The sequence below is a fragment of the Ruditapes philippinarum genome, unplaced genomic scaffold, assembly GCF_026571515.1.
Source record: "Ruditapes philippinarum isolate M1 unplaced genomic scaffold, ASM2657151v2 ctg796_1_1_1_1, whole genome shotgun sequence".
Lineage (NCBI taxonomy): Eukaryota > Metazoa > Mollusca > Bivalvia > Venerida > Veneridae > Ruditapes > Ruditapes philippinarum.
In genome coordinates this window covers 1-72,089 of record NW_026856503.1, presented here as the reverse complement: position 1 = coordinate 72,089, position 72,089 = coordinate 1, and the positions used below count along the sequence as shown (strand labels likewise).

At 32.6% G+C, this 72,089-nt stretch overlaps 4 protein-coding genes across 4 annotated transcripts; 2 read left to right on the top strand and 2 right to left on the bottom strand.

Annotated features, from left to right (window-relative positions):
- Positions 1-18,534: 18,534 nt before the first annotated feature.
- LOC132746776 (small nuclear ribonucleoprotein Sm D2) lies at positions 18,535-21,772 on the bottom strand. The gene is made up of 3 exons (XM_060736026.1): positions 21,633-21,772; positions 20,076-20,255; positions 18,535-19,200 (listed from the first exon to the last, which is right to left on the bottom strand). Exons 1-3 carry the CDS (start codon positions 21,635-21,637, stop codon positions 19,026-19,028), a joined length of 360 nt encoding a protein of 119 aa, XP_060592009.1. The 5' UTR covers positions 21,638-21,772; the 3' UTR covers positions 18,535-19,025.
- Positions 21,773-23,927: 2,155 nt separating this feature from the next.
- Positions 23,928-40,013, bottom strand: LOC132746774 (two pore calcium channel protein 1-like). The gene is made up of 19 exons (XM_060736025.1): positions 39,384-40,013; positions 38,054-38,136; positions 37,661-37,781; positions 37,233-37,361; positions 34,803-34,925; positions 34,297-34,415; positions 33,475-33,579; positions 32,328-32,454; positions 31,736-31,937; positions 30,395-30,539; positions 29,289-29,453; positions 28,030-28,094; positions 27,473-27,554; positions 27,148-27,217; positions 26,619-26,838; positions 26,167-26,257; positions 25,524-25,640; positions 24,784-24,971; positions 23,928-24,344 (listed from the first exon to the last, which is right to left on the bottom strand). Exons 1-19 carry the CDS (start codon positions 39,771-39,773, stop codon positions 24,217-24,219), a joined length of 2,670 nt encoding a protein of 889 aa, XP_060592008.1. The 5' UTR covers positions 39,774-40,013; the 3' UTR covers positions 23,928-24,216.
- A 3,134-nt stretch (positions 40,014-43,147) lies between these two features.
- Positions 43,148-71,721, top strand: LOC132746783 (ral GTPase-activating protein subunit alpha-1-like; the record flags this gene model as incomplete). The annotated part of the gene is made up of 13 exons (XM_060736032.1): positions 43,148-43,360; positions 48,748-48,858; positions 51,153-51,202; positions 52,760-52,861; positions 53,413-53,572; positions 54,022-54,054; positions 55,672-55,793; positions 56,096-56,234; positions 58,908-59,049; positions 59,402-59,669; positions 65,980-66,051; positions 70,311-70,439; positions 71,491-71,721. Coding segments are annotated over exons 1-13 (1,686 nt in total), but the record flags the coding sequence as incomplete, so codon positions are not given.
- LOC132746773 (tigger transposable element-derived protein 6-like) lies at positions 61,421-65,355 on the top strand. The gene is made up of 6 exons (XM_060736024.1): positions 61,421-61,444; positions 61,794-61,978; positions 62,184-62,489; positions 63,778-63,973; positions 64,242-64,415; positions 64,752-65,355. Exons 1-6 carry the CDS (start codon positions 61,421-61,423, stop codon positions 65,304-65,306), a joined length of 1,440 nt encoding a protein of 479 aa, XP_060592007.1. The 3' UTR covers positions 65,307-65,355.
- Positions 71,722-72,089: the final 368 nt, after the last annotated feature.

The window sequence follows — 72,089 nt, the reverse complement described above, 5'->3', positions numbered from 1 at the left end:
TTATATACTTTTATTTATAAACGTAATTGAAAACCGAAATCTTAAACTATTGAAATACTTGTAAGCTAGGCCACATTTTATTCAATCGTGAAATTTCGCATTTCTTGAAAACATGCAAAACAGGAAAATGGTTTTAACTTTATTTTTCACTGTGATTTTGTACGTTTCTGTAATAAACGGAGCTCTGAGTACTTTGTCATGTAGACGAAATACAAACGCAATCTTAACATGTAATCATATACCGAAAGATATCCCGACAGGAATTTTAGAATTTCGTTTAGAAATAGAGACACCTGGCGCATGGATATTTAATTCATCAACCTTTGCTGCGGACAGCTGGAGAGGATTAAACAGTTTGAAGGTGACAGATACATGTAATCATCCTAATGATCGTACTCCAGTCGTATTAAGTGACAAGTCCTTTGCCAATCTTCAAAACCTGCTTGCATTACATGTTCATATATGGTATCCGGAATTATTCCCACAAACCTTTTTTGGATTACAAAATGTTAAAACTCTTGATCTAAGTGGTTGCATCAAATTGACCATAGACAGTTTAAAATTGGCTTTAAAAGGGCTAGATATTTTACCAAAATTGGAGAATATTATTCTTTCGAACTGGAATTTGTATGAAGGTGGTTTCGCATTTGATAGCGACTTCGTAGACACTCTTCTTCCGAGGAATATCAGTTCCATAGATGTAAGTAAATCGCAGTTATTCTTTATCGACTATGATGCGGCTTTTAAAAAACTCAAGCATTTGAGAGAACTTAATGCCTCATATGCGATAATAAGTGATTGGGCTGACTACAGTCTAACACGCGATGACACTAAGCTCGTTAAGATTCTTGATGCATCACATACAACTCTACCTTTGAAAGCAGTACCACTTGTTCCAGGAAGATTCGTTAGCAGAAACCAGAAATTATTTTTCTCTAACATTCGAGCTTTAAAAGACGTAAGGAGTTTCTTAGCAATTGAAACTGTAAACCTAAGCGATATCCTACACCATATAGGTTCTTTGTGGCTCTATAATTTTACATTGATAGTAGATGAAGACCCTATGTTCTCTGTAAAAAACATTAGATTTGGGCAAAATAAAATAAAGAGACTTGATTTTCGAATACTTTGTGAAAAATTTTGTTTTTCATCAGTTCAGACGATTGACCTATCTGACAATGGACTTGAGTTTTTACATCCAACATTCTTATCTTGTCTTGGAGACATAACTAGTGTAGACTTGTCAAAAAATCAGCTGTTTAAAATGGTAACTGAAAATGAAACTATGTTCCAAAACCTGTTTTCACAACTAGAATATCTTAGGACAGTTCAGATTTCAGAAAACGGTTTCCATAGTATTCCTCGTGACGTCTTCAAGGACAATCCATTGATTGAAGAAATTGATCTTTCCTATAATATATTAGAACAGATAACGTTTGATTTAAAAGGCCTCGACCAACTTAAAATCCTTAATCTGAAAAATAACAACATTCATGTTTTGAATTTTGATTCGATTAATCTTTTAAATACAATATCATGGAGCAGAAACGTTCGCGGGTCTAAAACAAACGTACTTTTGCAGTCGAATCCAATTTCCTGCTCAGTCTGTAACGCAAAAGCTTCCCTTCAATGGATTTTGACAACAAGTCTGATCAATATAACATTACAACAACTGAAATGTGTAGGTGAAAATGACAAACAATACGACATAAATAAAAATACTTTGGAAATGGTACAAAATATATGTAAAAGGAGAACTATTATTATTTCTTCCTGCACCGCGACTGCCACATTGCTTCTTTTTGGTCTTGTTATCGTATCGGTAATGTACAAACGATACAAAAGAAGCCAAAAGGAAAGAAAAACAGCCAAAGTGATAAATAATTTACGGGAAGGGGAGGGTCGGTTTAAATTCGCTGTGTTTTTATCGTATTCTAGTGACGATGAGGAATTTGTTGAAACAAATATTCTTCAACAACTGGATGAAAACCTGAAGTTAATGACGGGGATAGATAGACAGTTGGTATGTACAGGAGATATCAATTTCCGTGCTGGGTTCCATCTTCATGACGAAATAGACAAACTGATTGAGGAAGCTTCGGTGATGACAGTTGTCGTATCTAACAACTTCATCAATAGCAATTACAGCTGTAATGAGGTCAACCAAGCTTATAGGCATGGGATACCAATTGTTCTTATGTTTATAGAAAATGTAGAAGAAGGGGACATGGAAAAGGTTCCGGTTATGAAAACTTTGTTCAAGAGAAACGCTAGAATTCTTTGGAGCGTAGAAAATGGGGAACCAGTTCTTAAAACGTCATGGGAGCATGTGAGCAGGTCTATTCTCGACCTGATTGAATTCAAAAATAAGTGAGGACTATATACTATGAAGTATTTTACATTGCTTTGATTGAATTTCTCTTACCATGTTAATTTATTTATGTTAAATGGTATAACGCTATATCTTATGACATTTTTGTATAAAAAAATCCTGTACGTTGTGATCAATGTGGTGAACCACACTAAGTGAAATTATATATGTGCACATTATTATGCAAATAAAACAATTTTTAAACATTGAACAATGTGTAAAATATGTAGATCTACTGCAAATATTTGTGCATATTATATGTAATCATTAAAATATATGCATTCATTTCTTATTGTAAAATTTGACTTAAACTTGATAGAAAATAAAGTTTTTATTATCTCCCTTTATTTAATTTTACCCATGAAATATGATGCTATATCAGTCCATATATTTCATATTTGTAAAAAATAAATCTGAAATATAAATATGAAACTGGACGGAGTCAAAACTCATATTTATTCTATGGACTTCTTTCGCCATTTTGTTTGAAAAATCTGATAAATAAAAAACAATTTTTTGTTGAATTTTGTTTTGGAAACTATCAACTTGAAGTATGATAGAAAATGGTTTAACTAAGAAAATGAATCCGAGCACCAATATCTTTACAGGGGAGTACCTCGGCTTATTTTGAGTGTACGCCGAGTGCAGGTCTTTAGCCGAAGGATTACCAGAGACTTATTTATGAAATATAGCTCTGTGCTATAACTAAGGATTTGTGGGATATCTAAGCTGATTATTGTACTACTTTTTACTTTATCTATAGCTATATATAACATCAGGTACTTTTTTTTAAAATGTTAGAGAAATTGCATCAAGTCTAACGTGTACACTGTTTTAAATAGTTCAAAATATTTACTATTAGAAAAACAAATCATGGCCAGGTGTCTCTCTTGTAATAAAGCTTGGATTTAATTCCTTTTGTAACAAGTTTAGTTTTTTCTTTGTTATTTTCTTTTGTTTCACCATAACTTAACATGAGATATAATCAAGGAAAATATGTTTTAAAATGTCTTGTATGACTTAAATACAAACACAAGAGCTTAAATGTTTTAGTGAACTGAGAAGTTATTGTATTTTCAGCTAAAATGTAGTACCGCACGATCATTTTGCTTCCTTAAAGTATTTTTAAATATGTGTTATGTCAATGTTGTAGACAATAAATATTGTCTTTAACATTTTTGTTCTTTCAATTTCCATTCGAAATATTTAAGTTATTTTATTATTAAGTTAAATGCCTCACGCACATTAAGCATGTCCATGATGTTGGTACATGTATAAACATACTCGCCAACTTGAACTCTCTTATAAATGGCTTTTCCAGTGATATACCGAAGCAATATTTTTCGGCCGAAGACCATCTGATTTCACCTTGACTTCCGCTAAAATTAACAGTAAAGAAATGAATATACTCAGTAGGCAGAATTTTCATTGGTCATTTTAACACTAATTCGATTGATACTTCAGAAGAGCTTCCGTTATAGGTAGAGGTCTGTTCGATTGTGCGATGTCAAGAAGTGTTGGGAAAAGATATAAGTCAGAATAAATATAAAAACACAATAATGATATTTTCTAGATGTTTCTAACAGCTTTTCAATAAATATATAAAATTAAATATGACAGATCGCCTTTTTGATACTTTGCGATCGATTGGGTTTCTCTTTCTAAGCTGTTCTAGTCATTATATTCTCTTATCGTACCGGGCATAAGACGATTGAAACGAACTTTCCACTAATTTACAGTTGCAAAATTCTCCGTGGAATTAGTGTACAGTATCTACTAAATCTTTGTTTTATTATAAATTCCTATTCAAAACAAATTCCATTTTGATTTAAATAAAATAATGTAAGTTATATTGTTGAAATCTAAGATGACAATTAATGGGGGAAAACATTGCCGGTAAAAATGAACTGAAATAAAACTATTGAGGACGAATAAAATGTTTTGTTTGCGGTTAGCATGGTAAGTAGTAGCTTATCCCATGCAAGTTAACAAGTTTGACTTCGGCCGAGTATCTTTTTAAAGATACTTCTTGTTTATTTTAATTTGCTCATATATGTGCTTACTCCCTTTTCTCATAATTGAATTTTTGATTGTGTTTAAACGCATACTCGGTAACATCCTAAGCATACATATACATGTAGAATCAACTACGAATGCTGCTACGAATATGTTGATCGATCTACGCCAAAATCATTGATTTCATTTTTTATTTTTTTTACAATTGCAGTTGCGTAGCAAGAAAGGGGATTCGTAACATTTTTTTTTGATAATAAAATTAAATAAAAAGGTTATTTTTTCGTTTTTCGTGAAATATGGTATATATTTTCACTCAACATGATAAAAATGCCACATATTTTTCACTCGCCGTTCCGGCTCGTGAAAATATGTTGGCATTTTATCATGTTTCGTGAAAATATATTCCATATTTCACAAAAAACGAAAAAATATCCTCTTATTATTGGGCATAATGGGCCTCTATCTTAAACCGGTATCATTACTCTGATTCTTTATTCTTCAATACAACAATTAGACGCGTTTGTTAAGATTAGATATTTTCGGTTAGTCTAAACCAAAATTTTTACCCGTAAATTGATCGTTTAAATGGATTAATGTACTTTCACTTCCCGGTTGATATTAGCTAAAATAGATTATACGCTTATGTATAGAAATTATGGACTTATTTTAAATTGTAATTTCCATGTTCTTGCGTGTTAGTATGGAAGAGGGATCAAGGGGGGGGGGTAAATATAAAGTGGAAATAACAACCACTTTCGCTGTGATTGATCATGAAATCATCTATACGGTCATTCGCACTGAACCTATGCGTTTGGAATATAATGACTGTTTGTAAATTACATTGCATAACACATTGTTATAATTATAAAGACTAAAAACAAAATACATGTATACTATTCAACTTTTGCCAAGCACCAACTGTTTTAGTGTGAATATTTTCGGCAATAATTTGATAATCGTCGTACAAAAAGATTTTTGATATCAATTTCATGTTTCGTCAATTTGAATAAAGGATGATTTAACAGTTTTTACAGATTTTGCATTAGGTATGTGTAAGAGAAGAAGACCCCTACGTCTAAGTTTTTTTTGGTCACGCAACTTGTGTTGCTGTCGTAGCAATTTGTCTGCCTCCACCATGCCGTCCACACTGCTGGTATCTTGTCCAGGCTCTCATGATAATGTCGAAGTGTTCACCAAGCACCACACCAGCCTCACGGTGTTTGTTGACACCACCATAACCTCCCTATCTCTGCTTCACTCAACTGCAGTACCTATAGCGTCCGCCATGTCAAAGTAACCAATGTAAAAAGTCTGACCTTTGAATGACCATAAATTTGTTATACCGTGACATAAAGACATTACCATTAAAACCACAGGGGATTCTGTCTTTTTTTTTCCTTTCCCACTATGTATATAATATTATATATATAGATTTAATAAAATAATGACAGATTTCCCTGTGATTAAAACAGGAGTTCGGTACAATTTGCATTCAGGTTGGGATTGGGCTATCTCAAAACATTGCTAAATGCAAAATAAACAAGTGAATCTGTATCACGAATATTGTGACGTGACTGCATTCATTCGATGATTATGCGGGAGGTGATAGAAGGAAAACATGTAGATTTCTTTTACTTTTTTGTATTAGCATATTAATTAGTAATCAGCGTTATAATATTGTTATGTCACTTATGTGATAAGTGCACTTCTATTACTTGCCAGAATGATGATCTATTTGCACGACATCATCAAACATTGTGATGTGTGAACACAAATGAGCCGCGTCACGACAAAACCAACATAATGCGTTTGCGACCAGCATGGATCCAAACCAGCCTGCGCATCCGCGCAGTCTGATCAGGATCCATGCTGTTCGCTCACAAACCCTATAACAAGTAGAGAAACTGATAGCGAACAGCGTGGATCCTGATCAGACTGCGCAGATGCGCAGGCTGGTCTGGATCCATGCTGGTTGCAAACGCACTATGTTAATTTTGTCATGACAAGGCACAAATGCTTTTCGCAGGCCCGTCGTCACGATTTTGTGATTGGTGCGGCCAATTTGGTATGTTTTAGGCAGAATCTAGGGAGGTACGGGGGCATGCTCCCCCGGAAAAATTTTTATTCTAGGATGCTCTCAGGGGCGTTTTCCCGTATATTTGGCACAGTTTACAGCCTGTCGCTAGTACAAGTTATAGTAATATGTCAACGATTTTTTACAGATTTTAGTGCGTCATATGTTTTAAGGGTGTAAGGTTTGCATAACGGAAGGGCAGGTGTACTTAAAAGATGAATACATGTAATTGATATTTGGCAAATTAAAAATAAACAATAACTAATGTTGTTATAATTCTTTAGATGCATTTTTATCTGATAATTATAAATAAACAAATACAAGAAATATAACAGTACGTGGATTATTGTTTAACATAAATCACACAATGGTATCAGCTTAAATAGCAATCGATGCCATGATGGAAGAATAGTACATTACGAGTCAACAATAACCGCTTTTTGTTTAGCAGTAACTTGTATTTTGCTCACAATAATCTTGCAAAAATCAGAGTCTCATTTTATGTAAATTTTCCAAACACACATCGCCGTCGTTCTCTGGTGGTAATGAACTCATCGGCAATTACACGCCAGTTGAGTGAATCTGTCCTGTACTTATGAATATGTAACACCATTAGATTGTTCAAACGTACTTGAGACATTGTCGATCTCATGTATGTCTTTATTCTTCTGAGCTCCTAGAATGTCCTACCACTGGTAACATTAGTAGCAGGCATTACTAACAAAATCTTTAACAACACAACGACCTCAGAGAACAGTGCTCGTTCTAGCACCGACTGTACTGAAACAAATTTCAAAGCGTCAGGTAGAGTAACAGTACTATTTCCTGTTTTTGTCAAAATTTGAACGTAGCAGCTGAAGCTTTTTACATTGGCCATTGCAAGATCAAGTGCTTCAAAGTACTTAGGCCGGAACACGTCATGCACTGTAATTATGTAATAGAGTAAATTGAATGAGTTTACTACTGAATTTATTTCCAAGAGCTGAATGAAAATATATTACACTAGCCTCTGGCGAGTATAATATTTTATTCAAAGAGTTCAATACATTCAGTATGAACTTACACGAATTTAATATTCTGTTTATTACATACCAAAATTAAGGACCTTTTAAAGTGAAAAAAGAACCATTCTTCATTGACCATAGAAAAACGATAACATTCAGTGTGTATAACGCAAATGACGTCAAAATATATGCACGGCCGTGCAATACCATTTTCACGGAGTCGCAAAACGGCACTGATCAATATGACTGTGATAAAAATATGACTTTTGAACGGTTGCCGTGTACAATCAATGAAATGTTAGATCAAGTTCTCGGAGAATTCAGGCATACTAGTCAAAGATATTCATAATGCATATTGCAAATCTCATGCACTGTTTTTTGTTTTGTTTTTTATATCATAATATATATAAAATTGACGAAAAAATGTACTCACCAAATGTTCGTTTTGGTTGATTTGGTTCGATAGAATTGTGTCACACATCATGGTATTTTAACTATCTTAAACTATTCATATTAAGATACTTGTATGTGAACAGATGTTATTAATTTTAAAGAATTGTAAACATATATATGTGTGTATTCAGGATTACTCCTATTATATACGGTGAACTGTCCGAAGCCACGTCTTGACTTCGTAGGACCCTTACATATACCTGGTCATTTAACAGTGTCCAGTTGTTTCTTCGCGTCATGTTTGTATGTTACCGCGCATTGCATAAGGGGCCAGTAAAGTGTCTAATTGCTAATCAGCGATGCGTGTTTTTTGTTTTGTTTTTTTTTTAAACTCATTTTTGGCCAAAATATTGGTCCGGCCAGGGCCGGACCGGCCGGACCATCGACGACGGCCTTGTTTCGGCAGTCCGTGTTTATAACATGTAACGATATCGTATAGTTATTCGGTACAAAATGTAGGCCTACGAATAATTTACCGATTGAACTGTTGTTATTTGACAGAAAGCAAGATTTATGGAAACTGTATCATCTTCTAAACAAAAATGTACATTGATCTGTATGATTTCTTTGATCTGTCTGTATCAGTTATGAAAATTTCGAATAAGTGATTTTTCATATTTCTAAAGTACGGACGGAAAAGACTTTCGTTCTTTTTATAAAAGCACATTTAAGTTTATCAGTAATAGTTGTGAGCAGCTTATATAACACAACCCGACCTTGACAGTACAACAAACACTGATTGAGCTATAATTAAAAACTTGATAAACCTACACAACCAAATTTTATTACATTATTCACACGGCGTGTTCAATATCATTAGAATAACTGTCAATTTTGCTAGTATTTTCAAGTTCCTCCAAGTGTAGTCTCTCAGACGGAATTGGCACTAAACAGGGGCCTTTCAACGTCATGAAAACGTGATTTAGTGGTGTGCACGATAGAACACGTGTTCAAAAAGTTACATCATGTGCAGGGAGTCATGTTATGTATGGGCGACAAACAAACGGAAATTGTGACCGAGTATATGTATATCCTGCATACACAGGTGTGTGTCTCTGTTCTTAAACTTTATGTAACATTTGGCAAAAAAATCGTAACGTGAAGCGCACGTGCTGAGGAACATGTGTTAGCGGTAGAACTCAAATTTTGTTGAACTCGCACGGAAACACGTTTTTAATAGACAAAGCCTAATTTTGATACTGTAATTCCTGTTTAGGACAAAGTATCTTTTTAAGACTTTGAAAAGCCAATTAACGACATTATAATTAAAACTTAATCACAGAAACTGATACAAGTGTTGCAATGTTCGCAGAAGTTCATTCAGAAAAAATATGTAAAATTATTGGAAATGATATATGATCATTGCAGAAATTTATATATCCAACATTAAACAATCTAGCGTGGTTTTGACATAATTTTCGTCCGTTGTAGAAAGGTTTTTTTACCAACTAGTTCTACTTAATGGCCCTTTTTTCCTCTTGACTCAGTACTCATACAGTAACTCTAACCATGAAAATATGTATACCAATAATTTAAAGCAGCAAGGCAAGATCGATAACAGTGTGATTATTTCATACTGATTTCAGTTTATTTACGAATTGTTTTCCCGAAGTAAAACATTTAACATGCTAGTGCGTTAATTTATAGACAGCCTATACCCTTTTGTCTTCAAATCACTTGCCCCTCACGAACAGGTGTCACAGGATGCAAATTGTTCATGCGGTTATGAGATAGAAGATGTTAACCATTTTTTGTTTACTTGTCCGAAATATCGAAATGAGAGAATTGATCTTTTTAACGAATTAAGGCAATTTCACCCTTTAAATGTGCAATTACTTTTAGTTGGTAACAAAGAGTTGCCTTTAGAAAAAAATAATAGAATATTTTTGACTGTTCAGCATTTCATAAAAGTAAGCAAACGCTTTTGATTTTGAAATCAAACCAGCACAATCCCAATAAATATTAATGTATTTTTCTTTCATTTTTGCAAAACAACAGACATGATTCTTTCCTTTCTTCTTCTATTTTTTCCTTCTACATTTCATTATCTCAAAATCTATTTTTGTTTTTGTTATATTCGGCAAATGTACATGTTTTCTAAGTCATTGAAACGCAAATATATAATCAAAGTGCTGCAGCACTGAATGCGACGGACATGCAACCGGTGAGACATTAAGGTTGTTTTTTTAGAAAAAAAACCAACACAAAAGATATAACAGAGAAAATTTGTTCCATACAAGTTCGAGATTTGTAGAGCAATATATTTTATGTGTCCCAATCTGATATAATTTAGATTTTCTACTTTCAAGCAGAACAAGTCCAAATTTTTAAATACAGAATGAAATTTATGCCAAACTTGTAAATCAGTGTTCTTATCGATTTATTCCAAGAAATGATATGTAAATAGAAAACAAACTGTCAACGAAATATTTCTACAATAAAAGCATGCAAATAAACTTCAATCATAATACATAATACATGTGAGAATGTTAATTAGAATTGCTTCGTGTTATATCATAGTGGGCATATAGACAATAAAATATAAGTCATTTGTATTTTTATTTCTCTTGGATATGTCTCATTAAAAACATTTTTGGTTAAAATCATCAGCAATAAATGGTGTATTTTTTAGATTTGTTTTTCATTTACGTCACTTAAGCACTACAGTGTGTAGTTGTCCCTTTCAATTTCACACTAAATTCCATTTTCAACTTGTTTGCTTCTTACAATTGTATGTATTGCATGTAAACAATGTAAGTATCCGCTGGTTTATTACACTCGTCCGAAAGTCAGCACAGATGATGCTCTAATCTATTTTTAGAATAGTGTTATCTTCTGGTCGAAGGCTATTATAATCTCATAGCAGGTTAACTCATATCGTGACATAGAAAACTATGTAAACAAAACACAAGAATCGAAAGTAGAACTGATATTATAACTTCCTTCAATAAAGATTACCACGAAAGACTACATGGTGGTAAAGTGTTGAAAAACTCCCTTGTTACATGCATTTTCCAAAATAGATATTTATAATACTAACCATTGTACTGTAGTCTAATTTATTAATAACTGCTGCATATTCAGCTAAACCCGCGGTATGAGTCACGAAAAGAGTTCTTCTTTTATTAATGCGCGACTTATTCTAAAGTCACGAAAAACTTTTGATCTGTTAATAAAAATGTTTTGTTTAATGGGGAAATATTTATTTCCTGCTTATAATTTCTATGAATTATTGAGCTTACTCCTTAATTATAGCATAATTTGCTGTCCTACTTTTTCGACAACGGTAAATCGTTTCAGCAGTTATTTGCATAAAATTTTGCGCAATAATACTACGGGGCTACAGCGTTTTTATCAATCAAATACGTTTATATTTTAACTTGGATAACTTATTTTGAAATTGAAAAGGCTAAATACGGAAGTTTTGAAGATATCCCGATGAAGTATGGGAGTTTCATAGGATCAAATTCATGTACTATTTCGTGGGTTGTTATTCGGTTGAGGACACACCGACGAAATCCCATGTGTAGATGACATGGCTCTGAACGCGCCTGAGGGCGCGTCTGTCGCAAAAATCAGTTAACATCGTTAAATACCATTCAAGCTAGAGAACATGTACACCCAATCATTTTAATTGTTCTTTCTTACCTAAAATCATTTTTAAAGATGTGTGAGTTTTGTTACTTCTATCTAACTGATAGTCATTCTTGTAAAATAAGTTATTGTAATTTATTGCATCAGGGAAGACCCGTTGCTAATGTTGAGAGAACTTGTGGGTCAACCCTTTTGCCAAATATGTCATGTCATTGTATTGTAACTGTCTACTTGTATGTATATGTTTTATTTTTGGCAATAAAATATGTTTAAATCAAACAGGGACTTTGGTTTCATGTGGGAAAGCTACCAAGCTAGCCTACGGAACGTTGCTGGTCCTACTCAGGTGCCCGTTCGTGCCTGAGAAAATGCATGGAAGGGCAACCGAGGTCTTCCTCCACCAGTAAAGCTTGAAAGTTGCCATAAGACCTATACTGTGTCAGTGAAACGTAAAACTTGACCAAAACAAAAACAAACAAGTCATCGTCGGGCTGGGGCAATGCTCAATTATTTTACTTTTCCTAAAAGTAAACCAATATACGGTTTAAAAAAAATCTTTAAAATGAAAAAACGATTTTTTTTAATACGTCTGTCTAGCCACACTTGACGGCCAAGGTCATATCTACATTATTTCACGTCTGTTTGGTCACAACCAAAATACAATACTTTTGACATTGATTGTCAAGGTCATTTAAAACTCAAGGTCAGTTCAATCTTAAATAAGGTCTTGTCCAAAATGTTGTTTTGTCCCAAGTATGGAAATAACCCTTTGATTAATTACCGAGTTACATCCAATTATAGTGATAATCAGTGAAAATTAAATAATTCGACCTTCAAGGTCAGTTCATACATGAGTCAATGTCAATTTGAGTTTGCTATACATGAAGGTCCTGACCTAAAAAGATGCTGTGTTAATCCATTAATAAATAACAAATTTATAGCCAGTTACAAAAAAAATAAATAATTAATTTGACCTTGACAGTCAATTTAAGGTCAATGTGACATCTAAATTATTCAACGTTTGTTAAGCAGCAAGTCTTGTTTTAGGTAAAAATCAAATTTGTAAATTAATAACAAAATTATTTTACCAAAATTTAATAATTTGACCTTGACGGTCAATGTCACTTGAAGGTCAATGTCATTTTAACCTATTAGGTCTTCTCCAAAATGTTGTTTTGTCAAAGTATGAAGATAATCATTGAAGTATTAATTACCAAGTTACAGTCAATTTTAGCAAAATTCAATAATTTAATCTTCAAAGTCAAGGTCATAAAAGACCCAATGTCGATTTGATTTTGATATACATTAAGCTCTTATCCTAAAGTATGCTGTGTTATAATATAAATCAATTCATTCATTAATAACAAAGTTATAGCCAGTTACAGCAAAAAAAATGATAATGTCAGTAATTTGACCTTCAAGGTCAATTTCATTTATGAATGAATGTCAAGGTTTGTCTACTTACCTTTAATGTCTATCCTAAAAGATTATTAAGTTTTAAGAAAATCCATTAAAAAATGGGTCAAAGACAGAAAAGGCCGGGTTGCATTTGTACACCAAATATCATGAGGCTGTGATGTTACGAAAAAACTTTTCCATTGACCCATTAATGTCGAAAATTTAATTCAGTGGGTAAACAGGAAGTGGATTAGCTACACGCCTAAAATCGAATCCCACGGTATGGGACCATGTGTCAATGCTGTATGCAAAATATCAAGAGGCTGTAATTAGTAGTTTCTGAGAAAAATGTTACGAAAATTTCCTACCATTGACCATTAATGTGAACAGGAAGTGGATGAGCGAAAGACCTGAAATCAAATCCCACGGTATGGGACCATGTGTCAATGCTGTATGCCAAATATCAAGAGGCTTTGATAAGTAGTTGCTGAGAAAACTGTTATGAAAATTTCCTACCATTGACCATAATATTGAAAAATTTTACTAATTTAACTAAGTGGATAAACAGGAATTGGATGAGCGACAGACCTGAAATCAAATCCCACGGTATGGGACCATGTGTCAATGCTGTATGCCAAATATCAAGAGGCTGTGATAAGTAGTTGCTGAGAAAACTGTTACGAAAATTTCCTACCATTGACCATTAATGTCGAAAAATCTAACTAATTTAACAAAGTGGATAAACAGGAAGTGGATGAGTGAAAGACCTGAAATCTTATCCCACGGTATGGGACCATGTGTCTATGCTGTATGCCAAATATCAAGAGGCTGTGATAAGTAGTTGCTGAGAAAACTGTTACGAAAATTTCCTACCATTGACCATTAATGTCGAAAAATCTAACTAATTTAACTAAGTGGATAAACAGGAAGTAGATGAGCTGCAGACCTGAAATCAAATCCCACGGTATGGGACCATGTGTCAATGCTGTATGCCAAATATCAAGAGGCTGTGATAAGTAGTTGCTGAGAAAACTGTTACGAAAATTTCCTACCATTGACCATTAATGTCAAAAAATCTAACTAATTTAACTAAGTGGATAAACAGGAAGTAGATGAGCTGCAGACCTGAAATTAAATCCCACAGTATGGGACCATATGTCTATGCTGTATGCCAAATATCAAGAGGCTGTGATAAGTAGTTGCTGAGAAAACTGTTACGAAAATATTTTCCCCGCCCGCCTGCCCGCCCGCCGCCCGACATTCACCATATTATAACCCAGATTTGCACCAGTGCAACCTGGCCAAAAATAAAGTTATAGCCACAAATAGCAAAAAAACAAGCAAAATTTTGACATTTGACCTTGAAGGTTAAGGTTATTTATAAATGAAAGTTAAGGTTAGTATGACCTTTTTCAAGGTCTCATCCCAAGGTTGTTGTGGTAAAGTATGAACGCAATACATCAAGAACTTAAAAAGTGATAATCAAAGTTATTGTTTGCGGTCGGCAACATAAAAGCAGACATGACTTTAACAATACCTCTACCTTTTTTAATATTATAAAAATTGAACCGGGTGATGCTCCACGAATAGGTTTTGGACACAGGAAAGTATACCTCTTGCAGTGTCACAGACAAAGTTTAAAGAGTAATAAAAATGAACAAAGGGCAATAACTCCAAAATAAAGCAAGGCAGAGATAAGGTTATTTTGCACTACACTTCTATTTAAAAAGATCAATATACCTAAAAATGTTTCATGTTGATATGTCTTATGGTAAGCAAGGCCAAGTTATGGTTCTTTTGCACTGCACTTCTACCCAATTTGATTTATCTACCTACAAAATTTCATGTTGATATCTCTTATAGTTTTAGATGTCCCGGACAAAATTCAAAGTGTAAAAATGAACAAAGGGCAACAACCCCAAAATTAGGCAAGGCAAAGTTATAGTTCTTTTGCACTGCACTTCTACCCAATGGGATCTATCTACCTACAAAGTTTCATGTTGATGATTTCTTACAGTTTAAGTTATATCATGGACAAAGTTCAAAGTGTTAAAATGAACAAAGGACAATAATTAGGCAAGACAGAGTTATAATTCTTTTGCACTGCACTTCTACACAATGAGATCTATCTTCCTACAAAGTTCCATGTTGATATCTCTAATAGTTTTACAGTTATGTCCCAGACAAAGTTCAAAGTGTAAAAATGAACAAAGGGCAATAACTCCAAAATTAGGAAAGACAGAGTTATGGTTCTTTGGCACTGCACTTCTACTCAATGAGATCTATCTACCTACAAAGTTTCATGTTGATACCTCTTATGACTTCAGAGTTATGTCCCGGACAAAGTTAAAAGTGTAAAAATGAACAAAGGGCAATAACCCAAAAACTAACTTATGTCCAGGACAAGAATAGCAGACGGATGGATGGACAAAGCGGCGACTATATGCTCACCCATCGGGAGCATAAAAAAAAAGTAAAAAATGTTACAAAACACCTAGGTTACCCCATTAACTACACTATATGTTTAAAGTTACTCCTGAATAATTCAGGTATACATGTACATCAAACAAGAGGGCCATGATGGCCCTGAGGTCGCTCACCTGTATAAAGGCACCCGGAGCGAGGCCAGTTTAAACCCCAGGGCTTTTATTTGAACAAACTTGGAAGACACCCATTAGAAGATGTTTCACAATGTTTAGTTTTTACTACACACATATAATGAAAACAATGATCTATTCCCCCTCCCCCTCTCCCGTCAGGGCCAATTTTAATCCAGGGGCTTTTATTTGAACAAACTTGGTAGACACCAATAAGAAAATGTTTCATGCTAAACATCTAAGCTCTAGCTCATTGGGTTTTTTAAAAGAAGATTTTTTAAGTTTTTACTATACACATATAGTTTAAAACAATGACTCCCCCTGGGGCGGGGCCAGTTTTGACCCCAGGGCTTTTATTTGAACAAACTTTGTAGACACTTACTAGAAGATGTTTCATGCTAAATATCTAAACTCTAGCTATTTGGGTTTTTTCAAAGATTTTTAAGTTTTTGCTATACTCATATAAGGAAAATCAATGACCCCCGGGGCGGGGCCATTTTGACCCCAGGGCTTTTATTTGAACAAACTTTGTAGACACTCACTAGAAGATGTTTCATGCTTAATATCTAAACTCCAGCTATTTGGGTTTTTTCAAAAAAGATTTTTTAAGTTTTTGCTATACACATATAAGGAAAATCAATGACCCCCGGGGCGGGGCCAATTTTGACCCCAGGGCTTTTATTTGAACAAACTTTGTAGACACTCACTAAAAGATGTTTCATGCTTAATATCTATACTCCAGCTATTTGGGTTTTTTAAAAGCAGATTTTTTAAGTTTTTGCTATACACATATAAGGAAAATCAATGACCCCCTGGGGCGGGGCCAATTTTAACCCGTCCCCAGTGCTTTTATTTGAACAAACTTGGTAGATACCCATTAGAACATGTTTCATGCTAAATATCTTAGCTCTAGCTCTTTGAGTTCTTTAAAAGAAGATTTTTTAAGTTTTTACTATATACATATAGGGAAAATCAAAGACCCCCTTGGGCGGGGCCAATTTTAACCCCAGGGCTTTTATTTGAACAAACTTGGTAGACACTCACTAGAAGATGTTTCATGCTTAATATCTAAACTCCAACTATTTGGGTTTTTACAAAGAAGATTTTTTAAGTTTTTGCTATATGCATATAGGGAAAATCAATGACCCACTGGGGCGGGGCCAATTTTGACCCTAGGGCTTTTATTTGAACAAACTTGGTAGACACTCATTAGAAGATGTTTTATACTAAATATCTTAGCTCTAGCTCTTCGAGTTCTTTAAAAGAAGATTTTTAAGTTTTTACTATATGCATATAGGGAAAATCAAAGACCCCCTGGGGCGGGGCCAATACGACCCCAGGGCTTTTATTTGAACAAACTTGGTAGACACTCACTAGAAGATGTTTCATGCTTAATATCTAAACTCCAGCTATTTGGGTTTTTTCAAAGAAGATTTTTAAGTTTTTGCTATACACATATAAGGAAAATCAATGACCACCGGGGCTGGGCCAATTTTGACCCCAGGGCTTTTATTTGAACAAACTTTGTAGACACCCATTAGAACATGTTTCATGCTAAATATCTTTGCTCTAGCTCTTTGAGTTCTTTAAAAGAAGGTTTTTAAGTTTTTACTATATGCATATAAGGAAAATCAAAGACCCCCTGGGGCGGGGCCAATTTTGACCCAAGAGCTTTTATTTGAACAAACTTGGTAGACACTCACTAGAAGATGTTTCATGCTTAATATCTAAACTCTAGCTATTTGGGTTTTTTTCAAAGAAGATTTTTAAGTTTTTGCTATACACATATAAGGAAAATCAATGACCCCCGGGGCGGGGCCAATTTTGACCCCAGGGCTTTTATTTGAACAAACTTTGTAGACACTCACTAGAAGATGTTCCATGCTTAATATCTAAACTCCAACTATTTGGGTTTTTTCAAAGAAGATTTTTTAAGTTTTTGCTATACACATATAAGGAAAATCAATGACCCCCGGGACGGGGCCAATTTTGACCCCAGGGCTTTTATTTGAACAAACTTGGTAGACACCCATTAGAACATGTTTCATGCTAAATATCTTAGCTCTAGCTCTTTGAGTTCTTTAAAAGAAGATTTTTAAGTTTTTACTATATGCATATAGGGAAAATCAATGACCCCCTGGGGCGGGGCCAATTTTGACCCCAGGGCTTTGATTTGAACAAACTTAGTAGACACTCATTAGAAGATGTTTCATGCCAAATATCTAAGCTCTAGCTCTTAGGGTTTTTTTAAAAGAAGATTTTTTAAGTTTTTCCTATTGGTTGCCAGGGCAACCACTTTTTAATGGAATTTAAATTTTTGAACAACTTTGAAAGGGGTCCACCTAAGGATCATTTCTGTAAAGTTTGGTTGCAATTGGCCATGTGGTGTAGGAGATGTTGTTTGAAAAGTTTGACGCCATTTTTTGAAGGACGCACGACGCACAACGCAGGACGGACGCCGAGTGATGACAAAAGCTCACCCGTGAGCACTTTGTGCTCAGGTGAGCTAAAAAAGTACAAGTAGCATTGGGTTTGATGATTGAGACACTTTTGAAGCTGCTTGCCTCCAGATGAGCCAAAATATTTCACGGAAATTAAACTGGAGAAAAATCTTAAAGTAAAAAGATTCGAGTTATAACATACATTTTCCATTGGATTAAAGACTGCAGTATTTATCACCATATTTCTACTGTTTGACTAATGCAGATATTTATGCATGTTTTTACCTTTTTGGTAATTTGCTAGGATTTAAAGTGCCCATTTATGCATAAATTACTTTCTTTGTTCACTTCACAATATTTTCCTTTCGAAAACATTTTCAAACTTTTCATGAAAATTAGCATAAATCTGGATGTGTACTTCTTTAATAATAATTTATAAATATGTTTACTATCAACACCAAAGTGACAAATGTTTAGTCCTATTTTTCTTTCACTTTTTCTTTTTATTATATTAGTTATACGAGAATATGTCAGGAATAAGCTCTAGTTATACATAAACTCTCATATGAAGAAAGAACAATAACTCTTCTTTAACTTCAAATATTTCTTTTGAAGAGTAACACTGAGTGGATGACAATAGAAATGTATTTACATCTTTAATGATTTGCAATAAAAGAACATGGAATGAATACATGATTTAATTTTGAATGAAATTAACAAGTCAAATATTTTGTAAGTTAAAACTATCATCTACAAAATAATTAACAATTTAAATGACTTATAATGAAACTATTTTCAAAATGTAATTTTCTAACAGATGGTTATCTGCATGAAAGAAACAAACATGTTCTCATTCTTATTAAAAGAGTAAGACCTAGAACATTAAGATTTCATATACAATCTTTAAATCTACTTCATATCTTCATAACACCTCGATCTTAGGTCTAAGTATCCTTACTTGACCTTTGTTCATTTGAAAAACAAAATCAAAATGTTCAAAAACTGTACTTATCCCTTACATGTAAAAATATTTGCACAACAATGTCTAAACAGTCTTTAAGACTATATGAAAGTCCTTCATTTAGCGGTGGCAAGTGGATTTCTAAGTACAAGTATTACAGAGTCACCACGGAGGAACATTTTGGAGATGAATCTGTCTTTGTTCACAGGCTTTGATTTTTTCTTGCCCTTGCCAGTTTTTGGCACCTCTGTCCACATTTCCTTCACATTCTCCAGAACCATATTGCAATGCCTGAAATTCAAAATATAAATACTATATCTTAAACAAGTAAATATCTAAGAACATGAAAGGTTTTTACATGGCTGAAAAGCTCTTTCGTTTAATCAGATTTCATCCTAAATTAGATATAAACAAGACTAGTTATTTAGCTAGATCGTGATAAAAGCTTGAAGCGTATTGACACCACTCTTGAATCAACCTCCTAATCGGTAAATGCCTCCAGGTCAAAACTTCTAAGGTGTATCTCCACAAGACTTTCACTGTTCCAGGAACATTCTAATCTACTTTCTGACCAATCAAATACCTTGAAATATGAGATAGGAGTTTTAGCTAGGATATATTTTTATAACCTCAGACCAACGCCCTAGACCCAGGTGTCACTGAAATGAGCAAAAACGTTTTGAATTAATTTATTTACTCCAAAATGCTTCATTAATAAGGTCACTGATGAACAATCAGGGATCGAAAATTCCACTCATCCGCTTGTATTTACGAGTAGAGATCAATGCAGGATGAGTACAAAATGATAGGGTGCTCGTCCGGTAGGACCGTGGAAATTTGTCGATGTCAAAGGAAGCTAGAAATCTAATAATCAGTTTGTTTTCTTTTAACAATGGAAAACCAGAAACAAAGCTTGTGTATCTATAAATTTCACACTTTACACATAGTTAATAAGATATGGGTGTAACTGGAAAGTGCCCAACAATGCTCCATAAAGTGCACAATTTACACAACGTAAAACACAAGCTTTCTTTCCGGTTTTGGTTCGTTAAATTTTTGTAAACAAACTGAGTATGAAGGGAGATTTATTTTGAAAATTGTGCCCACAGCGAGTTGTTTTTTTTTCTGTCAGGTGGTATATTAACAATGGGCGACAATAACATTACCTGTCAAAAGCTTTTACTCTGCCCAGCAGTTTTTTGTTATTTCTACAATTGATAAGGACCTGTGTGTTGTTCTTGACGGACTGTGTAAGTACAGACAATGGTCCAGTGTTAAACTCCTCCTGTTCCCTCTGTGATAACTCTTCTGGAGTCATCTCACTCTTTGGTTTTGCCATTAAACCTCTAAAATGATAAAAGAAATAACATATTTAAAGATCATTCTTGCACTAAAGTATCACATGATGTATTATTCAGGTCTAGGATTTCATGATATTTATGGACTGTCAGTAAATTTATGGATAGTCTATAAATCTAAAGATTTTTCAGTCCATAAATTTACAGATCCTCAATGTTAAATTTGCTGTTTTTAGTTTTATACTAAAATCCGCAGCTTAAAACAAGTTGTTATATCGATTGTTCCTATTTACAAAGGTAATGAGATAAGTTTCATCTTTGTATGATGACTTTGAAATATTTGTTAAAAGTGAAAATTGAAAGTCATCAAATTGTTCTGAATCTTATCATACTGTTACATTAAATCATAAAATCAGTAAATTTATTCTTACTAACCTGCGGTTTTTAATTTTAATGCAACTTATTCTATTTTCGCATTTAATGTCTATAAATTTACAGTTAGAAAAATCTGTAAAATTATAGATGGTCCATAAATTTACAGATTGTCCGTAAATATCATGAAATCCTAGACCTGTTATTAGAACAGTTTTTCAATTTCCTTATTATAACGTAAATGACAATTCCATAACTCATATTGTCATGAAAAAAAAAACAAATGCTACTAATGAAAAAAATATAATTCTTAACAAATAGCATGGAACTCTGTATTATCGACATACTTAACATTTCCTCTATGTCTGCAATAAGTTCCATACTTCATATACCAGAAATTAAGAAAATGTGTGGAGCACTTAATAATAATAGTAATGACTTAATTTATAGAGTCTGTCCGCAACAAAATCCAAGCTAACCCTTATCCAAAACACGAACCCTATCCCTAGAAGTAATCTGGGCGTTTTGTTGAGAAACATAAATATTGAAAAAAAATATTGAATAAAATCATCAGACTGACTCTTAGTCTAGCAAAATGTGCTACAATATGGTAGTGGTTTCATTATCAAACACAAAATGGTCACTATTATGACAATAACGACATTATTTAACGCAGGGCAATTTGACTTGCTTGCAGTGGCAAGTGTGATACCAAGAAAAAATAGATGTCATAATCTAACTTTGGACTCAAATTAATTCGACCAATGTATATTTCAGGTCTCAGATCGTATCCAGATCATGCTCAAAATTTGCTACTGTTTAGCTTCACATGACAATTTGTCTACAATGTATGCAATATTTAGAAAATATCTATGGTATACTTTATTACTAAGAAAATACATAAATATTCGAATTGGGTACGAGGCTTCCGGTTTGCCGGCGTCATGAAACAAGCATTAATTTTCGGTTATCCTGCAGTTTAGTGGTCGAATATGATATGCATAGGATTAAAGTATGTTATATAAATATTATAAGAAACAATAAATAGCCTACGCCATCGTATATAGTGTGATGTAAACCGATTTGGATCGGCTCCCAAATATTAAGCTGAGCGCTGAAAACGTAAACAAAGCGAATCTAACGGTGTTTATAAACTTTTGTGATTGTAAAAATAGACACAGACATAACACCACTAAATGTTATCCAAAAAGGCTCTGAAGTACTAACATATCACATGATACAGCAAATGTACAAACTTCACACACAAAAAGATGCAAGAGGACGTTTATAACAAAAGAGAACAGATACAAAAATATTAATAATTTCCATTTTAATGTAGAAAGTCTAACCTGGTACATTGACTGCAAACAAAACATTCTTATACTCAGTATGGTACATTGACTGCAAACAAAGTTGCGCAGTACTGAATCTGTTTCTATATTTTTGTAAAGCTGCATGTTCGTTGTTTCTTCCTCGATCTTTCTCATTTTTGAAAGCATTTTGTTCTTAAGCCTTATCAAAGATTCATAATTTTTTTATAAGAAAAAAATTTCTAAAACAGAAAAACCACAAATATATAATTTTATATTTAGCTCCGTGGAAAAACAAAAGCCATGATTTTTGAAAAAGGCCGCCATACTAAATTTGATTTTTTATCTTTATAAGAATCATATAGAACATAGAATTAGTAGATTCTTTTAAATATTTGGGCGTCCATCTATATAAAAATGGCAACTGGAACAGAACACAAAAAGCGAATAGCTAGCCCAGCACGGTTCGTACTCATTAGTTAATTTATTCATTGTTTTTAACCAACTTGATTTATCGGTGTCCAAACAATGTGACTTATTCGATTCATTGGTAGCTTCTACGTAAAATTACGCGGCTGAAATTTAGGACCATCGATCATGTCCGACCTGGTGATGAACTTATATTCACTCCAAATTCTGTAGAAAGGTATTATCTGTCAAACGCTCTACAAATTTAGACGCTCTTTACGGCGAAATAGCTAGGATCCCGATGAGCATTCATAGACAAATAATAATGGTAAAATATTGGATAAAATTATTGTCATGTAAGAAAGGATCGGTTTTTTTTGAAAACCTATCACATACTTAAAGTCGATGTTGAAGGAAACAACACATATAATAAATGTAATTGGGCTTATCAAATTAAAACTATATTTGATAAATGCAGACTTTCGTGTGTTTGGCAAAACCAATTTAGCATGTTAATTGACTACACTATTATTAAACAACGCATATTAGATATTTATTATCAAAGTTGGTATTATTCTATCAATAATTCTAGACGTCTAGATACATACAGTTAGACTATAAAATATTAATTTGAATTTGAAAGTTATCTTGACTATATTAAGAACAAAAGATTTCCAAAATTTCGCGTGTACTCGTCCAAATATAGAATTGTGTTGTTCCGTTATGTATCAAATATGTAATACATACACTGATGGCGGTATAGCATTGAGAATATTAATATTTTACGGTTACTGGCTATAGTTTTTATTCCATTCAGACTTTATCAGTGTTTTGATTTTTAATATTGTCCATCAATTTCATTGAATTTAATAATGGATATGGAACACGCATCCACATATGGATCGCAATATTCATTTTGACTATCATCCTTGTATTCTTTTCATCATTATAGATAAATATTGTGTGATGTTTTTAACTTATTTTCAGTCATTTTCTATATCCTCACGTTGAATGTTTGACATACATAATTCCACAACAACCATTTTTTTTTTTAAAAGCTGCATGAAATAACAATGCATTAGTTGGTAATTATAAACGACCTTTATAAGGTTCGAAGAGCATTTCTATTTTTTATAATAATAGTTCATAGGAGTATTTAACAAAAAATAACTCAATATTGTAAAACTTACCGTCCATTATCGTCATAATATAGGGGAAATAAACCAACATATGCTTTACCGGAAACCAACATATCTTTTAACCGTGAACCATATGAAGCTTATTCCCCGTGTAAATATTTCAAATGGACTTGTACATCTTTCAATCTGGACAATCATTTTAAGAGAGAGTTTTACAGTAAGTACCGACTGAAAATCATGATCAGATGACGCGGATGTACTGGCAGATCTTGGTCTGCACTGGTGCCATTAGCAGAAACAGTTGCGCTCATCCGGGTAAGGATTCAGCAATGAACTAAAATCATAATCTTACCTGTTCTGAAAACCACATATGTATTACGTTTATTCAGGAATATTGTATAACATTTTTATAATCCCTGGTCTAACTCAACACACACGTGCTACTAAATATGGTTAATAAAAATATTGTCAACAAGAAAACTAAACTAAAATAATTCTCATCGTTTTATTATTGCACGTTATTTAAGTATTGCACAAAACTCACTGATAAAGTGTTAATAAATATGGACATGGTTACAATAATTGTATGTTATTTTAGTGTAAAGAATCTATGTAGTCATTACAAATATTAACTCCAACAACTTCAATGTACAATTAATGTATATACATGTATATATATATATGATAGCACCAGAAGCGAGGCACACGTTTGGCCATTATATGCGATATAAATTATAAAACAAAAACATTTTTTATAAAATTATGCAGTTAATTTTGTTCTTATGTAACGGCATCAAGAGTTACTGCCCGTTTCTTCTTGTAGTAAATTTCCATCTCATCGTTGTCGTCATCTGGGTTGATTTCTCCTTCAAACATTTGTTGCAGCAGAACTTCAACCTTCTTTCGACCTAAATAAAGGGAGACAAATATGGTTTATTGGCCTGGTTCAATACTGGTGGCAAAGGATGATTACTTTTTGCTCCAGCAGGGTAAAGGCTAAGTAAAATGAGATTTTTCTAAATACAGTTTTGTATATTGTACATGTAGATACTTCTTATTAAATAATTAATGAATGGTTACATTTGAACATACATGTATTTCATACCAGCAAATATACTGTACCATAATTATTTTATGATGACAACTTACGGTCGGTATGATTGCGCGTATGAAGATAAAATACTTAAAAAAGTAAGGAGCTCGTGAAAATTGTCTGACTTCTTACATTATTTACTCTTTTTTTTTACTTTTTATTCGCATTTTCGCTGATTGTGTAATTGTGTGAAAATATCATTATGATTGCACAATACAAGAAAGTAAATAATTATAAGCGACAAAAGGCCTCACTCTTTTTCTTGAGATGGAATCTTAGTCCTCTCTCATTACTAACATCTGGTATACTGTCAGTATCGCTCTCCGAGTCTTCTGTCGAATCATCTTGAGCACCAGGTACAGGAGGGGTACGGTCCACTTCTTGCTCGTTCGAAACTAGCTCCATCTGATCTATATCTGGTGCACCTTTCCGCTTCTTAGATCTGCAAAAACAGAAATACTTATCACTACTCTATTGATAAGATGCATTGTAAATACATGTAGGATAAAAGCTGTGATAAGTTTAGATTCTTAGCATTTATCGTCACCTTATTGCAGTAACAGGTTAACTCTTTATATAATTCAACAGGAGTTAACCCGTTATTCACCAAGGCGACATTATAAGCGTTTCTGTAGCTTTATGTAGTGTCTAATGTATTAATATGTAAAAAAAAACTTTGTATACTAGTATACTGGAAATGCTTAAACACTCATGTCTTTAGTCCAAGAGGCATACATTTGACATTGACAGTTAAAACTTATGGCAAGTAAATTTTAATTAACATTTCTATAACTCAAAATAAATAAACTTGAATCTCGGTAGTTATTTAGGTAACTATTAAGGTCGTCAAATGCAAGTACTCGACATAATTTAGCTGACAAGCTGTATTTGGCAACAACATGTTGTAAAAGTTCATATGAAAAGTAATATCATCACAATAAGGCATGAATGTTATAAAATCCCCCAAATAAAACTGTTTAAAAATAGCACATACTGGCCAATGCCAAGTCCCAATTCTTTTATTTTCGATTCAACGGCTGATTCGAATCTTCCAGTTTTTTGCAGCGAATACTCAAGGATAAATGCTTCGAGGATGAATGCGACGAAAATGCTGTAAAAAAGAGCAATATTTATTATACACTTATAAATGAAATATTGATGAAATAAAATGTGTATTTTCATTTTCTGTATTGTGACTGTAAAAATTTTTCACTGCAGTGAAACTTTTTTTCATATTTTCACTGGTGTCTTGCAGGACTACTTTCATCTAAATCCAGCCAAAACACAAAATTTCAAGGGAAGTCTTTCAAATTGTAATGTGAGAAAAAAAGAAAAATGTATATAATAAACAGAAAATTCAAGTTTTTTCTATAAATACAGGATTTATTTTCATCTTCTGATATATGTGAATATCCTTTATATATTTATTTTAAAAATCAATATACTTAGTTAAAACTTAAAAAATGTACCCTAGAACACTCAGAACAGTATACATTAGATGAACTATCATAAGTTGGTTAACAATTAAGAACTAGAAAAATAAAAAGATAATTTTATCTAATATTAGCTTTGTTTGCATTTTTTACCAAATGACTAACACATGTCGTGTTGTGATAATACTAAAAACACAATCTTACTTCAAAACAATGATGACACAGGACATGTGAAATATAAAGAAGTATAGCCTAGCAGCTTTGTTGGTGACAAACACAAATCCGGACGAGAGAAGTGGATAGAGGTTAAGAAAAAATATATTGTTCTAATTTATACAACGTTGGTACATTAGCTGATATTACCCGAAAGAATAGGTCTAGAGCAAGCACAGATAAAATGAGATTTTACAGTTCCATAAACTAGATTATAATTTAATAAAATCAGGTTCGAATGAGTCGCATTAAAAGCTACGATTTGCACAATATTTGATACAGTTATTTATGTTTCAAAACTAAATAACTATTTTCAGTCACAATGTTTTAAGTTGCGTTAAATTAAATCGGTGCTATAATTATAAACTTTTATTATACTGTCTACAATTACGTTAATTACACAGCTACGTAATAATTAGTGAAAAATGGTGAAAAAAGGATATCATGCCACTGGTTGACCACGGTCAGTTCAAACAAAATGACAAAAGCCTTTAGTATATCGTTGAAATTATTGTTGCAGTAATGATTACGGTAGAATGCCGTGCCGTTCAACTTCGGATTACCACAGAACATATCACTTGGATTTGTCTCCTCGTAACCATGGTAAGTAATCAAACCGTGGAAAATCTCCATGCCAACTATTGCAAACATGTAATAAAGCACCTGGAATAAAATCCCCATCGAAAAAAGAAGTACAATGTATGTAAATATACTGTAATGATATACCTAACATTAAATAAAGTACGTTTTGTCTTTATACAGTAAGAATATACAATATTCACGAAAATATGTATCAAATTAAAAGGATTCACGTTTATTAGTAAATTATTGTAAATTATTGTAGAATTATTACAAATTGTTTTAAACCATTATTGGTTTAAAATGTGAAAGCTGAAAGCTATTAAATTTTCAACTTTTGTACCAAATATTAAATTATGTTTAATTTTCTAAATGACTTCAAACAATACTTACAAATAGAACGCCGCCATATGTTGCCATAGAAGGACCAATATTCATTATAGTCATCAAAATAACTTTAAATCTAGAATAAAAACATATTTGTTATTATAAATTAGAAAAATCAAAATTTATCTAAATGATTCACATGGAAAGATGTTTATTTTGCTTCTTTTATTTGGTTTACTTTAATTTGATATCTGTTGTTTTGGTGGTTAAGGGGACCGAGGAAATGTATACCAAATCATTGTTTTATGCTCAAAACGAGAGTGTAGAAGATATATTCACTTTCTGATGAAAAACAATGACTAAACGTAAAGATACAGATTTAATGCGTTACCTTTGAATGCTTACAAAAATCTTAATCAAACGCATGACTCTGAGAACCAAAAGAAGGTCCAACGTACTTAATTCTTCACCACCTGCAAAATAATAATATTCCTTCAATATCTTTCTAGCCTACAATGTAGCAGATAGGAGCAGATTACATATCGTTAACAGAGGAAGTAAATCAGTAACGAATTTTATGATAATAATACTATCCTTATTTAATATTTCTATAACGATACATTACTGTTTTTCCATGCGTTTGGTAGATATTTGCATATTAATATAGCAATCGCTCTCTTTTTTCTAGTCTGGGATTCAGGCGTTGATATATTTTGCTTATTCATAACGTACGCGCTATTTCGTACTCGTTCGTGTTTTTGATAGTATCAACTTGCCAAACAGAAGCACATACAAAATCGACAGACTGGAACCCAGGCTTACTTTTTTCTATTAATCATGTTGAAATATAATGGAAAGCATTTAAGTGCTGATTCCGAAAAAAATCTGATACAAAAGTTTGCAAGAAACATGAATTAAACTCAGTTAATGTTAACAACGACAATCGACCTTTTCCAGATCCGGATTCAACAGCAGTTGCTATGACGGCACCAAAAATGACCACAAAGTCGAATCTGCAAACGAAAACATTTGTGATTATATATGTGCATGTAAAACAAGGATGTGAGTCACGCTATTGTTTAGTCCACTCTTTATTTCTAAATTATTTTCTAGTAAGCCTAATAAAAATTCTTGATTGTAAATGAAATAAAAATGCATGCATGCTAAGTATTTTGATCAAAAATGCTAATTTGATGATTAATAGGTTCTTAAATTAAATGAAAATCATTATAATTATGGTAATTAAATTTATATCTAGAATCTTGAACGAAACGATGTTGAGTGTATGTTCCGAAACTAGAAAGAAATAAAATGTTAATTTATTGTATAAGAAAGACATAAAGTATAAATTTAATTCACAAAAAAAATAATGCTAATTAAATGTAACCTAAGTAATCTATAAACGATTAAAATACTAATTTGATGTACATAATCTAGAAATGAACAAAAAATAAAATGTAATGAAATGCTAATTAAATGTTGGTGAATGATCTGGAAAGAAATAAAATGCTAATCTGATGCATGTAAAGAAAATCTAGAAAAAAATAAAATGTTAAAAGTATGTACGTAAGGAATCTAAATATAAGAAAAAGTAACTTAATGGCCATAGAAAATTAAAAAATTCAATGTAGATAAAATACAAATATATTTGTATACAAACAATATAGAAATAAATAAAATATGAAATTAATGAACATAAAGAATTTCAAGTAAAATGATATGCCTATCTTATGTGCATACAGAATGTGGGAAGAGATAAGATGCTAATCTAATGTATACAAAGAACATATAACATAGATAAAATACTAATTTAATGTATATAAAGAAGCTTTAAAAAAAGCTTATTGAGCACACAACCTGACTAATGTTCAGATCTACTTATTTCTTATATCCTAATGGGTAGCGTTATTTAGGAGCTGAATTTAATCAGATTGTTGAGCAAATTACTTTGTACTATGTATTTTACTTGTGAGCAAAATTTCACTTATGCAATATAATACAACATATGATTTTGAAGTAAAGTTCGCTTATAGACCAAAGAAATGACTATGGAAGGTCCAAATGTCACTTACATGTTCCATGCTCTACGAAAGAATTCTTTACTGTATTTGACTTGCGAGCAGCATTCCACTAATGCAATATTACTCGGCAGGAAAGTTCGTTTATAGACTAAGGAAATGTCTACGAAAGGTACAAATGCCACTTACATGTTCCAGACTCGACGAAAGAATTCTTTAGGTCCATAGACGTACATTTTCATGACGATTTCAAACATGAAGATTGATAAGAAGAACCAATCTGATTCGTCTATATCGAATCCAATAAACCAAGCGTTAAGAAATATCATAAAGTCAAAGAATATCCTGAAGAATCTACAAAAGATAAAGAAAAAGATGTCTCTTATGTTTTACAGTATACACAGGCACAAAAAGTTACTTACAATCATTGGCCTAGTTGTTCAAAACTTTTGTTAAATATTAGATAATGAAATAATTGTTAAATTAACAAAAGATTGTTAATTTCTTCGTAAGCAATCCTGTTGTTCAAACATTGTTAACATTACAATTATGTGAAATTAACAAATTGTTATTTTTTGTTTGTTAGATATCTTTGTTAATAGCTTTTTCCTGTCCCTACTTAATACAGGAACGCAACGGGCATGTACAAGGAATGAATCAAAATAACCCCTCGGGGAAAATGTTAACTGTTACCCACAAACCTATGTGTTACTTATTTATTACTATTTTGAAAGAATTTGCTATATTTAATCTTATTTATGTTTATATTATTTTGTATAAGATAGCTTTAACAGTATAATAGTTACATTATTTTGAATCATCCCTCGAATATAGGAATTTGAACAATTTACAGACGAACTTTCTTTTAAAACAGTATGAAACTTTTCAGTACATATCATTTAAACATTAAAATACTTTCAAATACAATCAAAGTTATATTAATACATTTTCGATTTTATTAGTTTTTGTTGTTTTCGTAAACCTACAAAAATGCGACTGGAAATAATGCAAACACGAGTACTATATCAAAAAGAATATTTTCATTGTGTTTTACGCCAGTGACATTTCTCTTCTTTTGTTTCATTCAAACTTCTCCCAAGAATTTAACCTCTTTGTAATAAATTATTTCATTTTTTTCAAGTACGATGTATTTTGTAAATCATTATAGCCAAGTTTTGGGATTTTTTTTTCAATAGACGAAAAATTGTGCTGCTGCTATGCTCAGCACATCTGTACAAGTTTAGTGATACTCTTGAATATAGTTCTAGATTGTAAAGAGTGAAAACATAACTAACTTGTGTCTAACACAGATTTTGATCACGTTACTGACTTTGTGATTATATATATCTGGGATCTTCTTCTCTAGAAAGGTTTGTCTCTCCTGCACCTCTGACACGGGTACTTGCAACAAATTTATAAGGTTTAGAAAGTCTCTCTTATCTGGAAATGAAAGTGAAAGTTCTGAAAACGGAGTATCCTCTAGTGAATAAAGTAAGCAATGAAAGTGATGATCTGAACAAGGTGAAATCATTGAAGAGCAAAGCGATGAAAGAGTGATTTCCTATGATTTTATATATTTATAGGAGAAGTATCTTATGGACAGTAAAGCTAAAGAAGTAATAAACCTAAAGCAAAATAAGATAGCCCTGGTGGACAACATTGGGAGCAATGATCCTTATATGCAAAAAAAATCCTAAAGAGCAAAGCAAGAAAAACAAAGGAAACTATTCAGAAATTAAGCCGACATACATGTAGTGTTAACGAGGTAAAAAGTTAAAGTAATGATCAAAAAGAATTTCCTGAAAGTGGCAAAGAAATCTCAAGTTAAAAGGGTATGATATGATAAATATCAGTCTATACAAGATAGTTATTATACATAGAATCCGATAAGTTAATTATAATATTGATATCTCTCTAAAACTAATTAACAAACTGTTTAAACTCACAAGAAAAGTAAATAATTTTTAAAAACATCATTATTTTTTGCGACGAAACCAAAACAACTGATAACAAATAAACAAAAGCGGCTAATGGTAGATAATCTACAGCCGCTCAGGTCACATTTTTCTGATATATTGAATATGGCACACAGCCTAGCACCGACTGAAACATAACTATCCTAAAAGGAGCATAACAAGCTAAGATTTGAAATTCTTACATGCATCAATTGGAGAACTTTAAACGGAAAAATATGGTAAAGATAATGAAGAAATATGCTCAGAATTAAATTGAAAATTGATATTTAGTGCGATTCATAACACGATTTAAGTTTTAAGCATTACATTATTAGCTAATTTTGCACAACATAAATTGTTATTCTTTAATGACGAAGTGGTATTTTTCACACAATTTACTGGTATAGATCCACATCTAATGATATGAATTTTTTTAATACATGTATTTCCAACCTCGTCATGTCAAAAAACCCAGAATGATCTCGGAACCAAAGACACAGAATCGATGATCAGTAGAAGCATACAAATGAATACAATACTCAAATATGATAACGCCGATAGTTTCAGTCACCACAAAACCATCCGATTTTGTTTATTTTTACGATAGGCTAACAATCAGGGCTGGGCTAATAATAAGGAAATAAATTATGAAAAAAATGCACATATACTATCTACACATACTTATATGGCCTTTCCCATCTTTATCCAGAATGACCATCAGTAGTTCTATCCTTTCTAAACTTTTATTTGGAAGGACACGCCTCATTATTGTTGTCCACAATGTTTTGGTCATTATTTCTTCACCATTTCTCGTCACGTTAAGGATCTTGAACGCTTGGCGTAGTTTCCTTCTTTTACCAAATACTGCATCGCGAATTTCATTCTAAGTAAATTGATGAAAAATTATTATTAAATACACATAATTTGTTTTACAGGACTTTGATTCTAAAATAAAAATAAACGAAATGTATGTTTAGAAACCTTAGATATAGATTGATTTAATCTTCGATCATTTTTACATTGGTTGTACAGATTAATAGAAATTGATTTTAGAAAGAGAAAAAAACATAGTAAAGGTCGAGACATTTAAAAAGGAAATGTATATGAGATTGTCATCAGATAAAATATATCACAGACCGTTTTAACTTTTAAGGTATCAAATAAAAACAGCTAGGAAAATAACATATTTTTTAAAAAAGTAAATAATGTTTAGTTGTAATTTTAACATAAGCTTTAGAATTTCGTAGTGCTTCCACGAGTTTATGTAGCTAACCTTTAAGTTGTTCCTGTAGTTATTATAGATAGCAGCTAGAACAATGCTCATGAACACGTACAGACAGATGATCAAGTACACGCCAAAGTACAAAGCAAACCAATTGTTCTCATCATAGGCTGGCATCCTGCCAATAGAAATATATCCTTAAACATGTTGATTTTTTATAATCGCTGATTTTTTTTTTCATGCAGAACTTGCATATTTGGAACTGACCATGATCTCATCCATTTCTTTTGAGAGATTAAAAGTTAGTCAGTCAACAGTATAGAGCCTGGTGAGATATGATCGTGTAATATAATACAGCGCTATTTGTAATAGTATTATCTGTCAATTGAACATTGCGGTTAAGATCGGAATACCCGTCCAGAGGGTATCCGAGGTTTGCCGAGTAACCGTATCTGACAAACGGCAGAAGTATTCAACATTGGTTCCTAAATTCTCGGCATTCAAATTGTTTTGTTTTTATTTAATTATTTTTGTTAGTTTGTTTGACTTTTTTTTTGGCTTTTCTTTTTTTCTTTTTTTTTTTTTTTTTTTTTTTGGGGGGTGGGGGTCATTTTAGCTTTGAAGGTATTTTCTAACTAAATTTAGAACTCTTATAGGAAACTTAATCCTGTTGCAAATTTTCATAAATAAGACTAAGGAAAAAAGCAATCCATTTGATATCTTACGTGTTTTATGCAAAATAGTCTAGATAAGTCACTGCACTAAGTACACTTGATTATGTTTTCTTTATATTATTGTTTTAGAATACTTCCTCTGCATTCTGCTTTAACCCTTACCATGCTAAATTTCTTAAATGGATTGTCCATCTTTTTGTCTGGACAAAACCATTCATCATTTTAGGGAAATGTTCATAATATGTAACGTTATTGGATGAATGGCGAACAGTTCAGACCATGATCAGACGGCATGGGCCTTGGACTGCACTGGCCGCATTGGAAGATTTACTCATCAGAAGCAGACGAAGAGTTAATTCATTTTTTTCCTAATAAACAGTATATATACTAGAGTTAATTAATTCATATATAATAAACAGTATATACTAGAGTTAAATCATTTATATCTTATAAACAGTATATACTAGTACTAGAGTTAAGTGGTTTATATCTATTAAACAGTATATACAAGAAAACGTGCTTACATGATGTCAGGATTATTTGCTGTTGTCACAAGTACATAAAGGTCCCAAATGCTGTCAAAGTAGTTTTTGAAGTACTCTGTGCCATCGGGGTAGGTCAAACTTTGCCTAAAAAATAAATAATATATGTATAGTTCAGATAATAGCATAACGAAATTCAAAAATTGCTAATTTATTTTATGTGAAATTTTGTTTCTTGAACGTTTTACAATAAAATTGATTCAGATTCAGAGTTAAAGACAACGTGTACGAGTTGTGCATTCTAGAGCGAATTTTTTAAAAGCTCTCTTTCTACTTATGAATACGTATAATATGATAAAAGGAAATAGTTATAGGAAGAAAAGCGGAATCCCTGATGGACGCCCAAAAACTCCAGATTTGAAAATGTTGCAGGCTCGGTTTGATTCAGCCTGTTCATGGACAGTAGTTGAAAGTGCAAGCTATACCCCACGCCCCCTAGCACCGGCTACTATCAGATAAAGATTACGGCAAGGAAATTAGTCTTTGAAGACTGGTAATAGCTAGCCAATAAAACCATTTCAAAATGTGTAATCAAGGATTATACTTTTTATAAGAAATAACCATGATCAGTTGTTGAACTGATACTTCGTTACAATATTAATTTACATTTTAAATCATTCATATTATGATCTATTACTGTTATTATTTGAGTTCAATTGTGAAGGAAGTATGTTACTGATTTGGACTACTCGCGAGACCGATCCCTGAAACTATTGTCGTCATAATTATGATGAAGCATATTTCGTCGTATGGGTAAACAATCCAAACAAATATCAATATTTTGTCATTACATTGCATACTTACCTTCTACCAAAGAGTTTCAGACCAAGAAGAGCAAACAAGAAAACACTCATCATGAACAAGATGAGGACATTCAGAATCTCCGGAACAGTTCGTCTAATATTCCTGAAAGCCCTACGTATCTGTACCAGAACAAATAAACTTAAATAAAATCAGTTATTTTTCTATAAGATTAAAAAACTAATAATTTGTATAAAAATATTCTTTGGGTATAAAAATAGACCTATGTATGAATACTGCTTCAAAATTGTTTCTTCAAATTTTATTTGCGACTATTTAATTATTGCAACGGTCAATAAAAAGTCTAAATTACAGCTAAATTAAAAGTTTAAAGTTTTGCATACTAAATATGTAAAAAAAAACAATCGTCATATTATTTCCGGCTACAGTTGAACGTACTTTGTAAAAAATATTAAAAGCATGTATATTTTTAATCTAATCATACCGTCACAGTATTTCAGTTTTTAAACTGGAAGAAACACACAAAGCTTGCTGTGAAATAAAGTTACCTGACGACCATCAGAGAAATTTATAATGAGCATTGATCGAAGAGGTCTGGACCATCTGACTGGATTGGAATCCGGTGCTTGGTTCACCCATATCACATAGCAAATCATGTCTAGTATAGTCAACTGTAAATATCACATGGCAAATCATGTCTAGTATAGTCAACTGTAAATATCACGTAGAAAACCATGTCTAGTATAGTCAACTGTAAATATCGCATAGTAAATCATGCCTTGTATAGTCAACTGTAAATATCATATAGCAAATCATGTCTAGTATAATCAACTGTAAATATCATATAGCAAATCATGTCTAGTATAATCAACTGTAAATATCACATAGCAAATCATGTCTAATATAGTCAACTGTAAATATCACATAGCAAATCATGGCTAGTATAGTCAACTTAAAATATCACATAGCAAATCATGTCTAATATAGTCAACTGTAAATATCACATAGCAAATCATGTCTAGTATAGTCAACTGTAAATATCACATAGCAAATCATGTCTAGTATAGTCAACTGTAAATATCACATAGCAAATCATGTCTAGTATAGTCAACTGTAAAATATCACATAGCAAACCATGTCTAGTATAGTCAACTTAAAATATCGCATAGCAAATCATGTCTAGTATAGTCAACTGTAAATATCACATAGCAAATCATGTCTAGTATAGTCAACTGTATATATCGCATAGCAAATCATGTCTAGTTTAGTCAACTGTAAAATATCACATAGAAAACCATGTCTAGTATAGTCAACTTAAAATATCGCATAGCAAATCATGTCTAGTATAGTCAACTGTAAAATATCACATAACAAATCATGTCTAGTATAGTCAACTTAATATATCGCATAGAAAATCATGTCTAGTATAGTCAACTGTAAATATCACATAGCAAATCATGTCTAATATAGTCAACTGTAAATATCACATAACAAATCATGTCTAGTATAGTCAACTGTAAATCACATAACAAATCATGTCTAGTATAGTCAACTGTAAATATCACATAACAAATCATGTCTAGTATAGTCAACTGTGAATATCACATAGCAAATCATGTCTAGTATAGTCAACTGTAAAATATCACATAGCAAACCATGTCTAGTATAGTCAACTTAAAATATCGCATAGCAAATCATGTCTAGTATAGTCAACTGTAAATATCACATAACAAATCATGTCTAGTATAGTCAACTGTGAATATCACATAGAAAATCATGTCTAGTATAGTCAACTGTAAAATATCACATAGCAAACCATGTCTAGTATAGTCAACTTAAAATATCGCATAGCAAATCATGTCTAGAATAGTTAACTGTAAATACGAGGGATATTCAAATATGAATGCAACTGGGTCAATTTTCAGAAGTGCTTAACAAACAATGCCAAAATTATTATCTCAATCCTTCAAAATACTCACCACCATGTGATATACAAAGTTTTAGTCTTTTAATGGTAAACATACCATAATGATAAAGTAATGGAAAACTTACGCGATGGTAAATTTACTTTCCTTATAAAGTATTGGCAAATTTACTTTTATAATAAAGTTATGGTAAACTTACTATAATGATTAAGTAATGGTAAACTTACTATAATGATATAATGATAACGTAATGGTAAACTTGCTACAATGATAAAGTAATGGTAAACTTACTATAATGATAAAGTAATGGAAAACCTATATATTATAATGATAAAGTAATGGTAAACTTACTATAATGATAAAGTAATGGTAAACTTCTATATTATAATGATAAAGTAATGGTAAACTTACTTTAATGATAAGGTAATGGTAAAATTATATATTATAATGATAAAGTAATGGTAAACACTTATATATTATAATGATAAAGTTTTGGTAAACTTATATATTATAACGATAAAGTAATGGTAAACTTGTTATATTGATAAAGTAATGGTAAACTTACTATAATGATTAAGTAATGGTAAACTTACTATAAGGATAAAGTAATGGTAAACTTGCTACAATGATAAAGTAATGGTAAACTTACTATAATGATAAAGTAATGGAAACCTATATTATAATGATAAAGTAATGGTAAACTTACTATAATGATAAAGTAATGGTAAACTTACTATAATGATAAAGTGATGGTAAACTTATATATTATAATGATAAAGTAATGGTAAACTTATATATTATAATGATAAAGTAATGGTAAACTTACTATAATGATAAAGTAATGGTAAATGTATATATTATAATGATAAAGTAATGATAAACTTGCTATAATGATAAAGTAATGGTAAACTTACTATAATGATAAAGTACTGGTAAACTTGCTATAATGATAAAGTAATGGTAAACTTACTATAACGATAAAGTAATGGTAAACTTACTATAACGATAAAGTAATGGTAATCTTACTATAATGAAAACGTAATAGAAACTTACTATAATGATACCTATGACCATAATGTTTTTGGTATCTCTCCAAAATATACTCGGAATACTGAAGTAAGCACAATGTATTACTCTGGCGATGAATAAAATTAAGCACGATATCTCGATGAGCATTGTCCCCTAAAATGAAAAATAAGAAATTGAATTGAACGGTGGAAAACATTTATGAAAAGAACGTGTAGTCTCTTGCGTTATTGAATATGTATTACTAAAACAAGCCAAATTCCGAATTATAGCTAGAAATAAAAGGGGGTCAGATAAGGACGGTATATCCCACCTTAGCGATTACATGTAGTACCGTTAAGACAGAAATTAGGAAAAGAAAAAAAAGCGGGGGATTGGGTTTAATCTTCAAGTTTATTTAATTTTTGTAATATAATTATAACAATTGTGTATAAATATATTCAAGTAATTCTTACCCAATATGGGAGTTCCCATCCTTTCCTCGTCGGTGCTTCAAATAGTGCCAACGAAAGATTTAGAAGTATACATAAATAAAGTCCCCATCGGAAAAACCACTTGTGATATATAATGTAAGACCTGTTTGCACAAACCAAAAATAAAGTTATGAAAATGAAAAGCGGTATATTTATTGTATTATTTTACGTACTTAATAATATGTGTTCAATTAAGAAATATATATTTTGATTTTTTTGTTTTTGTTAGTAAGGACATTGTAAATTAAGCAACATTTAAGATGTAAACAAGTAACTCTTAAATGTCTGTGAGTTAACATATTTTATCCCTTAAATAAGTATTTTTATTCTTATGAAATTAATTAATTTGAAAAAAAAACTGACGTAAATTCTTACCTTACATGTGTAGGATCGGTTTTGTAAGTAAAGTTTCTACCAGTTTCCGCATCTTTGATAAGTGTTTCAGCAAGGATCAAATCCTAATTTTGTAGAAACAGACATGGTTAAGCGCCGTCATTTTGTTACATTTAATGTCATAATGCACTTATGGAAATAAGTACTTATTTATGTATTTATGTAAAGAGAAAAGATCTATATCAAATTAAGTAGAAATGTAACATGTTTAATTTAAATATAAGAAAAGCGTTCTTTTTTTCTTGTGTGTGTGTGTGGGGGGGGGGGTTGTCGCATTTTTGTTGTAATTGTTGTTTGTGTTGTTGTTGTTTTTTATTGTTGTTTTTTTTGTTGTTGCTTTTTTTCGTTTTCGGTGGCTTTAAGGTCACTCCTGTTACAAAACTTAAAAGTATCTACTCATATCTATCATATTTTTAAATGGCATGGTTTTAACGTACATTTTTATTGATGTTTAAATTATCTATATACAGTGCACGGCAGCTGTTATCTTAATTTTGTTCAAATAAGGAAATTGTATTGTATTTAAATTATCATTATTATTATTATTTGACATGTTATATGACCGCGTAAACGTTTTTTATCAATATATCCCTCGCCTAGCCGCTCGGGTTATATAATTTAACAGTCGTTTATTCTTAATTGTCCATATAACCTTTCAAAAAAATCTTTGTAACTAAAAATATAGTCATCTAAGCACAATGGCATATAGAAGTTATGTGATTTATTTCCATTTAAATTACACTAGAGACGATTTCACTCAATGCCCATAGACTATCTCAAGTGCATTTATGTTAAGAGAGTGACTTGTACGAGGTCATTAGCAGTATCGTAAAGATTATAGGGACCGACTAAAACTTATACGTTCAATGGTACTCACTATTGTATTAGTTTAAAGCAGCTTGCCTCCAGATTTGCGATATTTTTTGTGAATATTGTTTTCATGAGTAAAAATGTTTTCTAGTATACAAATTAAGCGATTTAACAAAACAAATGTGCTTCGTACCCACGGATATTATATGTAACTTCCCCGTTATGAGGCCTAAAGGGTAACAATTTGTTAATACGAGTAAAATAGTAAATTCTGTCATGTTTTAAGGAAAACATTCTAAGTTTCGCCTAAATTGAGAATAAATGTATTTATACAAATCTGAAGGTTTATTATGCTAATCTGGAGGCGTGTCGCTTTAAGAATATACTTATTGTTTCTCTTTCTTATTTGTAATACACCAGACCATGATGTGATTTTTGATTGGCTATACTGTACAGTTTTGTAAAATTTCATTTATTTTGTTTATATGGTTATATACTTTACCTCTTCTGTTAAATGCTGTAAGTCCTCTTCTTTACTCGGGTGTCGTTTGCGATAAGATGATGGACTGCTAGATGGTGTTTCTATTTTGACAATTTGCACTGTTGATGAATTTTCTTTCCTCGCTGAAGCGGGCGACGATGTTGGAGTTGTTGATTTGTGTACATCGTTTCCGAGTTTAAGTCGCTCTTTTGACACTTTTGCCGGCGGTGGAATTTTAAGCGTTTCAACACTTATATTGTTTGAAGTATTACCCACCGAAAGAGTGTTTGCCTCGGCCAATGTCTGAGCATTTTTGGACGGAACGCCGTCATGAATCACATTTTCAGTCGACGATTCGTCGTCAACTACGTCTATAACTATCACAGGGTTGGAATCCGCCGACGATGACATTCCAAGGCATTTATATGTTTCCTTTTAACTTAAACACATTATTGTTAAACTAATTAAATTTTAATCCTTAATCACACATTTTACATTTATAGATATTTTTTCCTATACTATTTAATTATTGGATATGCATCTTTATTTTAGAAAAAATAACCGTCACAGAAATAACCAGTTTCAGCGATTTAATATTAACTGAACTTCGAATCCATGTAATAAGGAGGCGTGTACCACATACATTGGGGATAAACTCAAGATTACGGTATCTTTGTATTAGTACAATACTAAAATTTATACCCACACATCTTGTGGTTATCACTACAATAAGATTAGAAACTGTTATTTACATACGGCTAGCCTTTATCAAGATAAATTGTATATGCAAATGTTTAAAAATCATTTAAACTTATGACAATTTTAACTTTGCATGCTGCTTAAAGCTGATGATGCGGGTGTGTACGGTAGCAAATCAACACGATTGTCGATTACCTCGAAGAATCCACTGAGTTTTTTTTTACATGACTGGGACGGGATTGGAAATATTTTTTCTGAGATTATTTTACCATTTAATGAAGTAAATAAGTGGCGGCGTGGACGAGTTGCTAACTCGTCGGACTAGTAGCCGCATGGGTTCAAACCCTGTCAGGGACAAGTCGTTGTTTTCTTGAGCAAGAAACTTACACTCATTGCTCAATCGTACTGGTTGGTTCCAGGAACGGATTCGAAAGTGTGTCTACAATCATATTGCTTCCTACACAATCAAGCTTAAATAAATTATGTATAAACCCAAGTTGTGGGCAAATTTTCCGAATAATAATAATTATTATTTATTATTATTTATTATAATGATATTATTATTATTATTATTAATGTAACGATTTGTTGTTGTGGATTAGCGTCCAGCTAGGTCTAGCAAATATTTTTAAGTTTTTCAAGGTCAGCAAAACACAATAGTTTAATTTCATCTTTTCAAAGAAAATGTAACATTCTTAATACGTTTGTTTAATATGAATTCGCCATGTTATTTCATAATGTCAACATTGCCTGTAACAAAGATATGTATTTGTTTAAATTGAGACTTAAACTATTCCCGTGTCTGTGATCTTTTGTCCCCACACCTCCTTCTATAGATTTGAACCATTATAGCTACTGAATCTGATGTTACATCTCACATGAAGCGTTAATTAAGTCAATTGTTTGTCATGTGGATGGGCAGTATGATGGTTTTCTATTCGATTCTTGATTTTCTTGTTAAAACATTGCTGCTCCTGTTTTTTCGCCCATCTTATTGAATATTGTGGTGAGCTGTTCTTACAAGAGAGCTGGTTACCATTTACATAATGATGATATATTTGTTTAACTTTTTCACCGCTTTTGGGGGGGGGGGGTGTGTTTTAGGCCCAAACTTGATTAATATGAATGAGTCGAGATCAACTTCCTAACACCAGACATGTAGCTTACATGTATAGTAGATGCATATAAATATATTCAGAAAAAAGGAAGTGACGTAACGTTGAGCGACGCCCACCGTGACGTTGTGAGTCGTCTATCGCGTTATTCTTTAGTGTGAATATACTCCGTAAGGTCGATATGTTCTATACTTATTTTTTTTACAGATTTTCAAATGTCTTTCGGTATTGATCATTTTCGTATAGTTTTTCGAGTCCCGTTATCGAAAAATCACTGAATTTGTTCCCTAGCTTATACCACATTCGTCGATTTACACGTGATCTGATTGCGTACCTTGTACGAGGGCCCGTTCAAACCAATAAACGTGTATGTTTCAATGGCATAATGACAAAACGTGCACTTTTTAACAGATCTGCAAGGAGAACAGGAATTCAGTTGTCAAAGGAAGTGTTTGTTGTGTTTTTATGATCTAGAATGACCTGTAAATTATTTCTGTTTCTGAATGCCGTAATATGATTTTGAAATATTTCTTGCATTCTGTCTTGAAGTATACAATTCTGGTATGTGCTTGCACGCGTACTTTTTGTCATATATTCGGGAGTGCCCGGGGAATCGTCGGTACCATGCGGACTTCTTCAGTTTCTGTTTTATGTCCATTACATGTACTGTATAGTATAATTATATACATGTAAATTACATTTATCATGCACGTTATAACATCAAGAAAACATATTACATTAATACACCAGATCCACTGGCATTAAACAATGTATAAATCAAAAAGTAATTATCCGAAATAATATGAGGTTATTAAATGATATTGTCATAATGGTATCTCATCCACTGGCTGGGGGATTGTTTCAAGTGGTCTTCACTATGGAACCATTGCTTTTCACGAATAGATTTTATCATTGATTCCCGTAAAGTATAAAAAAATTAACCCATGGAAATTTGTTAAATGTCATTTGCTAGGTCGGATTCATTTCTAGACTTGTCTTTGCATCTTTTAATACGTTTTTTTTCCATTTTACACGGTCAAATTACTCTCTGCTCGTACATGTATTTCAACTATTATGATCAATTTCATTTATTTGATAATCATAAAAGTGTTATTCCAGGAATGAAGTTTGTTACCGAATTTGGGAGAAGGGGTGAAGTGTCTGCGAAATCTGGGGGTAAAGTGTTTGGAGGTGGCTTGTGCTGTTAAACATGTAAAATACCAACAAGTAAAATGGTTTCCTGCGGTGAACATTTTAATGATATAAAGATATTTCATTTAACTATTTTCAACATTATTTGGAGGTGGGGAATAAATAAACGTTTGTATTAGGAATATAATTGACAACTGAATAAACGATCAATATAGAAGAAGGTCTTTGGAAACTGGTGACCGTTGAAGACCGGAGAAGGTCGAACATAAAACTATTATTTCTTTTTAAGAAAATGATTAAATCTAGGCCTACCATTTTATGAATAATTCCGAGCAAACAATAAATAAAGTAAACACACAAGTTTACGCAGAAAATATCTCTATTTATTATGGCAGATGCCACTACGAATATCTTAATTTTGTAGATTTTCAGTATAAACAATTTATTGTTTGTAAAATTTGAGATAGATATTAAAGAAACATTGATAATTTTCAAACACATCATTCAAGTTTTTCCACCTTAAACGGTAAAATAATTATAGAAAATTAAAAATATCACGTAATAGTTTTTTGTTCTTAATTAGGTGTAATTCGGACTAATTCCCTACAGGTAAATCCGTAACGTACCGGCAAACGGTATGTACCGAAAACCGGTCACGTGTTCCTCCATGCCGCGTACCAATACCCTGCGGTCTCCAGACCGCAGGGAATAAAATTTATTTTGTAATATTTCAGACGACTTGGTCTACAGAGATTTAGTAGCTTTTTGCCTGTAAAGGGTGGGTAGTGTTGTCTCCCTTACTTCTAATGCGCATGCTCAGGTAAACAGTCGCCATATTGGAAAGAAATTTTGCCAAAGCAGACGAGATGTAATTTTTTATTGCAGATTTGGCAATATCCAGCCAAATGTCGTCGGCATTGGCCAAGTTTAGAAAATCTAATAAGGATGGTGACATCAAGAAAGCCGCGCAAAAGGTGTCAGATCCAAAGAAGGATACGCTAACACGGCTGAAACATTTGCGGACAGTTCTGGGTTGGTCTTATCCCGTCTTATCAAGTTTATGTCTTTGGCCTTGGAAATTTGTACTTAGAAATAGTTTTCTTAAAGTTGCCATAATTTTATTATTGCTTACTATGAGAATGTTAGTGCTCATAATGTATCATGAATTGCAGTTATTCTTTCAAACTATTCTCAAAATTGATAGGCCTAAACTTAATAAAACAGAAAAATGTTTTAAGGAAAAAGGTCCTCCACAGAATTATGAATTATTTGATACATCTCCATGTTACTGCTTGACAATCAATTCTGATTATGACTAGCAGGAATACGAGACCCCAAAGGCAGCATACTTTTTAGAAACTGAAAAAAAGTAATCCGGGTCAATTTGTCAGGTCTAGTATATCGCCAGATTAGTGTATGATGCACAAATTGGTACATAATACACAAATTGATGTATTTAATCATACACTGATCGGTGAATAAAAGTTTTGATAAATGAGTTTCTGTAAATAATTTGTTGTTTATTTATAATCATGTTTTGGCACCTGCACATAACATTGGTAATAGTCTGTTTTATTGACAAAGAATAAACACAACTTCTGATCTAAATGAACTTTAGGAGATTTTAATGTTTTCATCCACTGAAAAATTGTAACTTTCAGACATAAATTCATTTCCATATTTCATATCTAGTTATTATTCTGATCTGGTATTCTTAGTTTTAAAATACACCAATAAACACTTTCCCCACCTAGCAGACGACAGGCTATTCTTATCAGTATGTTTTCGAGTAAAGATAACCGGTTGCGTATCTCACTGTATAAATCGTATGTAAAATGGGCTGACATATGGTAGGTTTAACAGTTAATGTAAATACTTTGGTGTCAAAAGTTATGTTAAATTATATACTGTGACAAAGCTAAGATCCCAATATTTCCATTGATGTAATAATTTTTAAAATTGGACATTTCATCACAGCAAACTAGCGGTTTGAATATGGCTTAATTTGTATTGTTTTAGCGTAAGAGATACCAATTTTACTCGAAGATAAGGGAAACAACTCGTATTTTTTCACTCGATATACCTCGGATATTTACGTAGTTCATATGAAAAGTGTTTATGGGTGTATTGTGACAATTGTCTCTTGACTGGAAAGTAAAAAAATAACCACTTCCAATTTTGGGATGCACCAATTAGTGTATCATTCAGTTTTTCAAAAAAGGGCAAGAATTGCCAGTGTTTACATCAATATCTTTTGTTTCAGGATATTTCTATGAATATTATCTATAGTAAGTGCAGGTGCCACAGTTCACACTGCTATATTTACAAAATAATGGGTCTTCATAGATTTGAATGATAGTCTGGTACACCAAATGGTGCATCATAAAATACACCAATTAGTGCATCATACACATATTGGTGCATCATGCACTAATCTGGCAATATACTAGACCTGTTTGTCCCTTAAACAAACTGGAAAAAGAGTCAACTCGGCCCTATACCAACTCGGCACGGGTCAACTCGGCCCACTTTACAAAAATATATATAACGTATTAACTTTGCTTTGCATGTTGTTAAGGTAAATGAATAATAAGAAATATCTTATTATTATATAATTATACATTGTAGCCTGGGTCTCCACGATACCGGTGTACATATTTTATGCAAGGTGTTTTTCATATAAAATTTTACTGACTTGAAAACAAGAAGGAATAAACAACTTCATTAACATTTAATCCTCTTAAAAATACATTACAGAGTTCTGTTACTATGAAATTCTTGCTCACAACAAATGTAAACAATGGTCGACCATTTTGTATGATGTAGTTAAACAGACTTCATGCTACCGGTGCACTGGTAAAAATGTTATTTATATGGAAAGCCATTGCAGTTTTAATAGCAAAAATATCATTTTAGCATTCTTGTATTCATATCTAAAAAAGACAAACTTAAAAACAACATAAAAACATGTGTTTCAATAGTGTACTGTTCTTCTTTTATCACCCCACCCCCCAGGGATCTCTGTTTTAGAATCTTTTCCTCCCAATTACAGGTGTATATTATACCATGTGGCTGGATTCAAAAATCCCCCTTCACTTAATTTTAGTGTTGTTATGATTTTCTGGTCCTTTTATATCATTGAATCTATTTTATTTCTATATGATGAAGATTAAATATCAATATGGCACTTTACATAGGCTCCCTTAAAAGACTGAATGAAACTGACTTTTTAATTTTCACAAACTTTTTTATATGCACTAATGGCTTTCCATAGATTAATTTTTTCCCGCCAAAAAGGATGTCAAAAGGTCGAGTGACATGTAATGGAGGTTAAATGACGTCAGCACCTGTCATTTTTTATATTTTTTTGGAAAAAAAGTGTTTTGTTGAGAGACCAATTTATGCAATGGAGGAATAGGATAGTAAAATAAAAATAAGGTAGGATATGTGAAATATTTCTTTCAGAAACTCATGAAAATGTTTAAAAACTTTGAAATAGCCAATATTACTGGGAGCATGTCAATGTAAACACTCGGTAGGTGGCGTTGACAATAATATCGCGAGATATGTGAATATACCGGTACAGTGGAGTCACCGGTATCATGGGGTTCGAGTATACTTCTTCTGAAATAAAGTATATTTAGATAAAAAAGTTATTTATCTGTCTTGCAGATTCGATAAAATTAATATAGATCTAGATTCTAATAAAATGTGTTTGTAAAGTAATATTTAAAAAAATATGAAACAAAAACGTGTTTACTTAATAAGTTAATATCATAAGCTTCTAATTAAATCTTCCGTATAAGCGCATTGATTGCTGCCGAAATTCATTTGCACGTGTCATACGTTTTTTTCTTCTATCGAATAGAAAGACCTTGTCTGTGCATTATCTAGTTAAAGTAATAAAGAACAGAACATCAGTTAAATATGTAGATATACGGTGAGATACGCAATCGTTTATCTTTACCCGCAATTCTACTGATAAGAAAAGCTTGTCTGCTGCTAGTTCGAAACTGTCAATCCGTGTATTATATAAATAATTACAATAAATAGTGTTAACACAAACCTAAATATTGATTATTGAAAAGTGGGCCGAGTTGACCCGTGCCGAGTTGGAATAGGGCCGAGCTGACTCGGGGGCCGAGTACGTTTTAGGGACGAGCTACCCGGATTCAACAAACTCTGTCCCTGAGTCATCTCGGCACTCTACCAACTGGGCATCATCCACGAGTCAACTCAGCCCATAATTATATATAAATTATAACTCTAGTTATAACAATTAATGTTATATATTTTTTTATCATATCTTCCATTTTTAAATCTTATTTGGGACAAAAAATACCTTTTTTTATGATATCCTGGTTGTACTATCTACCGGGAGTGTAAGCCTGATTAGGCCCACTATCATATAATACAGAAAAAATCTAGGATAAAATAGTTATTTTCTGTAGAAGGTACCATTTTTTGATGAAAATAACAATTATCCAAAAGAAATTTTAACTATACATCAAAAAGATAGTTCTGTTAATAACCTCATTGTCATATGAGTGGCAGTCATATGAGTGGCAGCCATCCTTGTTTTTAAGTACTTAATACCAGGAATGACTTTTAAGCAATTAAATTTTATTAATAAAAAGTTAAAAACATATGTAAATGGTCCATTACTGTTAATTAATACACTTGTTACTATATATAGTAACAAAATTGCCTATGATTTCAACTGATTATGAGTGTCACGTGACCTATTATGAGTTTGCAGCCCGGTGCCGAGAACTAGTTATCAGCCCACAGAACATGTGCACGTGCACAAACTGAAACACTGACGTCATATTTTACGTCATCAAACAGTTAACTGTAAAAGTGAAAGTAGGTTGTCAGCACAAATCGCCTTATTTTTATTATGAGAGCTTAAGCGTATTTAGTACAAAAACATTTTTGTTACTATTGAAATTTGAAGAAATGATATGACAAATTCATTCCGAAAAACTTGCTTCTAGATTCTACTGCTTTGAACACACAAACAGTAAACATCTCTGTACAGAACAGTAGAAGAGTAGACAAGAATTTCAACGAAACAACTTTGTTGTTGTTGTTTTTGTTTTGTTTTTTTTCTTTTAATGCTACTATTAGATCTACCAAGTGTATTAAAGACATTAATACACGTCAGAATAGGGCCGGAAGGTGATAATCGGCCCTCGGGTCCATTATTCATTTTGCGGGCCGATTATCACCTTGCGGATCTTTCCTGCCGTGTATTAACCTCTTATTATACTTAAGTTCTATTCAATATTTATCAGTTATCACACAGTAAAAGGGTAACAATTTGATAAGCATTTGCACACACATTCAAAATATCATGTTGGGTCCAAATCATTAGCAATATTACTGGTTTTTATACATAAAACACATTTATGTGAATAGGGTTATTGAAACTTTGAATTTTCTTCAAAAAATGCGAAATTTTGTATGAAATTAATGTGAAAAACACTTGCATACAAAAGAAATTTTTTATGTAAGTATTGTTCGTAATATCTGGACATTCCTGGTTCAAAGTACCTCCTGGTATAAAGTACCTTTAGGATAATTATTTTTTTGTCCCAGATCTAATTTGATTAACAAAATGTTATGTTCTCTTCTGCACTGTTTTAGTTTCATACTGGATCAAAAGACTAGTGACTGTCATCTAGTAACCCTGACAGTCAATTACCATCTTTTATCTATGATACACATGGGTCTTTATTGTAGATTATAGGTGATAATTAACTTCCTAATGGGATTAAGAAGTAAATGTACATGTACTTTATGACGTAAATGTTCATTTCAAACTTAATATTTAACTTGTAATATTTAATTTGTACAATTATAGACATACATATTTTACTTCCTTACGTATTGGTACTTTGCAATGGAATTAAAAGTGTTTAATATATATATAAATAACAAATTCAATTTAAAAACTTTATGGATCAATAACAGATAATTTCAAACAAAATGCTGCCAACTTTAACAATTTCTATTCGTTTTAATAGTGGTCATACCTCTGAATTACTTTTATAGTAATTTACTTCTTAAAAAAGTTTATTTACTAGATAATCTATATGCTGAAGGTTTTTACTGGAGGGCCTAGTTGACCTTTACCGAATAAAAGCATAAGTAACATAAAACGCTTGTAAGCCTACATTTATCTATAAAATTATATTTTCTGAACATGTTCTTTTAAACAACCTTACTTGTTGACCTGCTTCTATCTACTTTATTTGTTTACAATTAAATGAAAACAGATACCAACAATGAATGGTGGTATTCAGTGAAAAAATGACTCCCCTAACAAAACCCAACCACACAGTTTAAATTATTTCTTGCTTGTATTCTTCTTTATTGTAATAATCAATCAATATTACTTTTTTTTTTCATTCCAGAAAATTATGAAACAGCTGAGGCAAAGAAGTTTTTTGAGGAAAATTATTCTCATATATACTATATCTTCTTTGACAACTTTGTAATAGTAGAGGCAGATCTTAAACAAAGAGGTAATTATGCTTTAAACTGAATTTTATTTTTATGCTTCTTGCTCATACAGCCATTATTTTTAAATTGTTGTCTCATGTTTAATATGGACATGTCTAGGGAGGTTCTATTCCTTCAGATTTAGTAAGGGGTCATTTGGGTCAAGGTTAAGATATCAAGGACACCAGTGCCAGAATAGATTTTTACACTTTCACAGGTGACCTTCTAGGTGATAGGTGTACCCTTTATCTATTGACAGATGTCTTTTATATTTGGTAGGAACTTAACTTGAGAAGTTTTCTACCATTGGATGGTGTTAGGGGTCAGTTGGGTCAAGTTCAGAAGTGCTCAAAATAGATTTTTACTTTTTTGCTCATACACCCTTTATTTATTGACAGATGACATTTTTCATATTCAGTAGGAAGATAACTTGCATGGTCTTCTTCCTTTGGATTGGGTTAGGGATCAGTTGGACAAGTTCAAGGGTGCCAGTAATAGATTTCTACAAACTTACTTATATATAGCCTTTAATTATTGACTGATGTTTTTCATATTTGGTAGGAAGATAACTTGCATGGTCTTCTTCGTTTGGATTGAGTTAGGGGTCAGTGGGTCAAGGGTGCCAAAAATATATTTCTACATAATTGCTTATACAGTCTTTAGTTATTGACTGATGTTTTTCATATTTGGAAGGAAAATACCTTGGATGTTAGGAATCACAAGGTCAAGTTAAACTGTGCTAACAATAGATTTTTATGCCCCCACAAAGTGGGAGCATATAGCGTTGCACTTGTCCGTACGTCTGTCCGTCCGCACTACCGAAAAGGGATAGAGGGCCATCTAGCTGTAAACAGAACAAAAGAGAACAATAGAGTTCATTCCGTAACAATAGAGTAAGGGGCCATTGGCCCCCTATTAAACAATAGAAAATAACAAAAGAAATGGCCCTTTATTCCATTTCGGCCGGACGCCCGTCCGTACGTCCCAAAATCTTGTGAACGCAACTCCTCTTAAACCGGATGGCAGATTTTGCTTAAACTTTCAGGGATGAACAACCTAAATGTGTAGATGGTAGTAAAGGAAGGAATTTTCGCTGCGACCAAATTTAACAGAATTATGGCCCTTTGTTGATTTTTTCACTATATACTATGTAGAAATTTTGTGAACGCAACTCCTCTTAAACCGGATGGCAGATTTTGCTTAAACTTCCAGGGATGAACAACCTTAATGTGTAGATGGTAGTAAAGGAAGGAATTTTTGCTGCGACCAAATTTAACAGAATCAGGCCCTTTGTTGATTTTTCACTATATACCATATAGAAATTTTGTGAACGCAACTCCTCTTAAACCGAATGGCAGATTTTGCTTAAACTTCCAGGGATGAACAACCTTAATGTGTAGATGGTAGTTAAGGAAGGAATTTTTGCTGCGACCAAATTTAACAGAATTATGGCCCTTTGTTGATTTTTTCACAATATACCATATAGAAATTTTGTGAACGCAACTCCTCTTAAACCGAATGGCAGATTTTTCTTAAACTTCCAGGGATGAACAACCTTAATGTGTAGATGGTAGTAAAGGAAGGAATTTTTGCGGTGACCAAATTTAACAGAATCAGGCCCTTTGTTGATTTTTTCACTATATACTATGTAGAAATTTTGTGAACGCAACTCCTCTTAAACCGAATGGCAGATTTTTCTTAAACTTCCAGGGATGAACAACCTTAATGTGTAGATGGTAGTAAAGGAAGGAATTTTTGCTGCGACCAAATTTAACAGAATTATGGCCCTTTGTTGATTTTTTCACTATATACCATATAGAAATTTTGTGAACGCAACTCGTCTTAAACCGAATGGCAGATTTTGCTCAAACTTCCAGGGATGAATAACCTTAATGTGTAGATGGTAGTAAAGGAAGGAATTTTTGCTGCGACCAAATTTAACAGAATTATGGCCCTTTGTTGATTTTTTCACTATATACCATATACATGTTGTCAGTGGGGGCATCTGTGTCCTTTGGACACAGTTCTAGTTTTAACTTTTTCTGATGCAGCCTTTATTATCATTATTTTTCAACTTCATCAAATAGCAATGACATGCCAACTTGCGTTTTTCACAATAACGAAAGATAATGAATGACTTAGTCGAGTTATAGAAAATATGTTACTGACAAGAAACTGGCATAGGGGCATTTGTATTTACCTAACATGTTCTTGTTCAAATTTATAATTCATTACAGACTGAAAAAATGAAAGGATGTTTAAAAAAACTTATCATCATTAATCATTTAATTAATAAAAGCTGTAATTTTTCTTTCAGCAAACAAGTCTCATAGGGAAGAGCTAGACAATATCTTAAATATATTCGAGGTAACTTTTCTTTATGCATTTACATGCATTAGTAAGAGAAATGCTTAATTGATAATCAAATTTATAACTTTTGATATATTTGTCTTATAGATATAAAACTACTAAGTTCCACTAGTTTCTTTATCAAAAAATAATCTAGAAATTTAGAATCAAACAAATGGCTAAAACTTGATATTTATATTGACAGAAAAGTTTGATAAATTTAAAGAGGGCAAACCAGTTTTTAGCTCACCTGTCACTTAGTGACAGGGTGAGCTTTTGTGATCGCTTTTCGTCCGGCGTCCGTCGTCCATCCGTCGTCCGTAAACTTTTACTTTAAATGACATCTCCTCATAAACCACTGAGCCAATTTCATCCAAACTTCACAGGAATGTTCCTTTGGTGGTCACCTTTAAAAATTGTTCAAAGCATTTAATTCCATGCAGAACTCTGGTTGCCATGGCAACCAAAAGAAAAAACTTTAAAAATCATCTTCTAAAAAACCAAAAGAGCTAGAGCTTAGATATTTGGCATGAAACATCTTCTAGTGAGTGTCTACCAAGTTTGTTCAAATAAAAGCCCTGGGGTCAAAATTGGCCCCGCCCCAGGGGGTCATTGATTTTCCCTATATGTATATAGTAAAAACTTTTAAAAATCTTCTTTTAAAGAACCCAAAGAGCTAGAGCTAAGATATTTAGCATGAAACATCTTCTAATGGTGTCTACAAGTTTGTTCAAATAAAAGCCCTTGTGTTAAAATTGGCCCCACGCCCCAGGGGGTCATTGATTTTTCCTCCATATGCATATAGTAAAAACTTAAAAATCTTCTTTTAAAGAACCCAAAGAGCTAGAGCTAAGATATTTAGCATGAAACATGTTCTAATGGATGTCTACCAAGTTTGTTCAAATAAGAGCCCTTGGGGTCAAAATTGGCCCGCCCCAGGGGGTCATTGGATTTTCCCTATATGAAATATAGTAAAACTTAAAAATCTTCTTTTAAAGAACCCAAAGAGCTAGAGCTAAGATATTTAGCATGAAACATGTTCTAATGGATGTCTACCAGTTTTGTTCAAATGAGAGCCCTGGGGTCAAAATTGGCCCCGCCCCGGGACATTGATTTTCCTTATATGTGTATAGCAAAACTTAAAAATCTTCTTGGAAATAACCCAAATAGCTAGAGTTTAGATTATTAAGCATGAAACATCTTCTAGTAAGTGTCTACAAAGATTGTTCAAATAAAAGCCCTTGGGTCAAACTGGCCCTGCCCCAGGAGTGTCATTGTTTTTAAATAATAGTATATGTGTAAAGAAAAAACTTAAAAATTTTTTTTTTTTAAAAACCCAACAAAGCTAGACCTTAGATGTTTAGCATGAAACATCTTCTAATGGGTGTCTACCAAGTTTATTCAAATAAAAGCCCTGGGGTTTAAACTTGCCCCACTGCGGGGGGCCTATATACAGGTGAGCGACTTCAGGGCCATCATGGCCCTCTTGTTTCCAATAATGAATTACTTGTATGTACATTAGTTGTTTGGATTTAAATTTGCAACATAATGCCTGAAGATGGTTTTACCTTTCAGAAAATACTGCTGTTGTTGCCAGAACTAGTTCATAAAAGATGGATGTTTCACAGTATTGGGCGGATAATGAAAAAGTTATTACATCCTGGAAATGGACTGAAGGTACTAGCCTCTTGCTCCTTGTTTTGATAGCTTGTAATGTCTGTTTTGTAATTTTTCACTCGAGGATTGTTTTGTCTTGTCTTATTTAAAAGTAATGAACAACTGTGGTGTTTGTCTGTAAAATATTGTTAGGTGAACAAATGAAGCAATTTATATATTGCAATCAGCATTTACAATCTAAGAAAATTAGCAAAAAGTGGGCAACATGTGCCAAAACAGCCCTAACTACATTAGTAACACAGTAGAAATATGGTGATTAAATACTGCAAAATCAGTCTTTAACTGCACATAACATGCAAAATATAACATGGATCTTGAATGTCTTCACCTTTCTTAAAATTTTAGTACATTTTTCTCAATATTGATTTTCTTGAGAAATTTAGGCTCATCTGGAGGTGTGCAGCTTTAATGTCAGTCAGTGAATCAAGATTATTAGATTAATGAATGTAGTGGGATTCTAGTAACATATTTTCTTGTAGTTTGTAAGAAATGGTTAATTTAATTGTAGTAAATATATACTAAATGGTTTACATGTACACTGTTTCCTGTAGCTAAGAAGAGATGGAATGAGGCTGTTTTTGATCTGGTACCAAATATTACAAGATAATGCATCTGATGAGTGCCATCAGATCTTCCTACAACTGGTACCTGGCCTTGGAAAGGGAGAGCAACAAGACATACTTTATGGCAAAACAGCTAATACCCCTGACAGTAAGTTTAACCTTTTTCTATTCACAGAAAAAGGCATTACAAATGATAATTTAAATTAAAAGTAAGTGTAAATCATGCCAGAAAAATAGATAGATTTGTCTATAAAACTTCTAGATAGATCTGCAATGCATGAAATTTTAAACTATATTTAAAACAAAACAAAAGGAAGAACCTAGCCTTGGTAAAGACCAAAACATGGCTATAAAATGTTTCGTAATGTCAGTAATATATAATGTTTAACATTACAGGTATTATGATATTAAAAGTCAGTTAGTTAATTAGAATTTTTTTGCATACACCCCTCTTCCTGTAAATCGTTGTGAAAGCATCATGGTTCTTTTAAATGTTTATGTATATTTCTCGATTCTGTTCTAAATAAGATGTAACTTCACAATAGTGTGTTTTTTGAACTGCTTCCTACTTAGTTTGTTATGCATTTTTCCACACAGTAAGAGCTTCTAGTACAAGTTTGTCAAGTTCATGTAAGTGACCCGGTTGACCCTAGCATGACTGTTAAATGTATTCAGTGTTTTTTTCCAGTGTTAAATTTTTATGTTCAATATGTTTCATGTATGTTTATGATCTTACCATTTGTTAGGTCAGTGTTTCATGTGGAAATTATTGCATGAATGAAATGCGTACTTATTACATGTATCCTTAGTGATATTATTGTGTATTCCCTTTCTAGTACCATAATTGTTGATTTATATTTTATCTCTTCCCTTGTTTTCCCAGAAAATACATTTCAAATAGAAGCCATTGCATATTATTATATTGTGAAATTATTGCAATGTTCCCATTTCCCCATCTTTTACATCAGTCATAGTTGATTTCCCATGGTTATTCAGAAACACTTGTTCATGTTACCATGCACCATAATTGTTGTTGATATTGTCCAAATGCTTATGTTTAATGAAGTCCAAATGCTTATGTTTAATGAAATGTTATTTAAATATTTAGTACTGCATAGAAAATTACCTTTTTGAATTTATTCTTTATAAATAAGCTTTCAGACCAAATCACCTGTTAACATTTAATAGTCTTATTAGAATCTGGCATTGAATAGAGCTAAGCTATTGAAATTTTGTGTATTGATCTATGGTCATGCTTGTGTCTGAAATTCTGAAATTATTCACATTTCTCTGGAGGGATTTTTCAGTACATATAAAGATGAAAATCTACATATTTAAATTGAACATTGTCAATATTTATGAATTGTACACATGAAGCACTGATTTTTAATTCCTTAAGTTCTACATGTATGTTGCTAGCTATTAGTGTTTGATTTTTGTTGATAAGATAGGCATATTCATGTAAAAGGTTATCTTTTAGAGGATATTGAACTAAGGAGATTGTTCAGTTTTGTAACCAATAACAAAATCACTTTTACTTGTGTAATCTCTTTCTAATATAGGTTCGAGTCTTACATTGTGGCAATCATGTTTCTTCATATGTCACTAGTACTGATTGATTTCTACATTTTGATTGAACTAAAATAAACATCTTTAAACAAATTGAAGATTTAAGAACTTCATTTTATTTGTTAATTTGTATTTGAAAACTATTGATAAAACTCTGAATTAGAACATTTCAAATTTATTTTTTGTAATGAACTTGGTCTGTATTCAAGTAGCTATAACATATATAAAATAACAGTGATTACATATTTATCTACACATTTATTTTTTCAACAATACTATGTAATGAATATGTTATTGTAAAATTACATGGTTTGTATTGCTTGTACCATATGGATGCCATGTAACTTTTCTGTGTGTTGAAAATATGCTTTTGGTGCAGATTATGTCTTAACAGTGTGTGGTTTTGCTTGTGATTTGTTAAGAGGGTTGATATTAATTCTTTCGTAATTTTTTTACACATGGCAATAAAGTTTATTAAGCTATTAAATTAAGTTTATGTAATATTGATACTAAATCCGAAAAAATAAGTTATGAAAATGATTTAAAAGTTTGGGAAATCCAAGAGAAGTGAATTTATAAATTTATAGTTTTAATACAGAGTGAAGTCTAGAATAAACCTTAATTGAATCGATAAAACGAAAGTGATGTTAAATTAAATTTGATGTTTCTAAATTGCAGCTTATGGTGGGATTATAGCAGCCGGGGAGATAACTCCCATACTACCTGTGCCTGGGGAGAAGCAACCTGACAATATCACAAAGTTCTTCTTTGATGCATTGCTACAGTTTATGGTGTCTGAGGTAGTGTGAAAATTCCTGATTTTTTTTTTCACTATCAAAAATGTGGCATTTATATATGCCAGTCATGTTTTATTTGTTACAAAATATCTGAATTAAGTTATAAGATTAATTTCCATATGTTGACTGATGTTTATGTTTTATGCCTGATCTCCAAAGAAAGAAAAAACCTGAATCTCATAATTCCACATCTTACAATACTGTACTCAATTTTCTTAATAAATCCAAATCGATTTTACTTATAAATCATTCTTTTATTATTTTTATATTTATAAATCTAGAATACACTTGTTTTCTGTTTTCAGGTGATCAAAATTGAATGGATGAACAAAGATATGAGAGAAATCTGTTTTGTCTTTCTTTTCAACAAGTTTAAGCACTCATATTTGAAATGGCTTCTACCAGATTTTGACAAGACAAGAACCATATATGATCCCGTACTTGGTAAGGCCTATTGTGAGAACTTAAGCAATATTAAAGCTTATATATTGATAGAAATTTTTGAAAATATGAATTAGCTACTGTGATTTAGAAATGAAAAACAGTTGTGCATATTAGAAAAATTTCATTTTTTATATGCCCGAAAGAATTTCGGGCATATTATGTTATACCCCCTGGCGTCCGTCCGTCCGCACTCACAGGACAGTAATTATGTGGCTAGAGGGACAATAGGTAACTGTTCTTTCCCTTTGATGTCATTCATTCCGTAATGCTTTTATGTGGCTATTTTCTTTTGCGTGGCTAAAAAGAACAATAGAGAGGCCACATAATTACTGTCCTGTGAGAACGTCTGTCCGTTAGCAATTTGGTTTCCGGAGCATAACTCAAGTTCCATTTGGCCCACAGTGTTCAAACTTCATAGGATGATTGTCCATATTGGGTAGGAGACCCCTATTGATTTTGGGGTCACAAGGTCAAAGGTCAAGGTCACTATCACCTTAAAACTGAAAACAGTTTCCGGAGCATAACTAAAGTTCCATTTGGCCGACAGTGTTCAAACTTCATAGGATGATTGTTCATATTGGATAGAAGACCCCTATTGATTTTGAGGTCACAAGGTCAAGGTCATTATTACTTAAAAAATGAAAACAGTTTCTGGAGCATAACTTAAGTTCCATGTGGCCCACAGTATTCAAACTTCACAGGATGATTGTCCATATTGGTTAGAAGACCCCTATTGATTTTGGGGTCACAATGTCAAAGGTCAAGGTCACTATTACCTTGAAGCTGAAAACAGTTTCCGGAACATAACTTAAGTTCCATTTGGCCCACAGTGTTCAAACTTCATAGGATGATTGTCCATATTGGGTAGGAGACCCTTATTATGCCCCCACTTCAAAGAAGAGGGGGTATATTGCTTTGCACTTGTCGGTCTGTCGGTCCGTAGACCAAATGGTTTCCGAGTGATAACTAAAGAACGCTTAGGCCTAGGAACTTCAAACTTGGTATGGTGATTGGTCATGACCAGCAAATGACCCCTATTGATTATGGGGTCAAAGGTCAAGGTCACATTGACCTTGTTAGTAAAAGCAGTTTCCGATTAATAACTAAAGAACACTTAGGCCTAGGAACTTCAAACTTGGTATGGTGATTGGTCATGACTAGCAGATGACCCCTATTGATTTTGGGGTCAAGGGGTCAAAGATCAAGGTCCTTGTAAGTAAAAACGGTTTCCGATCAATAACTAAAGAACGCTTAGGCCTAGGAACTTCAGACTTGGTATGGTGATTGGTCATGACCAGCAGATGACCCCTATTGATTTTGGGGTCAAGGGGTCAAAGGTTAAGGTCACATTGACCTTGTAGGTAAAAACGGTTTCCGATCAATAACTAAAGAATGCTTAGGCCTAGGAACTTCAAACTTGGTATGGTGATTGGTCATGACCAGCAGATGACCCCTATTGATTTTGGGGTCAAGGGGTCAAAGGTCAAGGTCACATTGACCTTGAAGGTAAAAACGGTTTCCAATCAATAACTAAAGAAAGCTTAGGCCTAGGAACTTCAAACTATGTATGGTGATTGGTCATGACAAGCAGATGACCGCTTTTGATTTTGGGGTCAAGGAGTGAAAGGTCAAGGTCACATTGACCTTGTAGGTAAAAATGGTTTCCGATCAATAACTAAAGAACGCTTAGGCCTAGGAACTTCAAACTTGGTATGGTGATTGGTCATGACCAGCAGATGACCTATTGATTTAGGGGTCAAATGTCAGGGTCACATTGACCTTTTAGGTGAAAACAGTTTCCAATCAATAACTTAAGAAAGCTTAGGTCTAGAAACTTCAAACTTGGTATGATGTTTGGCCATGACCAGCAGATGACCCCTATTGATTTTTGGATCAAGGTTCAAAGGTCAAGGTCACGTTGAATGCTTAGGCCTAGGAACTTCAAACTTGGTATGATGATTGGTCATGACCAGTAGATGACCCCTATTGATTTTGGGGTCAAGGGGTCAATGTCATATTGACCTTGTTTTTAATGACAGTTTCTGTAACTCAACAACTCAAGTTGCCTTGGTTGATATTTTTATATTAAACTAAAAATGCTTATGGTATACACATTTTGAAGGTCTTATGTAATATAACAACTTGGCTGTCATTAATGAGGCCTACATGATTCATAAAATGTATTGCTATTTGAAGGAGGTAATACTTTATTTAATTTATGTAATGTCTTACAAATGCTTCATCCTTAGTAAAGAAAAAAAACACTTTCGGGCATATAATGTTCCGCCTAGCGGTGCTCTTGTTTTAACAAGCTTTCTTCCTTGTTAAAAATAATGCTTTAATAGATAACTTTCAATAACTAATTTATTGATGTAGTAACACTTTTTAAACTAATGTAAAGCTTATTGGAAATGACAGTGAATTAATTTATATATTAGATATTTTAAATTCATTTTGATGCCAAAAATGACCTGTCTCAGTATTTTCTTTTGCACAATACATATATTATTTTGTTTAATTTTGGTTAGTGCCTCCACTTCAGTGCATAAAAATACGCTCTTCGAGGAATGTCAATACAAACATCCCAAAAATAGTTAGATAATAATTAAAATGCTGTGTAGTAATATATATTTTCCAAATTTTACAAATTTTGTGAAATATTTCTTTACACAGATTTGCCATGTGTAAGGGTTCCTGCTGACACACTTTCTACAGATGAACCAGAAAATGTGTCTGAATGTAGAGACTCATTTATTCGCTGGTTGACAACTTTTACAATAACTTCGAACAAAAAACCTGAAGGAGAAGTGTTAAAGTATGTTGATTTTAAGCTTTTAAGTATAAAAACATATACATTTCAGTTATTGAACACCTGGTTTTATAACAATGGAATTAATATTTGAGTTTCTTTTTAGAAAAAAATGATAGGAAATTCAGATTTCTGAGAGTATCTGCATTTAAAGTTTCTTATTCCTCAAAAATAGTGTTTAATCATAGAAACATTTGACTTGTGTTCCTGTTTAAAATCTTCATTTGTGGATAAAACAACTTTTGACAATAGAATTTTTTTATAGATTAAACAACTGGTATAGTGCAGTCATTTTTGTATGAATAAATATGTCCAGGGATAAGGTAACAGTTGTCTCATGTGATCATATCTTTGACAGAGGTATCTCCTGCTCAGCACTGGCAGAAGGTGATGAAGATGATGTTAAAACTAAGAAAGATGTTTCAGAGAGCAGAGAAGAGAACCAAGATCAAGCCCCAGGCAGTAACACTAGCACATTATCGGCCAGCTCTCAAATCTTTGAGAAAGACTCACCAAATTCAAGCTTCTGTAATGAAGAACATAGTACTTCTGAATACGAGATTGTGAGGTCTGTGATGTACTCGACTAGAGAAAACATAAATATTGTTCATGAGATATTCAGACAGGTACGTTAAGTGTATAGGTTGAGCTTTTTCTTAAAGCCCAGACAATCATATTTTGAAGGGCATATTTGAGTCACTTTTTGGTGGGTTGCCTGGATGGTTGTGCAATTGGCTTGGCAGTCTGTTGCAGTTATATCTGCTCAAAGGAAAATTTGACATTTTAAATGTATTCATAATGTTAGTATAGAAATACATAAGTCACTTTAAGTGTAATGTCTGATCTAAGATGCTTTTCAAAATGTCCAGTGTCTATTCTAGGATTTTAAAAAGAGAGGGGGGGGGTTTAATAGAAAAGTTAGAATTTTTAACATTTGTTGATCTTTTTCCTTCTTTCTCTATGTAAAAGTTCCCCCTGCCTCTGAAAAAATAGAATTCTCAAAAATAAATACAGTAAACTTCACATATAGCGAACACCGTTATAGCGAACTTCCGGTTATAAGGAACAAAAATTTTTGGCACGAATTTTGCCCTTCTTTATTTAATATAAAAAATTACGGTTACAGTGAACACGGTTATAAGGAATTATCGCTTATAAGGAACTAATTTTTTAGTCCCAATGCCATAAAAAGTACAGAAAAATACACTTTTATAACGAACTCCAAAATTGGCTGTCCGTAAACAAATCAGACATTTTCTACTTTCGTTTTCATCGGCACAGATTAAAACTTGGCCGAATGTACCGTTTATTGTTGTATGCAGTTCAACACAGTTATGAAAATTAATTTGTATAGCAATACGTAATAGGTATTTTTAGCACGAGTTCTTGTCACCAAGATAAAACGATTATCCATTTTATCCTATTATTTTTTTTCTTTAAAATTACTGCCCGAGGAAAATAATTATGATTATTTGCAATAGGTTTTCAACATAAAAACGCATGCTATTTCTTGAGTAAAATCCATTGAAAAATATGCTTGGTTGAATAAAAAGAGATCTGCATCTATCTTGAGTAAAAGTCACCCATAAAATATAATAGAAGATATTCATTATAAAAGGAAGCAAAAATCGAAATCTTGTTTATTCTTTATAATGGAAAGAAAACAGAGTTCCAGATAACGTGCGTATCGGCGTATTTTACGCTTCAAAATCAACTAAATACGCACCATATTTCAAATTTCTTGCGTTCATTTACGCATGCTATAAATTAAATACGCAAAGAATGAAAAATCGAAGCGTATTTTGTGTGTAACTTCATTTTCGAAATAGCTGATTCCGTTTCCGTTTAACAGTTGACTGTGTTTCTTTTTCCCGTTTAATACCCGAAAAAAAAAATCCAACTATTTTTCATTCTGCAAACCAGTCAAATTACGTCTTTATCGCATAGGCGCTTGGTAAAATGTGTTGCTTGATTTCCCTTACAATTGCAAGCATTTATTTATAAAGACTTACATCATGGCTGCTTAGGAAAATTGACAATTTTTTTTAACACGACTGAGTTGCCTGCTAAAACAATAATTATTGTAAACCCAATTGTTGAAGACATTTTAGATAGTGTATAATTATTTAAAGTGAAAAGGGCGCACATAAGTGTGAATCGCAATACAACACTTGGAAATTGGCAAAAAAAATACCCGTGGCTGCAAATTTCAGAAACTGGTATTGAAGTGTGAATGAAATGTTTGACTTGTCAAAAATTTAAAGCTGGCATTGTATGGGCTAATGAATGTGCAATAAATATACAGAAATCGGCAATTGACAGGTGATTATTTGTAACGTTATTGTTTATGAATTGTCACCGATTTTTGTTGTAAACAATGTTAAATAAAATTAAGAATATGGTAAAGGCCTTATTATGGCTGAAGCCTTAATATCAGAGAATGGTCATTATTGTGTGTTAATTTCAATGTTATAAACCTCAGATGCAGCAAAAAAGTAAACTGATTTAATTGTACTCTTTAGATTTACGGTATATATCTAAATTTACCCCCTCATTCTGAAAAGTGGGGGTAATTACCCCCAGTACCAAAAAATTATCTGGAACTCTGGAAAACGAAAAGCGCTGAGTTTAGAAACAAAATATGATATTTTACGAGAAATTGAAAAAGGCAGGAAAACTAAGACTGAAATAGCAAAGGATTTTCAAATTCCAAAAAGTACACTCTCGGGTAAAAGGAAATCATTCTACAGGAGTATCAAACGTCAACATCCTCACCGAAACGGAAGCGACATCGTTCCGGAAAATTCGATGATGTGGACTCAGCACTTTTTGAGTGGTTTAAAGGTGCCAGAGCCAGTAGCATGCCAATCAGCGGCATTATTCTTCAAAAGAAAGCTGATGACCTCGCTAAAAGTCTCGGCCATATGGACTTCAGGTATGTGAATTTCTTATTTATTTTGTCTTAGTGAAGTTATAAAATGAAAAAAAAATTAATTCAGAATCTGTTAATTATAAAGTAAAAATACACAATTCTAATAAGCATGCGTTTTTGAATTTTAAAATCCCTTGCTATTTTAGTTGTACGGGCTTAAATAGACATATTTAATGGAAATGTATTTGTTTGTTATTTTTATTTTAAGTGCTTCGGGAAGCACGGTAGAACGTTTCAAGGGAAGGCACAACATTGTTTCTCATGCTATAAGTGGAGAGAGCGGAATGGTTGATTCATCGGTGACTGATGAATGGAAGGAGCGAACTTTGCCTGCCCTGCTGAAAGATTTCTCCCCTCAAAACATATTTAACGCTGATGAAACGGGGCTCTTCTACAAACTCATGCCATCATACTCTCTTAATGTCCGTGGTGAAACCTGCACTGGAGGCAAAAAAGGCAAAGAAAGATTAACGTTCCTAGTTGCTTGCAGGGATCATTCTGGTCAGGAGTTTTAGTGAGAGATTTTCTCTCATTTGAGAAATTTTAATGAGAGAAATTAGATTTTCTTGAGAGATTTAATTTTTATGATGGGCGAGGTTTAAAAATATGGAAATTTTTAACTTTTTAAAATCACTGTACATATAAACATTGTTTATCTAATGAGGATATAGATGTAGCTCTGTTTATTACAGTGATTTTTGTTTTCACTTTTTTGATTCATCCTATGCCTTTTCTTTTGTGAAATTTTAAACATAATTAAATTCTAATTGTGAAAAATAAATGTAACACTTTCATTCTGAAATATAAAAGAATTATACATGGATATCTACTACAACTATTATTTGCAGCCAATGTTCCTAATGGACAACACTGTACTGTACAGAAGTGATTGTTGAGATTTGAAGAATATTTTTTATAGCCTTACATTTTGTTTTCTTTATGATTCTCTTCACACACCTCCCTCCATTAAAAAATATTCATTGAATATGTGACCTGAACACATAATGACAAATATCTCCATATCCACAAATATAAACAATACCTTAAGTAATTTTTATTCATAAGCATCATTTTTAGTGTTATAAAACACCTTTAAATAACACTCAGCTTCCTTTTAGTATTTTTTTTAATCACGACATCGCGAAAATATGTGACAAATGAATATTTGTCTGTTTTCCGCTGAAACATTCACAATTCTAGCTGTTGCTGATTGCAATTATATAAAATTAAATATGTTTGTTCAATAAAAGAATATTTATTATCGGCTATTTCATCAGGAATCGTAAAACAATTTTTTTTTAATTTGTTCTTTACGGCAAAATTTACCGTGGTTGATGTGACATTTAGAAGACAAATTTTACCGATATTTGGTTTTGACATGTCCATTTTTATGTTAGTCTGTGTCTAACAATTTTTATTAATATCAATTAAAAGTGTTTTGTGTAAATTCTCGACTTACAGATAGATAAAGGTTACAATAGCCATCATACCGTATTTTCTGTACGTGAATTTGCGCAAGGTCTCCGATCGGCAATTGTTTTAGGCTAAATAATTCAAAGTGTTGGACTACTTTTTGGAGTTTTTTTCACACCGATTTCATTAATAAACAATTTGAAATTAAATTCTTGATGGGAATCGTAAATTTTTCATAATTTTTTGTGTGATTTTAGCATTCTTTAGATTGTGATTAGACATTTTCCGGCTCAAATTGCCGTGCGAGATTTTCTCTCATTTCACAAATTTCTCTGAGATTTTGGTGATTTTTTTGCGAGAAATCGCGGAAATCGCCCCCTAGAATGATCCCTGGCTTGCAATATGGATGGATCGGAGAAGCTTAAACTCGTTGTTATTGGCCGATTCGCTAATCCCAGATGTTTTAAAGGTGTAAAGTCCTTACCTGTGACTTACCTTGCCAATAAACGGGCCTGGATGACAGGGAAACTTTTCTCTGACTGGGTGCTACAACTTGACAGAAAGTTTTCATCTCAATCGAGAAAGGTGAGATTTGCATTATATTTATAATAAGTCAATAAATCACCTTGTTTCAGTACGATCAATTTATTATAAAAGAATGACAACTTGTAAATTTAATTAATACAATGTATCTCAGCATATTGTGCTTTATATAAATTAAGCAACAGTAATGAGGATATTAGTTCAGGCCATTATGGAAAAGCTTTTGAAAAAATGTTTTAATCTGCTTTACAGTATTTTTTTCGGTATTAATAACATGTTATACTATTTGAATTGGATATATTTTTTACAGGTATTACTGATTGTGGACAACTGTGCTGCTCATCCTAAATTGACTGGGTTAAAGTCGATAACTTTGGCTTTTTTTCCGCCGAACACCACATCGGTTTTACAACCTTGTGACCAGGGCATTATTTACAACTTCAAATGTAAATACAGACAGCGTATGGTGGAACATATCATTGATGTAAGCAAATTGTAAACACCTATAACAATGCATCAGTCAGTGCACTACAAAGCCTGTCTCCAGGAGGTGCGAATATCTTGGCAAACAATGTTATAGAAATCGTATCATTATTAATGACCTTTTCAACAGATATTAAACACTGCTATTTTTTTTGACATCTATTAATTGACAAATACAAAACTGATACAAATTTTAAGTAAAGTTTGTTTACATCTAAAAGAAATTACTCTCTATTTATATTGGTAATACAGTATCTTATTTCATACAGCTACATAATATATCTTTAAATGGGAACAATGAAAACATATCTCATAATAGCGCTTTCTTTTACTTCAGTCATACGATAGAAAGAAAGAGCCGGGCATCAACGTGCTTGTAGCCATAAGATACGCATTTGCAGCATGGAGAGATGTTTCACCAACTGTTATTATGAAATGCTTTAGAAAATCTGGGTTCATCGCAGAAGAGGAAACCATGGACGATGATGACGACATGCCACTCGCACAAATGATAGAAAATATCAGAGATGAAATTCCCCTTGCTCGTCTGCGGACAATAACAAACACAGACACTTCATTTAATGATATCTTGCCTGCAGAGGAAAATGAAACAATAACTGAGGCAAAAAATGATTCTGATATTGTAGCGGATATATTAGGAACAAATAATGACGATGACTGTCAATCATCCAAAGACGAGATCTATTTAGATGATCTGCCGGTTGTGTCAAAAAATGAAGCTATTGATTGTTTGCACAAGATTAGAACATACTTTGAGTCCAATGCACATGTTGAAGAAACAGTTTTTAAAAAAATATTGGATATTGAATTTAACTTGAAGAGTTGTAAACATTCCCAAACTAAAATTAGCGACTTCTTCTCAGCAAAGTGATTTTTTGTGCATGATATTCTATTGTTAATAAATAACAATATTGCATATATGGTACATATAATATAATTATGTTATAAATATATTTATATATAAAAAATATATTAAAAAGAAACAACATTGCAATTATTCCTTCTTTTTTTTTATTGAAACAATATAAGGGAGACAACAATGACGAACCAAGAGTTATTTCTCTTAATCAAATGCTCTTCAAAATGGAGGATAATGGTAAACAATTAGTTTGTTATATGTAAAACTGTTCGCTATAAAAACTTCTGATATAAGGAACTAATTCGCTATATGCTTACAAGGAACTCCGGATATGAGGAACAGATTTTGAATGTCCCGATGAGTTCGCTATAAGCGGAGTTTACTGTAAATGGAATTCTCAAAAATATGGGTGAATCCCCCCTCCTAGAATAGACACTGATGTCACTAACTTGTTTTCTTCAACAATTTGATCAGCTTTACTTTTAAAAAGATCGAGGATTGTCTTCTTTATTCTGTCAGCCAAAAGTTTAAATCAAAGTTAATATAGATAAATTTGATCCAAAATCAACTAGTCTTAAATTTGATTATTTTATATATTTTCAGCCAAAAGTATAAGTCAAAGTTAATATTAGAAAAATTGTATCAATTAACTCTTCTTGAATTTGAATATTTGATATATTTTCAGGCACTTTTATTCTCATTCAAGCATGGAGGAGCTATTCGACGTGTGATAGCAGTTTACAAAGACTGGTTTCAGGTAAATTGAGGTCATGTGGTTAAAATGTTAATAGGGTCATGTGGTTGAAATATTATTGGGTCCATGTGGTTGAAATTTTTGTTATATATTAGGATTTTGTTTTGTTATTAATGAAATTTGGTAAATTTGCATGAAAATATATATTGTCCAGTTTTATTTACTGTTGTCAGATGCATTTCAAATATTTTGAGTACTAGAATATGCTTTAGTTATAGAATAATTGTTATATTGTATAAGTTACCTTGTTTTGAGTGACAATAATCTTGAATTGGAAACAGACACTATCCAAATGACCAGTACAGACCAAGATCAGATGTCACATGTGTTTCATCATATTATGTCCTTCACTGCTATTCAGTCAGTACATATTTCAAAATTTTCCCTAAAACTGATATATGGTTTTGTCCATATTGACGGACAAGTTCATTTTAAAAATTGGCCACTAATTTTAGTAATGTAAGGATTCAATAGAACTGGGCAATATAAGCATGTGATTGTGTGCATCGTGTCAGAATAGCATATTCAGGGTTTTCTGCTTTCTACTGAGTTTTAAGACTTGTAATCAAATAATAATGAAGTTATTTAAGATTAAATGCAAGGTTGATGGTTGGGATTTGGTTTTAAAGGCACAACAGTGAAATAGTTTGCATGAAAGACATTGTTTTCAGGTATAAATAAGATATTATGTTAAGCCTTCAGGTTGATTTTTTAGCAAAAAATGTTAATTACCCTGTAAGATGCCTTTGGTTGAGTGATGGATCGAGCATCTTGTATAATTTCCATTTATTGTATATGATGTTTTGGGAGTGAAGTGTTTGGGAGGGGTGGTTGCTGCCATGTTTTATCAAAGTAATTTTATTGAAGAAACCATTTTGCATTTTGAAAGCCTCATTTTAGTTTAGATATTTATGCATGCTTTTAGAGACTGTGCATGTATTTTGAAATAGGACTTATAAGGCATTGAGTGTGTTTTACTGGATAGTTATTGTTGAAAGTTAAACTAATGTGCAGATAGGGGTTTATGAGGCATAAAGAATGTGTAGGATTTTTAACGGAATTTTCCGTAGTTTATTTCAACTTGTTTAGAGGTGTTTTGATCTGAAGGAAAGGTATTTAATCAATTTGGACTGGCATTTTGGACTTTCTTTTTCTTATCTGCCCGAAGTCATAAAAGCGTATTAAAGGTTATGGTTTTGTTGAAATAAGTTAGTCCAGAAGAAAGAAAAAGATTTTTATTTGTATAAACTTATTTTGTTTTGCTTCTTTAACTTTCGAATTTAAAACTTGTTATTCTTGTTTGAAATTGATCAAGATTTTGATTTTTTATCATTTGAACATCTTTGTGCATATTTGAATACTATATGTATTTTAGCAAAATTTTTATAATACTTTTTTCATAATACTTTAAATTGTAATACGTATGAATATTTTTTTTCTATTTGTATAATTCAACTTTTCTGTTTGTGTTTCCCTAAAATTAATATGCTTCTATTTAAGAAATTATAAAACTACCTTAAAGTATTAAATTGCTTACTTTATTTTTGGTGGCTGAACTTTGTCTTATGAATAGCAATTATGAATTTAGTTTCAAATTAAGTAGAGCTTCTTAGACAAATTATCAAGTTACTCTTTTAGTTTTTGGGAAACACAGCTATGTGAATAGTAAACAATGTTAACAGGTGTGTTGAGTCATTATAAAGTATTATTATTTAAATGCAGTGGTGTAAAACATGAAAGTGTTGATCCAGTGGTTTAGGTTTATGGCATGTAATTCCTTAAAACATGGATCATGAACATGAAGCCTAGCTGGGTCATGTTTCCTAGAAGAGGTTCAATAAATTTGACCTCGTAATATCTTGTCACTTTAATGCAGTACAGGTTAACTCCTTACATATTTTAATAGGTGTTAACCCGTTACTGCACTAAGGTGATATATTCCAACTGAAACTTGCAATCGTGAACTGTGCTTAATGATGACTAATGATAAATAGCTTTCCTTTGCATTTTTTAAGCGTAATTAAGCTGTTAACTTTATTATGCCCCCTTTTGAAAAAAAGGGGGTATATTGCTTTGCACTTGTCGGTCCGTCGGTCCGTAGACCAAATGGTTTCCGAGTGATAACTAAAGAACCCTTAGGCCTAAGAACTTCAAACTTGGTATGGTGATTGGTCATGACAAGTAGATGACCCCTATTGATTTTGGGGTCAAGGGGTCAAAGGTCAAGGTCACATTGACCTTGTAAGCAAGCAAAAACGGTTTCCGATCAATAAGTAAAGAACCCTAAAGGCCTAGGAACTTCAAACTTGGTATGGTGTATTTGTCATGATCAGTAGATGACCCCTAACGATTTTGGGGTCAAGGGACGTCAAAGGTCAAGGTCACATTGACCTTGTAAGCAAAAACGGTTTCCGATCAATAACTAAAGAACCCTAAGGCCTAGGAACTTCAAACTTGGTATGGTGATTGGTCATGATCAGTAGATGACCCCTAACGATTTTGGGGTCAAGGGGTCAAAGGTCAAGGTCACATTGACCTCTTGGGTAAAAAACGGTTTCCGATCAATAACAAAAGAACCCTTAGGCCTAGGAACTTCAAACTTGGTATGGTGATTGGTCATGATCAGTAGATGACCCCTATTGATTTTGGAGTTAAGGGGTTAAAGGTCAAGGTCACATTGACCTTGTAGGTAAAAAACGGTTTCCGATCAATAACGAAAGAACCCTTAGGCCTAGGGACTACAAACTTGATATGGTGATTGGTCATGATCAGTAGATGACCCTATTGATTTTGAGGTCAAGGGGTCAAAGGTCAAGGTCACATTGACCTCTTAGGTAAAAACAGTTTCGGATCAATAAATAAAGAACCCTTAGGCCTAGGAACTTCAAACTTGGTATGGTGATTGGTCATGATCAGTAGATGACCCCTATTGATTTTGGGGTCAAGGGGTCAAAGGTCAAGGTCACATTGACCTCTTAGGTAAAAGCAGTTTCCGATCAATAACTAAAGAACCCTTAGGCCTAGGAACTTCAAACTTGGTATGGTGAATGGTCATGACCAGCAGATGACCCTACTGATTTTGGGGTTAAGGGTCAAAGGGAAAGGTCACATTGACCTTGTAGGTAAAAATGCTTTCCGATCAATAACTTAAGAACCCTTAGGCCTAGGAACTTCAAACTTGGTATGGTGATTGGTCATGACCAGCAGATGACCTATTGTTTTTAGGGTCAAGGGGTCAAAGGTCATGTAACATTGACCTTGTAGGTAAAAACGGTTTTCTGATCAATTAACTAAAATGCTTAGGCCTAGGAACTTCAAACTTTGTATGATGATTGGTGGTGACCAGCAGATGACCCCTATTGAGTTTTGGTTCAAGGGGTCAAAGGTCAAGGTCACATCGACCTTGTAAGTAAAAACGGTTTCTGATCAATAACTTAAGAACGCTTAGGCCTAGGAACTTCAAACTTGGTATGGTGATTTTTTCATGACCAGCAGATTACCCCTTTTCGATTTTGGGATCAAGGGGTCAAAGGTCAAGGTCCATTGACCTTGTAAGTAAAAAACGGTTTCTGATCAATAACTAAAGAACACTTGGGCCTAGGAACTTCAAACTTGGCATAGTGATTGGTCATGATCAGCAGATGACCCCTATTGATTTTGGGGTCAAAGGTCAAGGTCACATTGACCTTGTATGTTAAAACGGTTTCAGATCAATAATAAAAGAACCCTTAGGCCTAGGAACTTCAAACTTGGCATGGTGATTAGTCATGACCAGCAAATGACCCCTATTGATTTTGGGGTCAAGGGGTCAAAGGTCAAGGTCACATTGACCTTGTAAGTAAAAACGGTTTCTGATCAATTAAGTAAAAACGCTTAGGCCTAGGAACTTCAAACTTTGTATGATGATTTGTCTTGACCAGCAAATGACCCCTATTGAGTTTTGGGTCAAGGGGTCAAAGGTCAAGGTCATGACCACATTGACCAGTAGATACTTGATAACCCTTATTAATTGTTTGATCACTGGGTCAGAAGTCATGCATAATTACCTTATCACATGAATAATTGGCTGCTGATAGGGGGCATACATGTTTTACAAACATATCTTGTTATTTCATGAAGTGAACATAAGGTTAAAGAAAAATATAAGAAAGTATCAAAAGAACACCTGTTAATTTTGTTGCAAAGCATGTATTCGTCCTTGTATTTATATATATATATTCTAGTAATTTTTTTATAGTAAGCCATTTTATTTGCATGTATAGAATGATAGCGATAACAAGCCTGTGTTCATGATGGAACCCAGTGACTCGGGTCTTCCCCTCGGGCTGCTGCCTGATTTATCACATAGCCTCTCTGATATCCTTGAGGAAGATGGTTCAACTGATTCTATGGTATGTGTAGTGTTTACAGGCTAAATACTGACTAAAGAATCTTTTTTTGTATCTTAATGAATATTATTTCATTGATTATTATGATGATATCAGTGATATCATTAATTGTTGAACTTCAACATGGTTGATCAATTTTTCTATTCTACATAGACGAAAGACAACGTATTTATCAATTTCTAGGTGACCTTTAGATACATAATTATTCACCCAGTGGACATATGGATGTTTTGGTTGCTGTTTATTTGGGAGATGTATCCAAGTGCTTAAATTATAAGCTGTATAATTCTATGTTTAAATTTAGTTTACTTTTTGCTGTTAGTACCCATTTGAGTTTAACCTAAAAATTTTGAATTATAAATTGAAATTTGTATACCAGTATGATTATTCAGTATTTTTTGGTGGTGCATAATTTGAGAAATAATTCGTATGAGAAAAAAAGATCATTTGTAAAATGATTTTACAGTTAATAATAATGTTTTTGCATGATATATTATGCATTTTCTTTTGACTTTTCTTATATAAGTAATTCTTTATATTTGAGCATTTATCCAAGGCATGATAATAACTATATTTTGCACTTAAATGATAGCTTTATGTGCCATATCTTTACAGTTTTTCCACTTTTCAGCTCAACAAGGCATGCCTTAGTAAAGTTTTGTCTTCTGTCTTTGTCTGCCATCTGACTTCCCTCCACTTAGGATATGAAACAATTATGGAATGATCCTTAGATGGTCCTTTACAAATTGAGCTTAAATTGTTATTGCCTGCACCCAAGCTAAAAATAGAAATAAGCTTTAATTAATTGTCATCACCTTTACTAACATCATTTAAATGAAACTGGACAATATTATTCACTGGGTGCTACAGTACTGTACAGAAAAATTGCTTCAGTTTGTTGAACAATTACATCTCTCTGAAGTGGTTGTACTCGGGTGAGCTTTGTAGGGCCATTATAGTTCTCTTGTTGTTCCTAGTTTAAAAGGGAAAATTTTAAATTATGCTTAAAACATACAGAGATATGACTTCTAAAATAAAATTGTTGGATTTGTAGGAATCTGCACCAAATTCAATTCCTCTGCAAATGTCTCGGGATTCAGGGGACTTGAAGACTTGGTTACGAAATGCTTCATACCTAGGTGCTATTCAGGACTTGGCTGATGGTGGGGACTTGACCCAGTATGACATACGTGCTGGTCAACAGAAACTGATCCAGATATGTGTAACAAATGCTGCCAATATTTTCCTGCTTCAAGCTGACAGTGATAGTGCATTACAAGAGCAGGTACAATATTTATAATATCATACAATATTGATATTATCATAAAATTTACCCCATTTCACCAGTTTTATATTGAAATATACATGTATGATTAAGATCCCAAACAGATACATGGATTATATATTTCAGATATTTACCATGAGACTTAAGATTGGTCAGTTTCAAAACGTGCTACCTGTCAATTCCAATTGGCTAGTCATTGGCTTTAAATTTAAGCTAGGTTGATTTAGTTTCCCTGACACAGTCACTTGACTATGCAAAAACTTATGACAGGAGCTAAATTTTTTAATCTCTTCATAGCCCCTAAAATTATTTTAGTAGAATTATGTACATATATTTTTATTCTTTTATTGTTTCATAAATTTAAAGAA

Excerpts from the sequence above, each read along its gene's own strand:
- LOC132746776 (XM_060736026.1), bottom strand. Across the intron at positions 19,201-20,075 it reads AGAGTAAAAGCTTTTGACAG|GCATTGCAATATGGTTCTGG; the intron begins GTAATGTTATTG and ends TTTGAATTTCAG.
- LOC132746774 (XM_060736025.1), bottom strand. The coding sequence starts at position 39,773 with ATGTCATCGTCGGCGGATTCCAACCCTGTGATAGTTATAGACGTAGTT. Across the intron at positions 28,095-29,288 it reads TTTCGTCGAGTCTGGAACAT|ATTCGACTTTGTGGTCATTT; the intron begins GTAAGTGGCATT and ends TTTCGTTTGCAG. Across the intron at positions 27,555-28,029 it reads TGAATCCGGATCTGGAAAAG|GTGGTGAAGAATTAAGTACG; the intron begins GTCGATTGTCGT and ends ATTATTTTGCAG.
- LOC132746773 (XM_060736024.1), top strand. The coding sequence starts at position 61,421 with ATGTTAAATAAAATTAAGAATATG. Across the intron at positions 61,979-62,183 it reads CTCGGCCATATGGACTTCAG|TGCTTCGGGAAGCACGGTAG; the intron begins GTATGTGAATTT and ends TTTTATTTTAAG. Across the intron at positions 63,974-64,241 it reads TTTCATCTCAATCGAGAAAG|GTATTACTGATTGTGGACAA; the intron begins GTGAGATTTGCA and ends TATTTTTTACAG.